Source organism: Trachinotus anak, unplaced genomic scaffold (assembly GCF_046630095.1).
Source record: "Trachinotus anak isolate AG129_WGS33_773 ecotype Australia unplaced genomic scaffold, CSIRO_AGI_Tana_v1 ptg000023l, whole genome shotgun sequence".
NCBI lineage: Eukaryota > Metazoa > Chordata > Actinopteri > Carangiformes > Carangidae > Trachinotus > Trachinotus anak.
The window spans coordinates 1-54272 of NW_027273874.1; the positions used below are offsets into that span (position 1 = coordinate 1).

Below are 54272 nucleotides of genomic sequence, written 5' to 3' on the forward strand. Positions count from 1 at the left end.
CACATCTAATTGAGATTTCATGCCCTATTTTCTCAGAGATCCGAAACCTCGTTCTGTTCTACTGCAAGCACTATTTCCCCAAGGAACGAGATGAAAGAAATTGTTTTCAGGTTTTATTTGGTTTTTGTTGCTTTAAGGGTTGTTTTTTTTTTTCTTTCACATTGCTAGAGCAGCTTTTCAATAAAAATGCTTTTTTTTATTGTTCAATAGACAAAGTGACTGCAGTTGATTTGGTTTTTCTGAAAGGTAGTGAAATAAATGAATTCCAATAAACTTTCTGTTTCTTTCATCAGAATAATTCATTCGACTGCATGCATAGATTTGTCATGATTGTTGCAAAAAAAATAAATAAAAAAATAACTGCAATACTTTTCACAGCTGCTCTCATTCTGGTTCATTTTCTCATCTGACCATCACAGAGTGCCTTCAGCTGTTCAGTCAAAATGTTTGACAAGGGATTTAAAAATTGATAATGCTCCTTTCAGTGTCCTTGACCTTGAATATTTGATCTATACATCTATTATATTTCAAAAATTCTATGTCTAGCTTTTCTCAGGTCTCTGAGGTCTGGAACAAAGCCTGACGTAGTTTATTTATGGCATACATTTTGGCAAAGGGCCATGTAAAACAGTGAAAAACACAAAATAATTAAGTTTCAATAAAGTCAATTTGTCCCATATAGTAAAGCCCATATCAGTTTGTCTAGCTGTATTATGGGCTACCATGTCACACTGTCATTCTTATCTTTGTGGTCCCTGTGCTCCTGCAGTGACATCACCCAGTCTTGCATTACATAGCCGTAACAGTCACAGTGGGAGCACCAGCTTCCCAGCAGGACCCATATTGGATGCTCCACAATCAATGACATCATGCACAAGCATCAACCTCAAATACCATAGGGAAATATACAAAAAGGGGTAGTGATCTCAGCCCCCCCCCCCCCCCCCCCCCCCCCCCCCCACCCCCCCCCCAAAGGCTTTTTTTTTTCTGGTGTGAAGCAGGTGACATGACAGAAAGACATTAGCAGCACAGGAGCAAAGACATTAAGTGATTTTGTACTTTGGAGTTTGAGATTTGATGTTCTTTCTGTTTGTTCTTTTTCTTTTTCACGCTTCACGTCTTCAGTGCTTACATAAAAAGTATGGAGAAAAAAAACTACCAAGTTACCTTGAATGAAACATTTTTTATATTCAAGGAGGTTGAAGTACAGTAAAGACATATAAAAGAAGAAATGATGAATGCATAAACTATTCTTTTTACATCATATATAGTACCTTTCTCTGTGCTGCTAATACTTTGTAGAATAGGAATATAAGTGTTTATAATACTGAGTGCTTCTATTATATAAGGCACAGTATGTGCTTTGATGGTCAAGGCAGTTGTTCAAGACTGGAAAGAGTGGTGGCTTATGGAGCGACTACTGCTACCAAAACATCGTTCCTTGCTCTAATGTACTTCAAGTGTTTTTGTTGTTGTTACTTCTGCCAACAAGGTTATTTTTTCACTAGTATCTGTTTATTTGTCAGCAGAATTACGCAAAAAGTAATTAACCCATTTGCACAGAACTTGGTGGAGGGATCGAACGTGGGCCAAGGAGGAAGCCCGTTACAGTTTGGGGCAGATCCACATCATTTCCTATGTTCCTATGTTTCCAATTTTTTTTCTCTGAAGTCTGGTTTATCTAGTTTGACATTGACTTTGGTGGAGGTTTGCACTCTCTGAATGTCCTTCTGCTTGTTGTTGTTTTGAATATATTCAAAGAAATATTATAAGAAGTCATCTGTAAACAGCTCAGACATTTCTGCCCCAGTTCTGCTAAATGAACATTCAAGCTTTAAAGGATCCAGCAGGGTCACGGTTTATCAAGTCTGTCTTAAAACAATAGTCAGGTGCCCATGTGAACACTGCAACAGGCTTTTTCTTGCTGTAATCATACCTGTTGTTCATACTGGCCATGAAGAGATCCTCTTATAATGCACTTCCAAGGTGAGTGATCCAACAACTGGGACAACAGGCCCACAGGCACCATCCAAGGCAAAAATGTGTTCAGACATTTGCCTGAAGCTGACTGCTTCAGCGGTCTGAGTTAGACAATAAAGTGGATACAGTCTTTTTATTACAAAATTCCGCATTTGTGATTTGTCTCCACCTCATATTAACTTCAGATTAAGTCTGGATTACATTTATACACATTTGTCACCCATCTCTTACACTGGAAGCATGTTAGAGAGAACAGGAGCGGTGATTACACCGGGCAGAATCTGTTCTGATGATCAAATGTGCACAAACTGGCTGTTAAAAGAAAGACTTAAAAAACTGTGAACCTGTCCTTTAACCATTAATCAGACCAGATATCTTAATGGTGATTTTGTGACAGCCCTGGACTAGTTTAATCCTTTCCTGTGATGCCTTAAGAGTGAAAGTGGCTATTTTTTTTAATGTTCAATGTCAATTTTTCATACAACCGATGACAGTTTAGTGGATGTTTATGGCATTTTCTCTGACAGCTGTAAATCACAGAGTAACCCTATGATTGTGATTTCACTGGAAGTAACATGAAAAGCTGCTTCCATACATTACTTCCACTGGTTAAATACAAGATTATTTGCAGCACAAAAATAGAGTTTGTGTTTTACAGCAGTGAATAGAAACCTCATTCTGGTACAAGGCCTAAAATCTTACATCATAGTTGTATCATGTGGTGATATATGAACTGTGCTGAGTTTGAAAGGGTGATAATATGAATAAAGCTGTGCTAAATAGAACTATTGTTGTGCTAAGAAATAACTGAGCAAAGCTGTAGTATGTCCCCTTTGAGAGCCCTTGACAAAACTGTGGACATGCCAGTTCACAACAATCGGTACTGTCCTGTTTAACACTCAGCCTGCACCTCTCTCTGATCGCAGCAGGGCTAAAAGTGGAAAAGACACATTCAAAGAGATATTTTACCGCAGTTTTGCTTATTACCCTCTTTTGCAGCCTTTCAGGAAGCTCATCTTGTCATATTTTTGTCCAGTCCCAGCAGGGAGCGTTAATAATCACCTCCATGCAACGCTGAGACCATTGTCACACAAGTGGCTCCAGCGCGGGGGACGGTAATGTCTCAGAGGAACCGCTATTGACATCTCAGTCTCTTTGCTAGAAGCTATTGTAGAGACAGAACGCCTGTGTGTGATGAAATGCGGGCCTGTCACGCTCGCAGGTTGCCAGTGAGTGTGCAGGGAGGCCGTGGAGGTCAAGAGAACTCACCCTTGACATTTAATAGCAGGAGGTGGGACCCACTGGATCAGTCATACAGATTATCAGTGAGCAGAGACGAGATGAGAGGATCCAAATGGAGAGGGGATGGAGTGCACCTCCGCACTGCAGGTGCTGTTTTTTTTTTTTTTTTTACTTCATCACTGTGTTCAACTGTACAATCAACTGTCATTAATAAAATACGTTTTTCATCACCATACCTTAAATAAACACGAGTGGGGTTTCTAGTCATTAATTTTCACTCACTGTTTGTTGTCGGCCGCCATTTGGATTAATTATGAGCGTTTTCCTTTGAAGTGTGCTGTGGTGGAGAATTATTTTTGATCTTTTAGTTTAAGTAAAAGTAGCAGTACCACAGTTTAAAAATACTCCGTTACAAGAAAAAATCCTGCATTAAATATTGAAGTTTAATTTGAAACAGCATTTGCATATTACATCTGGCTGAAGTGGAGCCTGCATTAAGTACCGTGTGCTGCTGGGTACTGGAATCTATCATAGTGTGTCTCACTTTATAAGCTGAGCACATGATTTGTTTGTAAAATTTTAAGTTGAAAAGTATCTGCAAGATAAAGGTAATGAAATTTGATGTGGTATGTGCCATTTGATGTTTTGGGATTTATGAGTGACTCGGGCAGAGGACAGCGCCCCCTGCTGTGCCTGATTGTTGACCTGGTGACTCTCAGTCTCGCCTGCTCAAGTGGTTTGAGACTTTGGTGCTCCACATTACAAAGACAGATTAGGTTAATGACCCCGGCATTGACCTGCCTTCCCTCCAAGGGGGTCTACATATTACACGTTTGTTCATATTTGTGGCCCTGAAATATAGTTGGCTATCTGATCCCCAGTCTGGTGCAGATGCTAGTGTTTCCTCTCCATTAGAGTCAAAATACTTTACAGTAAAGAGTCCCCTGTTTGCCACCTTTTAGCCCATGATCAGTAGGTTCTGTGCAGCATTACATAACTGTAGCACTCTGAGCTCTTGCAGCCAAAATTCTCTAATATTATTGATTTTTTTTTTTTTTTTTAACTTAATTTAATTGAATTTGAATCTACTTAACTCTTGTTTCAAGAAAAGCCTTTATGCTTGCAATGTCAGGTTCTTTATTTCATCATCCTTTATAATAAAGTGAACGTCTTAATCTCAATTTCCTTTTTTTTTTTTTTTTTCAGAGATATTCCTTTAAGGCCACACCCCCCAGACAGCCTGTCATGGGTGTGGTCAGGAAGCAGTTTGCCACACCACCAGGCTCCAGGTGAATCTTAGAACAGGAAGTTCAGTTGATGAGAGCATGATGTGTGTGTTAAATGTATAAAACAAAGACTGCTGCTCTACCAAAGAAAGTCACTGCAGCTGCAGGTTGATACACTTTATCCAGAGGGGACAGTAGCAATGTGCTAGTCATGCAGTTGTCAGTTCAACAGGAAAAAGGAAGAGACAGAGGCAGAGGAATAAGAAGGCAGTGGACTGTTGTTTGTTAGCTGTTTCATTACCATGAAGAGTATTTAAGCCTTTTGCACCTGCTAAATCCCTTTTTATCTGATTCATGAGGACCATGTTCATATGATGCATTCTAGCTGTAAAATGCCACCAATAACTCTTTTATTTGACCAGCTATAGGCTGCTTTTAGCAAAGTCAAATAGGTCCATTCTCCCACACTGTGCTGTGCTTCTTTGTCTCCTTGGTGGAATCAAAATGGTCGTTTTCTTCCTGCTGCCTGGGTGTGGTGTAGCTGGCCAGGAGCATGCTGTGAGGGCCTGAGAGGAAGATGGTGCAGGACCAAAGCTACGGGAGTCTGGTAAGATTTTCTAATGATCGTTGCCTTGGCTGCCACGCAGTGAAATCTCTTGAGCGGCATAATATCTAATACACCAGTGCAACCTCAAGCCTAAATTATTGACTGCTAGGCTGTGATACTGTCTCTGGGTGTTTAACCTAATGTAAGTCAGGCTTTAAGGAGGAGCCCAGCTGTACCTGAAGTGAAAGAGTTTGTTAAGATGACAAGAGAAATTAGCTCAGCAGCCCCTTTATTAGGTGTTAATTTGCTGCCTCCATATTTTTCCTGTCCAACTCTATTCCTGGAAACATGTCACATAGAAGTACTGGTGCCCTTACATTTCCCTGATTTATCCTGATATACTGACCCTTCTCTGTGTCTGATCTTTTAAATATAATCTACCTGGCCAGTAAGCCTTCCTGACATTCTTTTGAGACACACTTTCACAAATCACGATTAAAAATAGGGCCAATAGGTCCATGTTCTTTCATTTTAAGAATTCTTATATGCTATCTAAATGCTAATGATCTAATTGATATTTGTGGGCATGAATAACTTCCCTAAAGCCAGAAAGCAGAGCAGGCAGACTTAAACATCTACTGTCAAGATGTAAAGCCTGGAAATACCTTTTTAGAAGATTGAGTTTTAATTTTTTTGATTTTTTTTTTCTTTTTGTCCATCTTAAAATGTTTGACCTTTGTCATGCAAATTCTGAGCAGCCTAAGTCAGAAAATTGGATGTAACATCAAACTACCTAAATTGATTTTCAGTCAAGCTGTATCCCAATATCACACACTATGTTTCTGATCTGTGTATGTTCAGTGACACTTGCTCTGCATCCTATTATATGCTCATGTTAATAGTACACTATGTGAGCAAGTCCAATTCAAGAGACTGATGTGCTTTATCACTTTGCACTAACAGGAAATGATGCATGGTGTGCGCCAGCAGACGTCATTCAGCTGTGACCGCAGATGGCTTACTCCAAATGTAACTTCACAAATATGCAATATCCTGAAGTGATTCTTCGTTTTTCAGTTCTTCAGATGATGCCAGAGCTGAGTTTTTTTGTTTTTGTTTGTTTCACTTATTTTCCACGTGTGGAACGGTTTTTCTCATTCTTTATTTTATTTCATTTTATTTTTATTTTATTCTGTCCCCTGGATGAGTCAGGAGGAGCACCTCCATTTTGTTTATGGACTGAACAAATACAGTATTTTGTTTAATATTTGACCTCCTTTTGTTCATTTCTAAAATATGTTGTTTGAAGGCTGTGTACTATAGATAACAATGTAGTGGAATGACAACCCCCCCCCCACACACACACACACGCACACAAAAAAAAACAAAAAAACTTTTGATATTCAAATAAATGTACGAATGTACAAACAAAATTTCCCATTAACATTTCACACACCTCCTTGCAAAACTTTATCCAGCAAAATTCCTGATTTATTTCATTTATTTTCCTGACATGTATTTTATGTCTTTAAATAAGAATATGGATTCGGATCATATCAGAAATCCTCTGAGGTGTTTTGTTTTTTTTTTTCTAAAGGTCAGCTTCTCACTTGTATATCCTTAGGTATCCCACCACTGTACAACTTTTTCATCCCCTGTATTTATGAACTGAGAGAACTTAGAATAGCATCATCACAGGTTTTCCATTATTTGTACATCATCACTGAAAATATGACTGAATGTTACAACAATTATTTTTACACCATTCATTCAATGATTCTGTGTTCTTTGTGTTTAAATGTCCCTTTCCAGTCAGTGAAGTGTGGAAGTGGTGAAGGGATTTGTGCAGATTAACATGGATGCCATTATCTTACTATTTATCTAAATATCCATGTATTTAGAAAAGCATGCACCTGAACAGACATGTAAATATGGGTATATTGGGCAATGTGTAAGATGTAATTGCATGGTTGGATTTTAAATAATACAGGTCCTATTGTGTCAAAGGCTTCCTGTAGTGATCTTATGAGCCCATAGCCTTTTTGCTGGTGCTGCTCTGCAGCTTGACATATTGAAACACTTTCTGCTACAGGCATCTCCCTTTCACTTGTATCCATGCAAGCCTAACTGTTGCTCCACCCTCTGCAAGTCGACAGAAGATGTGCATGGGATAAGTCTGCTGCCACTCCTGGTGCAACAGTGTAGTCGACCTCACCACTGTGCATTGTGCTGGCACTGCTGTAATATCACTACAAGTGAAGCTCGGAGAGAGAGAGAGAGAGAAAGAAAGCGTTTTTCAGTTGTTTAAATCATGTCAGGGGAGCACAAATTAACGCCCACCTTTGTTTCTAGCCTGCAGGTCGAGTGCTGAGGGCTGACCATTGACTGCCAGTGTCTGAGGCAGACAGTGGGAAGCATGTAGGCTGCTCCACAGCTCCTGTGGTGGAGAGCTGCGCTGTCCGCGGTGCTGAAAACCTGCTGAACGCACGGAACATGCTTTTCTGCACCGACGCAAACCGGTTTGCAGCAAAATAAATAAATAAATAAATAAATAAAAAAAATAAGACGCCGATCTCAGACAAGCGATGATGGGAGAGGGCTGAAATGGCGCAGACAGTTGAAGGGGGGGGGGGGGGGGGGGGGGGGGGGGGGGGGTGCAGGGAAAAGGCACGGTGGCCTGTTAGGAGAGTGTTTCGGGTAGTTTTGTTGCCTCATGTAAGAGCTGGAGTAGAGCACAAGCGTGAAGGCAGCACACAAAGCTGAGGTGATTTTAATAGGGCCAGTTGCTCCTCTCTTGAAGGCAGTGGCAGTAGTGGTGGCGTGGTATGTAATACATTGGTGAGAAAGGAAAAAAAAAACAAAATAACAAAAACACACACACACACAAAAAAAACAAAAAACGAAATACACTCAAGCCACGGTGTTATTCCCGCCTGCTGCGCTGTGCATCTCTCGGCGAGGCAATGTTTGACTTCAAATGCCATATTTAGGTGGGGGGGGGGGGGGGGGGGGGGGATGCTTGATCGCTTTGAGTGACTGGGGCGAGGACGAATGGCATCTTGTGATTCGGAAAGACGGCTGAGCCCAACCAGGAGCGCGTTAGAGCCAATGGTATGAGGAGCCTCAGTGTGCATAAGCGGTGGATGGAGCTACTCTAGGTATACTTCCGCGTCCAGTGCGTGCTCATGTGTAGGTTGAGTGGATGAAACGGGGAGAGCGGAGAGGTATAGGCATGCTGTGATACGGCCCTATATATTTGCCGGCAGGACTATCTTCCTTTTAAAGACAACCTCCTCCTCGCATTGGTTTCCACTCAGTGATGTCGCGTATTTGTGTGGCGCACCTGTAAAGAGCGAGACAGGCAGAAGCCGGCTTTTTTAATGATTTGATTCCTTTTATTTCTTCTGTTCTTTTTTCCTTATGTTTCATGCATTTGCTGAAAGGAAATCATTTCTGTGTTTTGATTTAATAAATATTTCATTTCCTCATTTTATCTTGTTTGTGTTGGCTTTTATGTTTCCAAGTTTGAACTAAGAGAGCGGAATCCATCAGTTTTACACGCTATTGGCCAGGTGTTTCATTCAGAGATTGTTTGCCTAAGGACGTCCATAACTTTCATTTATAGAAACGGTAAGATATTTTTTACACATTTGCTCATTCACCTGAAACATTTTTAAATCGATATTTTTATTTTTTTGGTTTTTTTCCAGCCTTTGTCAGTTCTTTGAGGACAGTGTGTAGCGCAGATCATGCATTCACTGTAGTCTCAGGCTGTCTTTTTGCATGTGAGGGCGATAGGAAAGTCACCGTGATGCATTCATGTTTCCATTGACGGCTGATTTTCAACTCTGAATCGCGGTGCCTCGGCATATCATAGACTTACACGACAGGATCAGTGGGCTACCTCCGCACATGTGCTCGCTTCAAAAACCTCCCAAGGTTTCAGACATGGACGGACGCTTTTATGGCTCCAGTGTGTAGAATGACAGGCCTTGGTGGAGTGCTGAAACGTGGGATCCGCATAGTAGTCGGTTATTTTACCGCATCTGAAGTAAATCCGTGATCATGTTGGAAATATTACACCAGTAGCGCTGTGTTATATGTAGAATTTCATGCTGGGAGTTGGACCAGTAGCTACAGGATGCAAATAACCACGTTTATTTGATTTTTTCAATCTGAGCTTTCATCAATATCAAAACTTGCATTTCTTTTTTTTTTTTTTTTTTTTTTTTTTTAGGATAAATGGCCAAATTCAAATGGGATTTAGACTTAGTGGCAGGCTACTGTGAGGGTATGTTCTTGAATAAAATGTAAAATTGCCCATAGGGCTGGAGATTCTGTCTAACTCTAAAAGGAGTAATGCTATATAGGTTAAGTGCAGCTTGTGTGTTGTACTACTTGGAGTTGCTGGATGATATTTTCTAAGTTCTGCCATGGTAGGCATATTTGTTTGCTATTTCTGAATTTTCATGCAGGTCTAAATTGCACAGTGTGGACAACCCTACACTTCCTAGTCTAAAAAAAAAAAAAATCCTAACCTTTTTCGGTTCAAAGGCAACTTATCAGTAGGTTATTGTCAGCTGGTTAGGCTTTACCTTTTATACCAACATTAATGCCAAATACATAGGCCTGTCGTGTGGGTGCAGAAATCACATCAGTGAGAAATCTAAAATAGAAACAGCAAAGCTTATAAATCCCTATCGTAACTGTAATGGATAAAATTAAACTATCTCTAATTTTGCTGGTTTCCTCTGAATGCCCATGGGACCCTCATGGCAGGCGGAGGCAGCTTTGGGGCCCTTTGCTCCAGCAGTTTCATTGTTGTATGTGCATTTTTGCAGTGGCACTTTGCTTGGCGTGGCATTCCCGTTAAGTAGCATGAAGCCAAAGTACACCTGCAGCAAATCAATTAGTTAGTAGTCTATTTCCGGGATAGAGACGGGGTCTTCGCTGATTGGCCGAGGGTCTGATTAGTTTACTTAGGGTGGCCGCGTTCCCGCCACCGCCCCCTATTCCGCTGCGCAAAGACTGCGACCAAAAGTTTGATGTCTGCAGACTTTACACCAATAAATACCCGCGACGCCGATTCAACATCTCAAGGTAAGACACCACAAAGGAGTAGTGTAAAAAACAGCAACTACCAAAATTAACTGTGCCGAAAATGTATTAGAAAATGGCATTGAACCAGTTAAGGTAGCTAGCAAAGCCGAACAGAAGCAGGCGCAGCAAACCCCCCCCCCCCCAAACCGGACATGCTGCTCGCAGAACTTCATTGGAAATATTCATGTTTTAACGTGACATGATATTTACTGGGTTTGTCTAAAATTAAGTTAGTCAAATAAATCTTTGCTGTAGTAGCGAGCGCAGAGCCGCATTTCGGTGCTAGCTACCACTCAAGACTAAGGCCATGTGATTAAAAAAAAACCTCTCAAACTGAGTTTGATAAACGCCGCAGTCCACACAAAACTGTTTGATTCGCTACGGATGTCTTGCATAAAGCTTTCTTTTGGCGGCTGTCCAAACCGCGTTCAGCTAAATGACCACGCCGCTTGCTGGTGTAACTTTAAGCCTAGCATGGAGTTGCTCCTTAAATGCTAAAGAAACTTAAAACGAATTTGGCATTTGGCAATTTAGCATCTGCTTTAGATAAACGTGTTCCGGTAGAGTTCGCTTAGTAATTTGGATTTTGCACGAACCAATTTCGGTCCCTGTTGATCTGTTGCGCAGATTACCCGCAGTAACACAGGTGTCGGTGATTAACCAATTAAACAAGTCACTTTGTAGTCCATCCAATTAGAAACGCATTATCTAGAGACGGCCACCCTTTTAAACTCCGTTGGTTTCCACGCTCAAATTTAAATATGTCTATTAAACAAAACAACTGACTTTAATTCAGATCTGTTTTTACATGCATATCTGGAGCAAAGCAGCAGGTGTACTTTTTGTGAACTGTGGTACCATTTCTAATGGTAATTATTTCCAGTCAATCTCCATCAAATCCTGATTATTTTTATTCTTTAAAGTACTAAATTTCCAGAGTATTATTACAGTAATATTGCAGTAACTTGTGAGTTTATTGTGTGCACACACAATGGCTGATCTTTTGGCAGTGCATCTGAGGGCTTTCTTTTAAAATTCAGGACATCAAACCCTATGTTCCATTGTTATCTTTGACATTAGTGGCAGTATTTTCACCTGATATCGGCACTCGCTGTTACTTGTAATAGTCGTGTCACTGTCCTCTTGTAAATGGTGAAAAGCATGTTTTTGGATTAAAGCAACCACAGGTAAAAGAGTAGGTTATTCTTCATTGCAGTTTTTGTGCTGAAAGACTGTGAAGACAGTAAAACTGTAATCTCTGATATAAACACAGGCAAATTCTTTGCAAATGGCATTTTTGTGCTTATGGATATAGTATGTGGTCTTGAATATTGAGCAGGTGAATGTGTTGAAGCCACAGGCAACTGAGTTATAGTTGGCAGTCTGCAGTGAGTAATCTTCAGTTGGTAGGTCATGAAAAGATTACATATCATCCAGCCAGCAGCTAAAAGCCTGACCAGTTAATTTACCAGGAGGCTGCCAAAACACAGGACATCTGTGGTCCTGTGGGTATAGGGGGACAGCCCAGCAAAAGGAAATTAGGTTGTTTACTGAGGATTTAAAGGTGTGATGCACTTTTTACTGCAATATGAGTAGATATCTATGGTATTCATTAGTTTGAGCATAATTTATTAGTAAGACATTTGGACATTGTAGTGTGTTGAATTATGCACTTTTTTTTACTTAACTTTTTGCAGAATCATCATGTATTGGTTTGACACAAAATGATAAATGTTTTGACCAAATGCAGTATGATTAATAGAATAGAAATGCTGTCTTTGTTACTGAAAATGTAGTTTGCTATGCTGGTTTTTGTCCAGTCACCTGAGTAAATATAATAGTTCCTTTTTACTTAGTTCTTGATATTATACGAATGCTGATTAAGTAGTGATATTATAAAATTTCCCTAAATAACAGTAATATTCAGAATATAAGAGATCTTTATTCAGAGTAAGTATCATTGCAGCTCTAATCACAGGTTTAGGTTAAGACAGGTTCAGTTTTAGATAAGAGATGCTAACATGTTCCTATTTCTATATTTATCTGCTGTTTTTAGGCATTTTTCTTTCTCTGTGTACGTGCAACTTCCACAACTGCAGCAGCCTCTGTGTTACTGAGAGGGACAAGAGATAAGAGCGGTTGTCTTTATGTATTATTGAGCCCCCCACGTTTGCCTTTCTAAATAAAGGCTGCTGACAGAGTGACTAAAATGCAGGACAGTGAGTGAACTTCCAAAGGCCACATCACTGTGCTCTGTACAGCAATGTGTGCCGCTGTCAGAACTGGGTTAGTGTACAGTGGGTGGCTTAAGCAAAAAAAAGCAATTTTGCCCCTTTGTCCTTCTTAAACGCCCATCCCCCTTTCTTTTCATAGTGGCCTCTCCCTCTACTCCCCCCACTGCAGTTGATCTAGTCTGGGCTCTGTGGATTGTGCACAGGACTGTTTTCCCTCAGTACTTATTGTCTGTTGGCCACAGGGTGGCCCTCCCTCTGCATGTGTCAGTCATTACTGGAGGCCAGCATTGCAGTGTCCCTGAACCCTGTCACTGCATCACAGAGGCTTTAATAGATCACAACATCCCGTGCTCTGCATGGGCGTGATGTAGTGAGTGTTGATTTGTGTAGTTAATGTAAAGTATTAATGTTTGGCTCTAATTGCAGTGAGAAGCAGAGTTGGTGTAAATACACTTAGCGATGTCAAAACATTATTTTTAATGGTAAATTATTGTAATGTATAAACCTAAGTTAAGTGTCATTTTTGTGTATTTATCAGGTCAATAATCTAGGACCACCAGTTGAAAACAGTCATAGTAGGTGAGGCACTTCAGAGACTGAAACGTCACAGCCTCAGTGATAAAACCCAGTAAATGAACAATCAGTTTCTTTTTAGCTTTAAACATTCTTTCCAAGTGTGTTATTAGTGTTTTTATAGTTTGTTTAGCATTTCTGGCTTTTTTCAGGTAATTCTAGAGCACTGGCATCAGTGTCTAATATTGAGCCAAGCTTTTGCATCACCCTGTCAGCCTTTTTTTATATATATCATGTGCACCTTTTTATATAATGGCAGATAGGCCAGTATCTGAAAACTATTACTATTTGTCAAACTAAGTTTCACCCTCAATCCAGTCTATGGTGTTGTTACTTTTAGAGTTTCATTATGAGTAAATTGTTAGAATCAGCATTTGTATGGATTACTTGGTATTACATACTAATTAATTACCCATAAGTTGATACTTATTCAGAACTAATAATAATTTGATCAAAACTGACAACTGAGATAACAGAGCAGCAAATATGAAGAATATTCTTTTTCCCTAGGACTGACTTGTTGATATTTTTCCATTCGTTCTCTAACAGCATCAAGCCAAAAAGAATTAAAAAAAAAAAAAAAAAATGCCTCTGGTCAAAGGAGTCAATATTGATGAACATGTGTTGCAGTGTCTTGAGCAATACAAAACTACCCAACAGAATTTTGTTAAAGGCGAACTGTGTAGTGAGTGTGTGTGTGTGTGTTTTTTTTCTTTTTTTTCTACCCACATTGCTGGATTATTCCTTTTTTCAAAAGTGCTGGTGAGAAATTTTACATTGGAGGCAGACTGCCAATTATGACTCAGAGTTGCGTCACTTTTCAGTATTATTCTGACACGCTCTGGCTGGCGCTACACAACTCTCAATCCTACCCACTGTAGCCTGTCACCTTCAGGACAAACTTCATACATTTATGTTCATACAATTTTGGTAATCTTTAAATGTGGAGCTACAAAGAAAGCGAGCTTGCTAGCAGGAATGGTAGAGCAAAGATACAGTGAAATACTGAGCAGAGGTGTGGACTGTGGAGCAACATAACACCTAAGAGATGGGGGAGTCCTGTCAGCACATGATATAGTAAATAACATGTGCAACAGTGTGTCCTTGCTTTCAGTAAAATGAAGATGCTTCAAACAATTCAACAGGCCAGATAAGTTGAGGTCGTAAAATCTTTGAAGTCTAAAAAGTGTGTATTTGAGATGCTCCTTTTTTTTACGAAAAGAGAAATCAGTCCAGTGTCCTTGGTCCAGCGATGATTCCCCCCCAGAAATACAACTTTACTGTTTAACAGTTTTTGCACCACAGGGCTGCCATCACATTGCATCTTATTTTTCTCATTAAGGTAGAGGTGGTCCAGAACTTTTTACAGCAATTTATGTTGTAGCATTTGCTTTTGTGTGTGTGTGTGTGTGTGTGTGTGTGTGTGTGTGTGTGTGTGTGTGTGTGTGTGGGCAGACTAGTCACATCTATGTTTTCAGCTGGGATATTTTGAACTTTTACTTGTGGGCTTTTAGTTTTCAAGGACAGGCCGTGCATGTCTGTGCACTCTGGAGTTCTTCACTCTGTGGCTTGTCACGCATACTTGGTCAATTTAATCCTCTGAGGAGCTAGTAGCAGAGATTCGTGCCTCCTCACTTTTAAGTGCTCAGTGTCATAAAAGTACATGTTGATGTCACTGTTGGCTTCAGGCTCAGGTTAAAGAAGTTCTGCAGTTATTCTGATTTGTAGATTGACTTTTTAAATATCAGTTTTCAAATATTTATGTATTTATCAAATTTTAAAACGTTATTCTACTGCATTTCCCCTCGTTGGTCATTACAGTATATCTATGTCTTGTTTTGATCCCATGAACAGTCTTTAAGAATTGGCCTGTACAGTATATTTTATGTAATACCTGAAACTGCAAGGGCTTCGGCGACCAATGTGTAATCAAATATAACTGGTTTGTGGCAGTGCTGTAATTGTGTGAATTGGTGTGCTCATACTAGAAAGGGGAAAAAAATGAAACCACAATCAATGTTTAGTGTTAACAGTAAAATGTATATAACTTTGTTGCTTCCCTTCCTTAAAGATCTGAAATCTTTCAAAAGGACTGAAACTGTTTTTAAAATCAATGCGTGAAAGTATGGCAGTCGTATAATGTTTCTTAACTTGAGTAGATTGCTTGATAGCTTTTACTCAAACTGCTGTTAATTGAAATTAAAATGGCAGTCTAAGTATCCTCAAGAGGCAGTGGTGTCTTAAATACATCATTTGGATTGATTTTAATTTGGAGCTAAGGGACTTTGGTAATCTTAGTTGTAGGCTACGTTTGTCATAAACTTCTGTCTCCAGGTAGAAGTGTGTTTGTAGAGTTACCCAAGTGAACGGGATTAGGGCAGCAACTACAAATTATCATTATGATTAATCTATCAGTTATTTTTATGGTTATTTAGTCTATAAAATGTTAGAAAATTGTGAAAAATGCCAATGAGACCTGCTCTTATTGCTTGATTTGTCTGACCAACAGTCAATACAGAAAAGCAGAGTCAGCAAATGAATGTTTTTGCTTGATAAAATAACATAAGGGATTAATCAGTTGTGAAAATAGTTAAAAATTAATCTAATTGTTTCAGTTCTGAAGATGATACAGGTATGAAATGTCAGCTTGCAACTGATTTAATATCGGTTGATTGACAGCTGTACTTCAGTCAAGAGTTTGATCAGCTGTGAAATCTTGCTTCCAAACTCCCACTCAGTCAGTTGTCCATGTAATTAATTAGCAGTGAGTGAGCTGCTAAAACAGAGCCAGTACCGCCAGCTTCAGAGGTTGATGGATGATACATGACTAAGGCACAAACGTGTAGTATTTGTTGAAGTATTTGAGTGGACCACTTACATGTAAAGTAATGCCAAAGTTTTGTCACTAGTTTTGAATGTCCCTTATGCTTTCTGCATATTGTCATAGTGAGTGTATAGATTACTTCAGCGTTTGTGTATTTTAGGTCAGAAGTGTTCACTATGTTTGAATTGGGAATCACTGGATTCTCCTCATGCAGAGGCTTTTCTGCCCCTTGTGAGAAGGCTGTGGGATCTGAGCATACCAATAACTAAACACGCTACACTTTAATGGGTCCCTAAAAGGCAGACTTCTCAGTGGGGTAAAATTGTGGAGGTGGATGGTTTATCTTAGCGGTGTGGGGAAACAAAAAAAGAATCTTGTGGTCTTTGTCTGGGGTTGGTTTCTGACGAAAACCATGAGGCAAGGCCTCAAGGGGAACAAGATGCTCTGCACTGAAATGCCTGCACTAAGAGTAGGCTGCTGGCTGCACACAGTGAAAGCCTTGACTGAAATTTTTGGGGAGAGGCGTCTTGCCAAGCTTTCTCTTCCAAGTGTTTATCTAATGAAATATTTCTGCCTTGTGGCACTATCTCAGTCGGGACAATAGCCAATGTTTGTGCTTTGTACTTAGAATAAAAGGTGAAACATATGAAATAGATTGAAATAAGTCATTTTCTTCAACAATATGTTCCCTTGTGGCCTGCTTTTCCTCTGTTACTATGCACGTGGGGGAGGCTGCTTGTGGAGTGGGTAACTGCTTTTTGCGATTTTTGGCATATGAAACATTTTGGATGAATATCACTTAGGTTTTTTTTATTTTTTTTTTATTTCTGTCCTTGTATCATTTTTGTCATGTTGACAGAACGACAAAAACGTTGAAATGTGAAAGCAGTACTTATGTTTTCTAGTCACTAACTGGTTTCACTTTGAAACAAATAACAGATGGAAAGAGCCGCAGGAGAGATAAGTTGACCCTGTGAAGTTTAAAACCCCATCCTTGTGTGACTGGAATACTCTGTATTTGATGGAGATGTTGACTGTATTTGCTGCAGTTAGTATTGCTTTACATTGTTCAGGTTGAAAACATTGTGTACTCATAACAGTCTTTCAGTTTTAGGGTATGGTGGTAACTCAGTATCATTTAGTATCATTTCAGGTTTGTTGTTGTTGTCAGATGTAATGCATAACACTTGAACACAAGTCATTGCATATTTTCTCTTTAGCTGTGAAGCCATATTGATATTTGGTGCTGTCTGGAGTAGAGTAAGAGTAAAAACTTTGCTTATTTAGAAGTATGCTGTTCATGATGCTTAGATAAGCCACTGACAACTGTGTTCATTGTAGTACATCCTGGCCCTGCTCCATTTTAGTCATTACCTGCAGTTAGTGTGTATGCAGCTGTGAACAGCACAGCCTGTAAGCATGTGCACTACACTACACTACTACTGTCTTCATTCTCTGTACGGAGCAAGTTTACACATCTTCAGTAAGTGAGTTAAGATTTTAAGGGGTGTTAATGATTAATTGAAGGTTGATTTACTACCCTGGGACATGTGTGGTTGTGGTTTTTCATATCAGAGAATAAGAGTGGACAAAATGGATAAAATGCACTCATGTAGTTTTGTATTACAGTATTGATATACATCGTGATGCAGTAATTTACCGGCATATCAGATATGATAGAGAAACTGTTATGGATAAATTAAACAGACATGAATGCAGAAATCTCCAAGGGTTGTCACTCATCTCATCTCATGGTATTTATTGTCACATTGACCCAACCCTACAAGAGGAATAGACCTGTAAAAGTTGGAGTTTACAGCTTGATTTGTCTGACATTGAGTGTTGAGGCATTAAGCACTTCCACTCTGTGGCAGTCCATCAACTTTAACAAGTTTACCACCTTCTCTCCTTTGACTATCTCTTGGCATTTGCTGAAAAACATGCTGAAAAATGTAACAAAGGTAACAGTAACAGACTGTACATATCACTTGTTAGAGATGCTCATTCCTCATGTGCTCGAGGAGATTGAGACAGCTCTTCTTACTAGTATTCAGCCTCTTGCATGCATTTCACCCTCCTGGTTAAGATCCTTGGCTGGCAGGCGTAAAGATGTGGCTAGCAGCACCATCTGTGTCGACAGGAAATAGCAGCGAGGTTGGCAGAGAGAGAGAGATCTCATTTGCATAGAACTGGCCATTCCTAAATTTGTAAACAAAGTTTTGATGCTTACCATTATTTGTAATTCTTATAACTTTAGTGCTTTTCAAAACATCAGCAACATTTTCCTTTAAGGGAGATTGGGTAAATCAAGACGGTAAAGACACAACTGTCTGTCATCTTAGAGACGTTTTCCTTTGACCAGTTTGGCAAGTCAACTTAAAATTTGCCTTTGCCAGTTTGTCTTTTTCAAGGCTTTAGTATTGTCATACTGTAATATTCTCCTGTTCATTGTCCATTTGACAGTCACATATACTCTGCTGAGGTTATTGTTCTAGTGAATGGAATTTATCTGTGCTAATGGGTCATGTGGGTTGGAGCTATTTGCTGTATGACTGTAATTTGTATTTTTGCTTAGGTTATGTAGTCCGTGGGTTTCGACCTTGGTTGAGGAACATAACAGCGAATCAGATGAGTAATGTATTTGCATTTGTCCACTGCAACATATTCCCTATGCAGTTTCTCCGCAGAATATTCAGAAGCCTGTAAACAGTGATGGTAGGGATGGACAGAATTTTATAAAAACAGAAATAAAACTAACAAAAGTCTATCCACACTTCTCCCCAACCTGCAAGCAATTTCTGTCTGAATGTTCAGCTTTCACATAAATTACATATGCCACTTCATTTAAATTTGTAAATGCTCTGTTTATATTTTTCAAGTGTTAAAATGTCAAAAATAAAGACAGAAGTCCATTGGAGGTTGACTGATGTCTTTAAAATTGCTTGTTTTGTTACAATTCAACTACCGTTGAAGCATGAGTGCAGCAAATTTTATCATTGTCAAGTTTAGTTACATCACTGCCTAGAACAAGTCAGTCAGTAAGCAGAGTCATTATGAAGCGGCAAGCTGCTAAGTGATGCTGCTACTCTGTAGTTTATTGTCATATGTACAATGTGCCTCACGCCATTTTAAACATGACCTCTAAACTGCTTCATCTCTACAAACACTGGGTTGAGCATATTGTGTGTGACACAGGATTGTTGTGTAATTCAGTCGAAAATGCAATGTTGTGAAGCGTTTCTTGCACAGACTTCACCACTTGAATACTGCTTCTCAAACACAGCTGACTGAGTATTGGCGAGGGTCCTGTGTGGTCCCATCACAACAGTGGTTTCTACAAGAAATAATGGGTAAATAAGTGACCAATTTATTTGTTTTGATGTACAAAAAAAAAGCACAGGGACCACTGTTTACACCAGGTTGATAATGTGTTTGAGGGGAGAAATGAAAATGTTGGTCATGTGCTGACAGAAAGCGGTCACTGACACTTCCTGATTCAATTTAGGAAAAACAAACTGCCTGAAACTGTTTTAGAAATCAAACTGTAACGTGTAGCTGAACTGTCTTAAAGGCAGATTAAGCTCTTGGCGTGAATGCCTGGGTTGTGTTCAATGTGAAGATGTTTTTCACCACTTTGCAGTGTTTTTATTGCTAAATGATGTGCTAAGTGACTGTTTGGAACAGTGTTCCTGTATTACAAACACTGTAGCGCTCCAAAGAGGGATCAACAGAAATGGAAAAAACACATTTACATAACCATGTATGTTTGCCAATGTATATTATCTGCTATCTGCCATTGCGTGCGCATTTGTTTGTGCACTTTGAACCAGATGTAAAAATATATGCTATGTTGATAAATGCAAACTATACTGTTCTTTGTAATCCTGATTAGTGCGCTTTGTACTTGGGCAAAAACATACATTTCCACCCTACTGGCCAGCTTTGTTGTGTACACAAAGAAAAACACTGATATTCTGAATATAAAATGTCTAAATACCTAGATAGGTAACATTGTTAAGCAAATTGTCATTTTTAGTCACGCCATCACAGTGGACTCACAGTAAAACTTGAATAAGCTATAATTATTTTCTAATCAAGTGAGAATCCAGAGTAGATCTACAGCTGTTTGATCTGACTGACATCGAGCTGTTTGCTGCATTTTGTCAGTTTATGCACTTTTATGTACATCATAATTTGCAGCACAGACAATCATTGCGGCTGTCAGTGACAGCTGAGCTGTGGCTGAGTTGTGACACAATTAGCAGGCAGCAAAATGAAAGAGACAGCTTGTTCAAAAAAAAATCAAAGGTCCTCTTCTGTCACGACAACTACACCGACTTTATTTTGTCAACATTTTAAAATGCTAACAAGAAATACCTCGTAGCACAAAAATCTTTCACTGAATCTATAAAGAAAGTAAGACGAAAAGGATGTTTGAGCGCGATTTATTGACATCTATTTGCATGGAACACAGTATGAGAGGTTGAATAGTATTATAGATGGCAGAACAAAAATTTAAATAAAGGCAGTGCAATCAAGATGACACAAAGGATTTATCGTTCTCTGGCTTTCTGAAATTAGAGAAGGAAATCTTAAAATCTAATGTTTTCAATGAATACATTATCCATCTCTATGGTTGAGTATGGTGAAACACTAAAAATAGCACATGACTGACTGACTGTCGTTTAAGATGCTCTCCATGATGAAATATTGATCAGGTTTATACTTGTACATCTGACAACCACTTCTTTTTTCTACACTTGACTGTAGAAAATCAATTTGCATTTGAGTTATGGCAAGTTGACTTTTTCCTTAGATGCGACCAACAGGGTGAAACAAATTCATAAAATAGGATTCTAAATGCTCAGTCATCTTCGTTGAAATTTTGATTGTTTTTATAAAATATTGCCACCTTAACATCTAAAGTCTATGATTGGATTTGTATTATGTAATACTTGTATTATACAAATGCTATATATTTGTATCTGTTAAACATAATATCCATATAGGGCACAGGAGAGAGCAGCTTGTCTTAAGCTATATCCTGAGGAGACAATCCTGCCCATCCCCTTTTGTTTTCTGTCAAGCTGAATATTGGTCTCTTCTGTATGCAGTTACAGCTTATATTACAAGGTTAGGCACATCTGAAACACAGTCATGTACAGGGTTCCTCCCAGGAAGTTGCTAAATGACCAAAACTGTATCATTTTGATTATCACCTGTGATCAGTTTTGTGCATTTCTATTTTAAAACTAGTGTAACAAATGTACTTTAAGTGCACTTGTTTTTATTGGTGTGATTGTAAATGACTGTAGTGAGGTTTTCCTTATAGATTGCTTTTGCAATAGAGTATATCAATATGAATTGGTGGATTTTATGGATTATTATGGTGATAGTTGTAAGCCTTAGTTTTGTTATTCTTGTCTTATACTGTAAATATGTCCCATGACTAATTGGTGAATTTGTATAATCTCACCTTGGTGATTTGAACCTGTTGTCAGTAGTTTCTTCAGTATGTGTATGTTAAGACTTGTGAGTGACCTGTACATTATTTTATTGTGGATGTTTGCAGTTTTAGTGTGTTGTGTGCTAAAGACTGGCTTGACAAATGTGGGATGTGTCAGCACAACACAAGCATCAGCTCTGTTGCTGGATGTGAGCAATCTCAGCACATCAATTGATTTGTGCTCTCCAGTTTTAGTGAGTGTCTTTGTGCAGCAATCCCATCCATTTTACTAATTGCCATTCCTCATGCTTATTGTCCCTGATGTTGTGGCCAGGTTTCTCTCTTAACTGAACACTCTACACTTCTCGGTTCTGCTGTCTGCTCCTTACTGAAGATGAATTGTGACTAAGTGAGACATTGCCTTTTGCCTTCTTCCTGGTTTAAGCCAATCTGCATGGACAGCTAGTTCAAAAAATATAGCCTCCTTCTCTTCTCCCCAACAATGACATGTGATCACCTCTGACTGTTGCTTTTGTTCTTGTTGATCTAACATGAAGTGCTTTTTGTGTCCACATTTTCAGACGGCAACTCCAAACTAACATGGCAGTCAGACTGTGCGATGTGGCTTCTCTGCTTAGAAGTGGTTCGTGGGCGCCTGAGCCTTGGACTGGGGTCTGTGGCACTTCTTTTTTGAAATCATACGGCCAGACAGCCTGCTTTTTGTCTCAGTGCTCAGGCCATACCAATGACGTTAGCTCTGTCATATTTCGACGTTCAAACCAAATTAATCACGTGTTCAATTTGGAATTCAGGCACTTTTGGGTTTTGTGTATGAAAAGCTCCCAAGTTAATGTTTGGCTCTATTGGTATGGTCTAAACCTGTCTGCTACTCTGATATATATATTTATCTCATAGAAATACTTTATCCATGTGTAATGTCATGGCCCCTGTGCACAAATTAGTCAAAATGTGATTGCCTAAGAATAATATGCATCGTTGTGTGATGTCACTGATCTGCTTTCTGCACATGGTGAATCTGTTAACAAAGGATGACTCTTCATACATTAACTTGTTGTTGGTTGCCTTCACTGATTATTATATTGTTTAAGGCCTGTTGTACGACGCTAGTGTACTGATGGCTGAAGTTTTGGTGCTGCTTTAGGCATTGCATATCTAGTTTATTTTGCGGAATGAAATGTTTCACTTTGGTCGCCACATTTAACCTTGAGAGATATGTTTAAACATGCCACCTAAACTTTAATATTGCTTTCTCAATTGTTGAGCTTCTGACAGATCAATAGACTGTCACATTGCTTTCTTTTGTTTAAAAAAAAAAAAAAAAACAAAAAAAAAAAAAAAAAACTCTTCTGTTTGCCTAGAAACAAAAGCAGCAATCATGAATAGCAGAGAGGGAATTCATTGTACAGTCTTGTTTTCCTATCTTTGTTTTTTCCACTTGTGGTAGCAATGTAGAACCATTTCACATTTAGACAGGTATTTATGCTAAAGGCATACATTTACATAATTGAAAAACCTACCCCAACCTGTTCTGAGGGGGACAAAGTATTGACATTCACAGTATTACATCATCTACATTTTTATAAATGTGATGACCTACAATGTTACTTCTTTGCTACAGTAAATTATGGTAATGTACAATAGAGACACAGCATGAACAATATGTTTTGACAGTCACTACTTTAGACTTGTGTGTTTCCTACAACTTAAGTGCCTTATGATCTTTTGTGTTGACGTTAAAAGTAATTTTAATTTTGTTGAACTAAAAATCACCAACAAAGCAATGTTTCAATGTGTGAAGAGCGTCCTTTTTTAACTATCTGGCATTTTTGATGTTTCGTGTTTTTTTTGTTTTTTTTTTTTTGTTTGACTTGCATGTGGTTTTGACTTGATTTTTTTTTTTTTTTTTTTCTTCTGTTTCTTTAGCAGGTAATTGCTGCCATGGAAACACAGCTGTCCAATGGGCCAACTTGCAACAACACAAGCAACGGTCCTTCAACAATCTCAAACAACTGCTCCTCACCTGTAGAGTCAGGGAGCATAGAGGACAGTAAAACTAACTTGATAGTCAACTATCTGCCTCAGAACATGACCCAAGAGGAGCTGAAGAGTTTGTTTGGGAGCATCGGCGAAATTGAGTCCTGTAAACTAGTTCGAGACAAAATAACAGGTAACGCATCTGATTGCATTGCTATGGCTAGTTAGTAGCTTCGGCCCAACGGATACTCTGAATTTATTGGCTGCAAGTATGTGCGTTCATTTTGTCATAAAATTGACACACAAATGTACACAAATTTTCCAATTAACTAGATTTAATTTAAGATGAAAGTAATGAACACAAAATATTTTTCTTCTCTTACTAACACTCAACATGGAACCCAGATAATGTATCAGTGGGCCCTACTAACAGTATTGTCCATGTCAGTTGTCAAGTTTTTTTGTTTATGCATGCTCATTATGTGATTTCCTCTTTGTATATGTGATGTGTAGCCGTCTTCACATAGTAGCCATTGTAAAATCTGCCAGGCAGCAACATAAGGACTGATTTTAATTGCTTTATATGCTGCTTTAATATGGAGGACGATACTAGTGCCACTAGCAAAGTGGCATTTCCTGAAAAGTAGGCCCTAGGGAAATTGAAATAGATACTATGGAATACAAAGAGGGTATTTCCCTGGTTCTTTACCAGAGGAATTTCAAGGGACATTCATTTTCAATTACAGGTGAAAGACTGGCTTATGATTTCAGGTTGTTTTAATGGGAGGAATGCAGCATAAAGAGGCACTCACTGTCATGGCCCGTGTGACGTGAGCAGGTCGATATTGGCTGAGGCTGCTTGATTCTTACTGCTTGCTGTTTTGGTCAAGGTTACCAAGAACTTCCTCTATCTGCTCCTTATAACGCAATCCAGTGATCAGGCACATGAGCATCTCTTGCCTTTTTCAGGATGTGTACACACATCTGTTTCATTTGCATGTGATCCTGAAACATCAGCAGCCCTGGCTGATTGAACATGTCTTTCAGTTGAAAAGAGGCTGGAGAGCAGAGGGCACTTACTGGGAAACATTGTTGAACTAAGTGGCTTGAACATTGATGATTATAGATTCTTTATTCTCCAAGGCTGTGACCTTCATTTAATTGTCATGGAAGATGTGCGCCCAATCATATCAGGCTTTGAAATATTAATAATGTTCAATATTTCACAATGCTTATGTGTAACTGACCAGAATGTGTTTGCATGGTTGTTATAGTTGCATACAACCACTAACAGCCTAAACTCTAAAAATGTTGTCTACCGTGCTAAACATGTTAAGCTAAAGTCTCTCTCCTTGCTTCTATAACAACGCTATGCCATCTTCTTTTAGGCTTTCTTTAAAAAGCATGTCTATTATAGACACATTTGTAGTAAAGTACTTTTTTAAAGAGAACTAAGTGGTTGCTCAACTGGCGTAGCACGGTGTAAGTGCTCTATAAATCAAAGCCTTCATATTTTATGTCACTGGAAACAAATGTCAGCAGGAGGTAGACCACAAACCAAGAACGGTGCGTTTTAAGGATGGAAGGCATGGTGTAAATACATAATGAGAACCTCATTATGCATTTGCAGAATTTAGACTTTTGGCATGCAATGATGATGAAAATTGTCTAGTGTTAAGTCTTGCATGGAATAAATGCCCTTGTGTAACCATGCATACAAGAAATGCATTTGATAATGTGTGAAATGGTTTGAGCTGAATTGACAAGTGATCCTCGTATAAAATCAGTGTTGTGCAGTCTGCTTGGATGATTGAACATAGTATGTTAATATGCAGCATGATATGTTGCATATTAAAAGGAGTAAGTGTGAATATGGCACTCAAAGTAATTTAAGTGCAAGGAACTAAATGAAACAGGTTGTTTGAAATCAGCTTGCCCTTCAGAGAAAAGGACTTGAGGCATTATTACCTGCCCCTCTTAATAAGTACACATGTAGACTCTGATTTAGCAAATAACTTAATAACCTTTTTGTGGTTTGAGTAAGAAAAACATTTTCTGTTGGCCCCCTAAGCACTCATCTTCATAGACTTACACTTGAAAATCAGGTTTCATCATTTTAGTTGACCTGTACACACAATACAAAAAATTAGGTTCCTCTATGTCACCTTTCTTCTTACTTTGTAGACATGGGTAGTTTTTAAAATATTAATTAAAAGCAGAGAAGACTAAAGAGTATCTAAAGAGTAATATCAGACTTCTTGACCTTGCTCTCCTTCGATGTTGATTTAACACGTGTCAGTTGTTTACAGAGCTGTAAAATAGGCAAAGGTTTTATAAATTTTAATGTTGTGATGTGAAGATGTTTTGAGTCCCTTAAAGTAGACTGAAAATGAGTTTCAAAATCTAATTTATCTCTAACTAGATTATATTTTGTCTGCATACAGGGCCACTGAAGTAAAAAGAGTGCGTGGTTGGGAAAATGTGCCTGGGTGACTTTTTAATGAAAAATGTATTTGGATCCCAGACACTGAAGGGAGACTTCATTTGTAATCATTGTAAATCATAAGCGAAGAAAACATTTATTTTGAATCATCCAGGCATGAGATTGTAAAATATGCTTCAACAGTACAGACCAAATGGCAAAGAAGATTTCCATTTACCCCCAATTAGGTTTGCTTTCCTTGCATTTTTAGTGGCCACAGGCGTTTGAATACTAAGCTTCACACAACACAATATATGACCACACATTTAGCTGTCTTGCTTTTCAAGTGCAATCATATCTCAACTCTATTTGAGGTATTTTGGATATTTTCTACTAGTGACCTTTGAATTCGTTTTTTTTTTTTTTTTTTTTTTTTTTTGTAGTAGTTAGTATTTTTTAGTATTGGTAATTAGTATTTTATTTTTATTTTTTCTTTAAGTGAATTCCTTTTAAGAGTATCTGTTTTTAAAAGCAGCAGAAATCACTGTTTGCATTAACAGGACGGTTCCTATGCTTCTTTGACATCATACTGTGAATGTGTCAGTTAATGATTTGGTTTACTCCCTCGCTGCCTTAAGCAGCCATGGCAGCTTTTAAGTGGAGCTGATTTTGAGTATATCCCTGCATAGCATTGCAGTTATGTTCACCTCATATCCAGTTGTTGAAAATGTGCACATTTGTTAAAACTTGGATGTGTCATTTTAATTGCAAGTGTACACCTTTTAAAAAAAGAAAGAAGCAATGTTTAACATTACTCTTACTTTGTTGTTAAAATGAGACCTTCTGTTAAGATGGATTAGGGATGACAGTTGCACCAGCATCACCAGTGAAAAAAGTGTCGATGGGGACTGTGTATGGCACATTTCCAGAGGCTCTTAGCATCAGTGGTGAAATGTTTTGGAGTAATTAGTTGTATTAAAAAAATAGCCTTTTTATTTAAGAAATGCAAATGTAGCCAGCTGGAAAGAGTGAGTTTTTAGCTCTCTGGCTGGCAGTAGATAGCTTGTCAAAAGGACATCTAAGGAAGACAGATTTCTTTTTAGGTAAATGTATAAGCAGCCCTGACAAACAACTTCATGCTCATATTAGTTTTGCTAAAACTAAACAAATAACAGGTCTGTGGTTCTGAATAACTTTTTAATGTGTCGCAATTTCAGTTTTACTTGTTCGGTCACATTTGTTTTTTAATCCCAGGATGAGTTCAGAAAAGGATACTGATTCCTTTTGAGCAGTCATTTTTGTCAATGCAAGTATTTTTATGGTATTTGATTATACAAGATGCAGTCTTAACTGATAATGCAGCTTTTCCCAACAACAGTAACAAACCAGCATGCTGTTGTAAAATAAGTAGTTAAACTAGTATTTTTTAAAAATCCCTCTTAACCAATAAAAGCTTGAATTGGGGCAGGAAAAACTCAGTTGGGGGAAAAAAAATTGGCTCTTAATGTTATTCAGAGCCTCCAAGTCATTTCTCAGGAATGATGCTCTGATTTCAATTTCTGCACTACATAAAATCCTATCCCCTCCAGACTATGTTGCTTTTGTCTCTCCCTTGGCCCTGTGGCAATGGATTTAAGCCAGCCTACATCTGTGTATTGGTGCTACATCAGATGCTAAGTAATCACCAGAGAGATGCATGCTTCCTCTTTGCTTTAAATGTTCTCGCCTTGGCTGCTGCTGCTGCTGCTGCTGTTGCAGCAGCAGCTTAGTCTTTGTGTCATTTTCCTCCCACTATGGGCAGCACTAGTCTTTTAATGGAAGCTGGATACAGCTGTCTGTTTTAAAAGTGCATCCCAGCATACCGCCTCTACTCGTTAATGACAGCTGAATTTGTTTGTTATAGCAACATGCTCAGGGCCTCCCAGTTGTAACAGTGGACGTAGCAGATATAAGACGTTCCATAGGAAGACATCACTGTAAGGGCGTAGCGTGCCCACATAAAGCATGTACAGTAGAACACAGTGTGGCAGGCAGTTTACCCTCCAGGTTTAAGCAAAAGTGTCATTTAACCAGCTCATTTCAAAGGCTCAGCATGTTTCTCCTGGCTATAACAGTCCCTGAGATGCAAGGTGAAATGAAGTTTATGAACTTCACTTGATCACAGCTGAACAACCCATGAGAGCAGTGACTCATGGTGGGAAGACAGATAAGCCAGTATGATGCATATAGGGTGTTTAGATGTACAGTAAAGCTAACTTAATAGCAATGCTGCAAGCAATGTTTAACAGTTGGATGTCTGTATTTTAAACAAAATACATCAATGTGTTTATTTTAATATAGTTTTATATAATATAGATCAAATTTCTGTACTTTCACAATGCAAGATGTACAGATGTATTTGATTCTAGTCGACAGTAAAACCTGAAGTTAAATGATTTAAAAAGGACAAGTATAGACCTTTCCTCATCACAGATGTAAACACTCTATCGAATCTGTTTTGTGCTTCAATGTGATATTTGGATATGTGGAAATATTAACTTCATCTGATCTCATGAAGTTGTAGATAAATTTCTAGTTCCTTATGTACTGAATTAATATGCTGAAGCTGCTTGAGCTGGTGAACTTGACCGGCAGTAGAATTGCGAAGAGACCCAGCAGTGTGGGTGGAGGAAATTGAATTGCCTCTGTGCACATAAAGAGTGGGTGTCAATCTATTGTACATTTTAGAGATAAACTGTAGAGAGAGGGGAACACATTGCGCCTCAGCTACTGCACTATGTCAGATGAGTTGGTGTGAGAGCAGAGCAATTGCTTGTCGTTTTTAATTTAAGATATGTTTGTCAAAGAGTTGGTTTAAGGATTTACTCTAGGTTGTAAACCAAGTAGGTGTTTGTCGAAAATGGGCTTGTGACTTCGTGTGTTCTTCATGCTCTGCAAGATAAGAAGTAAAGTCTGGCTGTTCATCTGCGTGTCCTTGTATCACTGACACTTTATTTTCTGAGTAAAACTGCATTGACGCCATTCACCAATTATTCATAAAAGGCAGTTTAGTCTATACAGAGTAGTGATACATTGTTGGTGCTTGTGTCTAGCAGTCACTTTTCACCTATCAAGTGTGACGTTGGATATATTTTCTGCTCCTGTGATTGCAGGGCAGAGCCTCGGCTATGGATTTGTGAATTACGTGGACCCAAAGGATGCAGAAAAAGCCATCAATACTTTAAATGGCTTGAGACTTCAGACCAAAACCATCAAGGTAAGATACCTTTTTTTTTTTTTTTTTAATTGCTAATGGGCATTGACATGTGAATTCTAATCTCTAGTAAGTGAATTAATCAAACATAGTCATATTGAACTCACTGAACTCAGTTACCATCCATGACTGTTTACAAAAATCCAAGATATGCCATTCATGTGTAGCTCTCTGGGTTGGAGTTGAAGCATAATGAGGCTGGAGAAATGTGGGGTGGAAAGGGAGCCTATTGTTAATCTGGGCACAGGCAGCTTTGCCTGGGCCTCAAGTAGAGCAGAACTGTTTCTATGGTTGCATGTGCTGTAGCACTGCTGTATGCCTTTACAGGGAGGTGGCTGCCATTAGCATTCATCAGGCAATGTAGCACTCAATGTGCTGGTGGAAAAACTCATTTGCTTCATATAGTGCTGCAGGATTTGTGGATGGTGGAGCCAGATTATTAGATGTGATATAATTTCACATTGGCCGTACAAGGAGATAGCCAGATGCCTTCTCATGTTGGACAGAGGGTATTCGAGAAAATGTCCGCAGGCAAAAGCACATTTTGTGATTGAACATCTTGTTTTAGTATTACCAAATTTGTAAAATGTATGCTGGATTATTTCTGTATTTAACATTTGTAGTATGAATGTGCAGATGTAGCATGTTACGACAGTGGAAGATGTTCCATATGTGAACCATACCACTTTATTTCTGTGAATCAGGCATTGAACACATCTTTTCTCTATCTCTTCCTCACTTCATACCTATAAAAGTAGAACATGGGAACATTTTTTTTTTTTTTGTGTGTGTATCGCACATCCAAAATTCTCTGGCTGCTCTGTCAGAAGTGCAAATAAACCCCAGTGAGGTAGAGGAATATACTTTGCAAATATTAGCATCAAATGAAGTGTGAAGGTGAGACTGGGAGGGAGGCAGAGATGAGAAGTGAGTTGCCTGGCTGTGGGCAGGGAGCTTTAGCTTTCACGTTCACTTTGTCAGCCTTCCCTTCAGGGCAGGAGCAGGGTGATTTTTGAGATATGGTGACCAAGTGGAGTTCTTATCAATCTGAGAGCATAAAAGAATCCCCTTTTTGAAGGTTTAATTAAAAAGATTTTTTTCATGCAATTCCTTGCATAAGATTGCAGCAAGAGACCTGGTATAAGACCATTTAACATGTCTGACACTGTAATTAAATAGCTGTGGTGCTATTCAGGTAATTGACAGTCAAGTCAGAAGAACCTGCAGCCACCAGATGGAGGGAATAGCAAGATGCAGCAGACTCTTGACTGCACTGTTTCTTTCTCTCCCTCTCCGATTCTCTTATACCTTAGACCTATCTCTACAAACCCCCCTCAATCCATTTTCGAACATTAACTCCTAAATTTAGGCTGTACAGGTTCCTGCACGTTATTGTATAAATGTCAGCAAGACTGAAAACAGGATGCACAGAGAAAATGAATTTATGACTACTCAGGGGTGTAATGACGTATTGATCCACAGGACCTTGAGGACTCTCTGGTCACCTCCTGTGTTCTGTTACCTGGCTGAATTTATGGACCTGGCTGAATTTATGGACAAATATATGCTGGATGTTTGTAGCTGGCGCCTCTTCACGTACCTTCTGACTTTAGACACAGAAATAGATGAGATTAGTTGTAATAGGGCAGCCACACTGTGTCTGCAGCTGTTTGCAAGAAATGTTAAATTTATTTTTAAATGAGAGCTGTCTAGACAGGCCTGATGCTGCATCTATGTCAGGTTTCCAGCTGAGTTGGACAGAAAAGTACCAGTTTAACTTTTTCTGGACAGGCTGATTTGTCACTGTCCATTTAACTGATAAGAGTCATTCTTAAGTTTACTCTGGGGACAGAAAAGATGGGATGAACAGAGTAAAATAAAAAAAAATTTAAAAAAAGTAAAAATAGAATTTTACTGTATTGGCACAGGTATGAACCAAATGTTTTTTGTATCACCATTTTCTCTTATTTATGGCCAACATTCATGCTCCATGACAACCAATCATCAAAAAATCTGTTGGTTTAGTCTGACAGACTACTGTGGTTCCTCCCTTAAGATTAACAGGAAGCCCATTTTAGTTTTAACAGCTGTGGAGTATTTTTGCAGACTGTGTTTATTATCCACAAACATCCAATGACAGCAGGAATGTTTGCTGTAGCAGGCACCGTGTGTGTGTGTGTGTGTGTGTGTGTGTGTGTGTGTGTGTGTGTGTGTGAGAGAGAGAGAGAGACAACTCAGACTAATGTCAATTGTTACCAGAAATTCAGTTTGCTTATTTTCTTCAGACTCTCCCTTTCCTCTTGCCTGCACATTCATGGAGTCTGATAGCTTTGGGCTAAGAGCTTATGCTCCCGTCCGCTTAATTCATGTCACAAATATTTGCTTCATTAAGTCTGAACACACCTTTGGAGTTGTGAGTCATTATACATTATACAGGCTTTTATTTGAACAAGTAAATCTTGTACTAACAGGGACTAGGATCAGTCTTGTTTCACCAATATATTGAAATAGTATCAGCACTGTTATGTTCATGGCCTGCTCTATAATACTGTATTCAAATAACATTACTAAGAGTCATAACAAATTACAAAGACAACTAATAAATTCAACAAATTAAAAAGTGATGAAAACATTTAAACATTTTTTTTAACCACAGTACCCTGTGGTCTGCTTACATTTAAAATAAACTGTTCGGTTTAATACAGTTAGTGTTAATAGAAATAGATCACTGCATCTGCTCTTGTAGTGTCAACAAATGTACCAAAAAGGTGAAGAATAGCCTGCCCGGATCTCAGACAGTTGTATTAGTGGTATGCGAGATCATTGCTGCATGTGCTAGAGCTGGTTGCAATGATGATGAACCAGTGGTCATGTGAACTGTCTCCGCCTGTAGGTTTCCTATGCGCGTCCAAGTTCTGCCTCCATCAGAGATGCAAATTTGTACGTCAGTGGCTTGCCAAAGACCATGACTCAGAAAGAACTGGAGCAGCTCTTCTCTCAGTATGGACGCATCATTACCTCACGTATTCTGGTGGACCAGGTGACTGGTGAGTAGAATGTGACAGCTGGCCCATTTTTTTTTTTTTTTTCACCTCAGCCCACCCCTCATATTCCTTTTTTACTATGCCTCTTTCCTCCCCCTACGTTCCACACTGACTCCCTAACAAAATGACACAGCTAGGCCCAAGAAATATATCAGAGGTGGTGGTTTGACGTCCCCAAAAAATGTAATTTTCCACTAGAGGTGTTCATAAATATGCATAGATGGATAGAATATGAAATGGGTGTTTAAGTAGCAGGACTCAATGCTTCATAATTTCTTTTTCCCTCCAATCTCCCTTCTGCCTGCACTTACCTTCTCTTGCTCTCTCCCCCTTTCTCTTCCCATCCCCAAGGTGTACATGCAATGCCTGTTTCATGGCAAGAAATTAAATGCATTTAGAGTAGTTATATTCTCAACTGTCATATGGAGTCAGAACCTTTGTGAAAGACTAATAAACAGAATCTTTCACTGGGACATTTCCCAATGGTTCTGTCACTGTGTGCTGCTGAAACATAAAGTTCCTTCAGGCATGCATTATGGGAATGACTGTCTTTATTTCTCAGACATAAAACCACTTGTTCCAAGAGAATTCATTTTGAGTTTTACATTAGTATGAATGAAACAATCTGTGATCCAGTTGTAAGAAGAGGGAAAACGCAATCACTAAAAAACAAAGCAAGATTGCAACCTGCAACCGGATACAAAGTTACTTATGTTTTCTTATGCATTTTAATATAGTGGATCTCAAGGATAAAATAATGAAACATTATGGGAATACACTACAAACATTGCAAATACTGGAGTGCATACAAATTCGATCGGCACAAACATTAAGAAAAATGCAGTTCTTACCAAGAAACAAAGCAGATATCAAAATGACGAATGTGCAGCAAGTAGTATTACCACAAGCAACATGGGGAACTGCAGTGATGGACCTCCTTTGACTTGGCAAAGGTACTGAAGCTCAAGGCTCTTTGGCAGACAGCAGGAAGAAACAAGACCAAGAGCGAAAAGACAGAAATGGATGTCCCAAGAGGGCAGTAAGAGGTAAAGAAGTTAAAGGAATAATATTGAACTTGTAACATCTGTTGTTCAAACGGAACAAGCAACCTTTTGAATTATGAGTTATTACACAAAATAGCAAGCTAACACTGAAAAGCAATGTAGTAGCTAGATAATATTAACTTGTAATGTTAGCTTGCAAATTACGATTAACAAAAAATTACTAGCAGCATTCAGTGTAATGCTAGTAATCTAGCTGTCTGTAAAGTTTGAGTTACAATGGTGTTTGTTTTTTTTTTTTTTTTCTCTCCACTTCTTTCTGCCATCTTGGGACGTCTGTGCATGTCGTACTCTTCGGTCTTGGTCTTGTTTCTCCCTGCTGCCCACCAGTGTCCCATGATGTGAAAGTTTCACTTTGCTGCTGTGGCTCAGTCACTTTTTCACCTCCCCCATTTTTATGCTGTTTCAGTATTTGCAGTATTTCAGGATGTGGATCACATTTTCTTTCTTAATGTCATAGTAATCTCAGCAATGTTTGTGAAACATTCAAGTGGAATAGGTCCGCGATTTGTATAGCAGACTGACAAATGCACAAAAAGCATATCTTGTATAAAAATGTCCATATACCTCAATTTTTATGGTTTAAAAAATGTTAGGTCATATTAATGAGACTTTTAGCTGAATAAGTTCTCACTTCTGTTTTTAAAAAAAACAAAAAACAAAACTTTGTAGGGTTGCAGACCAGTAATGCACTCTCAGAGCAATGACCTGCGCTTTGAGATGCCCCATTGTTTACAGATGTGGTTCAGGTAAAATAATCGTGATTACACTGTTTGGGGGAAATAAATTGCAAATTTGCAATCGCTTAATCTACTCATAAAAACTCAGGTTTATTGACACTTAACTGTTTAAGCTGTTTCAGTGACGTTCACACTGTATATCAGAACTGAATGTTTACATGGCTGTCAAGAGAAATTCAGCATGTAACTAATATGACTGTATCCTCTGCTCAGGCGTTTCCAGAGGGGTTGGCTTTATTCGTTTTGACCGGCGAGTTGAGGCTGAGGAGGCCATCAAGGGTCTAAACTGTCAGAAGCCGCCTGGTGCCACTGAACCTATTACAGTCAAGTTTGCAAACAACCCTAGCCAGAAGACCAGCCAGGCACTGCTGTCCCAGCTGTATCAGTCACCCAATCGAAGGTACCCAGGACCCCTCGCACAGCAGGCACAACGCTTCAGGTAAAAGGGGCACACCAAAAAAGAGAGAGAAAAAAAATAAATAAATCTGATCAGAGCCAAGCATAGCTAATACTGCTAGTGATGTAGAATCTGTTGACCCTCTGAGGCGTTTTGAAATTAGCATTTAAATTGTCTCACAGCAGTATTATGAAAATATTCTGTGTTGGAGCTCATCAATACTCTGAACAGAATAATTCATCCCCATATTCACATTTTCAACTTTGCTGTGTTCCTCCTGTTGCAGATGTAGGCCTACAACACAATTGGGTTGAGCAGATTTTGACACATATGGAAATGAGATGAGCAATACTCTGGTGGATAATTCAATAGATGGTCTGAAAAGTTTTTGACAGTTACCCTAGTTAGTTGCCATAAATGTGGAAATGAATCCATAAATGAATTTGCTCCTCAGTCCACTGATTGACCTCAGTGGTAAGCAAAAAATCACAATTTGTGGAAATTGAATTTTTATGTAAAGTGTTTAGGAAGCTGCAATATTTCCACTATCTTGGGCTTTTCTGTGTGAACTGAATGGCTTCATTTGGCTGTGTCTTGGGATTTACTTTACTTGAAAAACAATTGACTTTAATTATGGCGTCAGAACTATTACTCATCTCTGTCATCCAGTCAAAATGCATCATCACCTTCATAAACAACTTACTTTATGTTGAAATTAATGTAATGTTTGTGTGTTTTCTTTTTTAAGGTTGGACAATCTGCTGAACATGGCCTATGGAGTCAAAAGGTAAATAGATTTTCTTTTTAGATTTGATAAGATGTGTTAATTGATCCTGTGGGAAATTCAAACCTAACACAAGGGAGCTGATGAGATACATTTTTTTTTTTTTTTTTTTTTTTTTTCCCTTCATGAGCTCTTGGCAGTATTGCATAGGTAGTGAACACGGCATAAGGTATCTCTGATTCAGTAGTATTAGGTTGTTGATCAAAGAAAAATGCTTTTGTGTGCACGCATTGGTGCTCTTTACAAACAAATGTATACATAATTAAGCTGGTTTGTGTGAATCAAGCTGCTTTGTCTTAAAGCAAGTAATGATGTAAATATTTGGTGTATATGCAAGATACAGAAAGGTATGTATGGTATAAGTAGGGGAAGGTAGGGCCAGAGCCAAACATGCTCCTAGGAGGAGACCAGCGGGAGGTGTCACTACCTGCTCTTCTGACCTGAGACAATCACTTTCCCTCTGCCATAGAGTCGATGAAAGCTCAATTCCTGGGGCCAACACTAATTTAGGGCATAAATAAATTCTGCTGTTAGACACACACATCTAGTTTTTGTTTGTTTGTTTGTTGTTTTGTTTTTGTTTTGTTTTTAAATCCACATGGACACATTTCTCCTGCACCAAGTCCAGTCGTAAGAACAGGTCACACAGTGGCATTCAAACCCAGGACCTTCTGGATATGATGTAGCAGTGTTAACCACTGAGCTAGCACACGATATAGATTGGTAACTGACAGCATATTTCGCATTTGTACATTACATTAATTCATTCTTGTGCAGAGTTTTAAAAGCAGAAGTGTCTGGTCCATGCTGCTGGCCATGAAATGTGTAATAATATTTTCTAAGTTACCACAAGCAAGGTCATTTTCATGAGTTCATGATGGCTCTGTTACTGTATGGATATTGGCCAGACTGTACAACATACACGTCCTTAAGTTAAACATAACCATGTGCAGTCATCTGTGCTGTAAATTTTGACTGATTCAGTGTGTCCCTCTCTAAAATCAGGTTAGTGACAGTGATGCAGTGACGTGCTTTAATCCCAACATAATGTCACAACATGTCTAGATTAAAGCATTGTCTATTGTGCTTGTCTACATAACAAAGGACAGAATTTTACAATCTCTTTCTTGCTATTGCACAAAATTGCATACTTGTATTTTGAGCTACATACTTTTACCTTGATCTATTATGGACAGCCCTGTCCTGTTTAAACTTGGTTGCGTCAGACATCTTTCAGGATTCACCAGGATACCAGTTTGTCTAAGTTCAGTTTTTTAAGAATGCCTTCCTCGGGTATGATTGAAGTCCAGTCCCCTGAAAGCTCAAAGGCCCGTCACCGGCGACAATAGACTTGTGATTTCTTTTCTGCCCTGCTCGTTGGCTGACGTCTTGGTTGCCAAATCTCTCTCCGGGTCCTTGATGCTGGGAGCACACCTGTCATGGTGGATGTTCCCTGAGAGGCCAACTGGAGCAGCTAATCTTACATGACACCTGCTGCAATAATTCATAGGCTTTCCATGCACTTAGAATTTTGTTTCTTCAAACTGCAAAACCACATTTACCAAAGGCTAGGACTTTGTGTGCTATTTTATTCCAGTCTTGGCACACAGTCCAACTTGGATATGGTGCTTATTTACCATTAACTCTGCAGTTTTTGGTTGTGATTAAATTATTCTGTCCCTCTGTCTTTGTAGGCACATGGTCAGCTCAAAAAGCTGCTAAAGTTAGATTTGTCTGAACTGCACTCTTAGCTGCAAAGTCAGAATGACAACTCAGCTTTTCTTTTTTTTTGGATGAGGCTAATTTCATAACTTATTTCCCAGCTGAAGAAAAAATATTTACTTATCAAAGAATATCTTGTTCATCTGATGATTTATGAAGACGTGTTAACACTGTGACCAAGAGCAACGTAAACATGGCACAGAATGAAGTGTAGCCAGTGCTGATCCCTGTAGAGACTTGTCAGATTCTGTTAGGCATGTTGGCACGATCTCTTGTCTTATAAAAAGGCCAGTTTTACCCTCGTTTTGGCTCTTGCCTTGAACCATGTTACTTTTTGTATTTTTACAGCAGGTTCTCCCCCATGGCCATTGACGGGGTGACCAGCTTGGCTGGCATCAACATCCCGGGGCACGCAGGGACTGGCTGGTGTATCTTCGTCTACAACCTGGCTCCCGATGCAGATGAAAGCATCCTTTGGCAGATGTTTGGGCCGTTTGGTGCCGTCACAAACGTCAAAGTTATTCGCGACTTCAACACAAACAAGTGCAAAGGATTTGGTTTTGTCACCATGACTAACTACGACGAGGCAGCTGTGGCCATCGCCAGCTTGAATGGATACCGCCTCGGGGACAGAGTGCTGCAAGTCTCATTCAAAACCAACAAAACACACAAAGCCTAATACCCACTGAGATTGTTTGTAGAAAACTCAGCAGAAAATGGAAACAGAAAATGGAAGCGTATCGACCGTAACTTTCTACATTAGTAAAAACAGCTTTGTAAATCAGTGTTACGAAGAAAAACAATATTTAGCGTCCAACAATGTGATTTCTTTTTTTTTTTTCCATTGCTACGCTTTGAATCTTCTCAATATACTTTTAAAACAGGAAAAAAAATACAGCAGGTTTTAATGCCTGTGATGTTGAATTCTCTTACTGTCTTTACAGATGGACCATCTAAAACATTACTATAGGTTTTGTCATTTTGTTGCACATCTGCTTTGAAACAGTAAGTCTTGTAAGGTTATGTGTAGTGATTTTCTTTGTATTTTTGTGTCCTGATTTGCCTTAGGTGCGTTATGCCTTCAGTGGTTAGCAAGTACTTATTTTGATCTCTTTGCGGTTTTGTTGATTTTGCAAGTGTTCTGTTTATTGTACTATGAGTTGGTTCTTGGTTGGCTGCATAATGTTGCTTATTGTAAACTTAACGGATAAAAGACAAAAAAAAAATTCTTAAAGCAGTACCTTGCCAAAGAGCTAAGAACCTCTTTGATGTGGGTTTAAAAAGCATCTATTTTTATAAAAAGAAAAATTTGGAGAAACTTTTTACTGGACCTGGAACAAAATATTTTGACTTGGATACTTTGAGAAATATCTTCATATGACACCTTGTGAGCTTTTGAACTTTACAAGAAAGTTTGCAGTGGTTGAAATTTCTGGAGAGATTTATGATGTAAAAGATACCTTTTGAGATCTTTGTATTATCTTTAGATTATAGAATCAATGGCAGTGCTGGTTTCATTTGTAAAATCATCTGTGGGTCCCCCTGTCATCCTGGTTGTTACGACTAGCAACTCGCTTTCCGATTTGGTTTGGAAATCGACAAAAATACAAAGGTTTATTCGCAAAAAGTGCATGCAAAATTATAAAGTGGAGATATCTCTTAAAAGGTAAATGGGGGATAAAAATCAGTTCTTCCTAAAGGATTCCCTTCAGACGGAGCTCATGGTGTTCTGTGGTGTACCTACGATATATCATTAGACTGATTTTGTCTTAATATCAACCAATAAAGGGTTTTTACATACTTTGTATGAAAGAATGAGGACAAGCCAATGAAGGCTGCAGCTTAAGAAAACCTAGTCTGAAGAATAGAACGGATTACTCCTGAGCTTTGAGCTATGTAAATAAGTCCTTTTTTATGTTGAGTATTTGGCAGACTTCTTTTGGTTCTAGTTTGGACTTCATTGGAAAGTGTGATATTATATATATCGTTTTCTTTTTTCTTTTATGGAGTATGTACGGTATTTTCATTTTGGATATTAACCTTTTCGTTTCAGTTTCCCTTGAGTTGAAAAACTTGATTTGTTGTCCTATGGACTAGCATTACAGTGCATCAAATTTGTTGGTTGTTTGGTCTGTAGATAGTCTTGCTTCGTAAAAAAGGTATTAAGAAACTATAGACATTTGTTTTTGTTTTTTATATATAAACATTATAGATATATATTTATGTGGTAAAGAATGGATATAAACCACAGTTTTGAACTATTTGATTTTTCTTTTTTTCATACTCATATATATATATATATATATATATACGTAATGCATATAACCTGTCTTTAAAATCGTAAAAAGGTGTATATTGCTTTATTCACTTCAGGGGAAGGTCAGTGAAGCAGTTCCATTAACAATAGCAAAATTGGTTGCAGGAGTTTGTCGAACAACATCTAACTCATCTTGAACAAACAAATGGAGGCTGTCGAGCCTTAGATGCACTGAGTACTGCACCTGCATCCTGCTTGGTATTTAAACCAATTACTAGTCATGCTTCCCCTTAAATGAGCAGTGTGCTATGCATTATATAATTATCTTTGCAACTGCTTTTTCTTGTTTATCTATTCCTTCTTTGTGTTACTTGTAAAAGTTAAACTTTAAGTCTAGATGAGTTGTGATACTTGCTGCTTTGGGGTAGAGATGACATTTTTCATGCCTGACCTGTCATTGTTGAAAATAACTTTTTTCTTTTTTGTAACTTCATGATGATTTGGTCTTGAAAAATTGTGCTGATGGTCTGACATGAAAAAATGTTCCCTTTCACCCCTCTTATCTCAATTCTTAATATGAGAATGATTATTTATTTGAAGTTGTATAGTCTGACTTGGTTCACAGCATTTTTGGAATAGAATATCTTTTGTTGAGTATTTAAAAGGATGTACATGTTCTTTACTTTGTGTTTGGATACTTTGGATTTTTTCCATGTTCGGTACATCAATAAATAAGTTGAAGGGCAATGCAGCTTTGTGAATGGATCCCATCATTCCTTTTTGCCTTGCCAGTATAACATGTAAAGATGTCAGCAATTCATATTCACCACTCATTTAGAAAATAGTTAAAATTGTTCTATCCCTATGTTTTAAGTTGGCACCCCCCCCCACCCTATATATATATATATATATATATATATATATATATATATATATATATCTATATATATCTATATATATATCTATATATCTCTATATATCTATATATATCTATCTATCTATATATATAGATATAGATATATAGATATATATATATATATATATATATATATATATATATATATATATATAGATATATATATAGATATATATATATATATATATATATAGATATATAGATATATCTATATATATATATAGATATATAGATATATAGATATATATAGATATAGATATATAGATATATATAGATATAGATATATAGATATATCTATAGATATAGATATAGATATATCTATATATATATAAAATAAATTAAAAAAATATATTAATTTTATTTATTTTAATTTTTCTCATGCTCCACTTGAGGCCGACAGCCTTGCTGAAGATGGAATGGCCTGCTTTGAAGTGCGCTTCCCTACTGCGCAGCCACCTCACACTGCCCAACTGTCATTTTAGGGGCATTGCAAGGACACCGATGGAAGTCGCTGAATATACCACACTGCCTTTTTGTCTGATGTATTCACTGTTTGGGCCAAAAAAAAAAAAAGAGTTCCAGCATGTCACTCAATTTAATGAAACCACTATTTATGGCATGCTCAATCATGTAGCCATACTTGCACTCTGTTGGCTAGCGGACGATAAGGAGGCTAATCTGTGCTCTGCTTAAAAAGCTTTCTGAGTCTCTCCCATATTTACTGTGCCATTAGCCTGCATGTTGGAACAGAAGTAATCTCTCCTGACAGCAGTTTTTACTGTAAAGGGAGGGTTTTTCCAGTTTAAATGCATCTCATATGTCAATATTAAGATTGCACAGCACTTCTTGTGTTTGTTGTGCTTTACTGGAAAGATACTGATGTGAGGAGCTTTGGCTGAGTGACAGTATGTTTGGTTGTTCTGGCATGTTGGAGTCTCTTCTCCCAGCTGAAGCTGGTTTTATCATGGCAGACAAGTTCTGTGATTGGTCATCTTCTAGCTTTATGTTGTGATTACATGCTACTAGTAAAAATGCGATTAGGCTTTAGCACTTAATGGCCACCACAGATGAGTTGGTAAAAGCCACATCAATCTTAGTTATCCTACGTAAAGAGACAGATTTTCAGTCAGTCGGTTTCCCACTGGGGTTTTGACTGCTGGTTGAAAATTACTTTGACTCCTTTTTGAATGCTTTGGACAAGCAGTCATTCAGATCACACGATGAAGCACAAGGGGACAAAAATGAGCTTTTAACTTTGAAGAGGACACCATTTGATCCTGAGTGACGTCTCGCTGCTTTGTATGCAATTAAATTGTGTGTTTTAATAGAAGGTGCTTAATCAAAACTAACCTAGACCATAGAGGGAGAAGAAGTCATTACCGCACTGTGGCACCATCTGATCTGGCTCAGGCAGCGGTTCCCAGCCTTTTGTCAGACCGCCCTGTCAAAAGCACTCACCTGAATTGCTTTTAAACTATAGTGGTGGAAGTATTAAGATCGTGTAATTAAACAGAAGTTGCAGTACCACATTGCAAAAGTAGTTACAACATTCAAAATATTGAGAAAAAGGTACTTCAACTATAATGCAGAGTCAGTGATACAGTTTTTATATATGATTGAGTTGTGACCACTGAAGTGTTAGAGTATAAGCAGTAGTTGCAGCTGGTCTAAGTAAAGCAAATTCTCTTTTACTGTTTCATAAATTGTTCAATAACAGTTGATCAGATTTTATTAAAGCTGCTCAGTTGTACAGAGTTTGGTGAAATCACATAATTCCCAGCATGGTTCTGCCATATCCAAGGTCTGATCAACCTGAGAAGCTGAAAACACGTGTGGGTGCAGAACGTTTTGATTTGCAAGGTTAGGGTGAAATAAATGGGGTGAAGTAGCAATATTTCCCCTTGAAATGTAGTGAGTATGTGGGAAGTATCTCAAAATTGTACAGTATTGGAGTAAATGTACTAATTTACTCTCCACTGTTAAACTGTTATTTAACACTACTATATACACTCACTGAGCACTTTATTAGGAACACCATACCAATCATTTGCAGGTCCTCCCTTTACTCTCACAACAGCCTGAGTACTTCATGGCCTGGATTCCACAAGATGTTAGAACTTTCCTTTGAGATTCTGCACCATCACATCATTTCTGCACATTTGTCAGCTGCCAATCTCCTGGACTCCCACATCCCAAAGGTTATCTCCCGGATTCAGATCTGAACGACGACTTTTGCTTTTTGACATGGTGGAGGCAGCCATTAGAAGATGGTAAACTATGGCCATAAAGCGATGCACGTGGCCAGCAGCAAACCATGCTGAGATTGGTATTAAGGAGCCTAAAGTGTGACAAGAAAAGACAACATCGCACCACCATCAGCCTAGGCTGTTGACTCAAGGCAGGTTGGGTGCATGGATTCATGCTGTCGACACGGAATTCTGACCCCACCGTGCCTCAGCAGGAGTCTAGATAAATCAGACCAGACTACGTTTAGGTTTGGTGAGCCTGTGCCCACTGCAGCCTCAGATTTCTGTCCTGGCTGACATCTTGGTCTTGTGCTGTTGTAGCCGATCCACCTCGAGGTTTAACGTGTTGTCCATTGTGAGATGCTTCTCTGCTCACCACAGATGTAAAGACTCAGATCCTATAGTCTTTCTCTCAGCTCAGACTAGTCTGGCCAGTTGTCCTCTAACCTCTCTCCTCATCCATCATCGCCGGATGGCTTTTGTTTCTCACACTCTAGTCAACTCTCGAGACTGTTAAATCCCAGGAGATGTGCTGTTTCAGAAACACTCAAACCAGCCTGTCCTGCACCAACAATCACGCAACAGTCAAAGTCATTGAGATCCAAGAAAAGTTGAATCGAGGGCAACAATTCAAGTTTTCTTGGATGACTACGACAGTCACGGTCAAAGTCACTGAGATCATTTTCCCCCATTCTAACCTGTATCTGCAGGATTGTATGAATTGCACTGCTGCCACATGACTGTCATTGAAAAAATGAATGAAGAAGTGTACAGATGTGTTTTCTCAAAGTGGCAGAAGCTGCTAATTTCAACCATTAATCTTTTGATTTTTCCTCCAACTGTCATCTCTCTATTTCAACCATTTATCCAACAATTTATCCATTATTTTTAGCTTCTAATCGTAATTTAAATTTTTTCCAAATTAGTTTAGTTACCTTGGTAACTGCAGAAGGACGCCTGCTTGGGATAACTGGTTTAAGGAGCAGTAAAATGTGCTTGACGCTGTCTGTGCTCTCGTTTTGTTGGTACAAAAGCCTTTATCCTGTGTGCCCTTGACGTACAGTAGCTGTAAAGTGATGTAGCTTTGACCTACAGTTCCCACATGGCCAACATGTAGTGATCTGAACTCTACATCCTCTTTCCTCTACCCTACTTTTCAGTCTGTGTTAATGAAGAAAAGGGTCACACAGATGGTCCCTCCATTATCATGCCACCCATTTGCTGCTCTCACCCTCATAGCCGCCCCCTTGCACCCGTGAAATCTAACATACTGTAGCATGGTATGTCAAGAGACAGGAGATAAATAAAACATGCTTGTACATTTTGTCCAGAGCTGCTGATGTCAGCAGGTGCATGTAAACACATTTGCATATGGTCTGTCTGCCCATGTGATTTATTGCCCACCAGGTTTTCTATTGCGCTCATTTATAATTTGCACCTACCCTCCTCTTCAGATCCTGCAGCATCACAAAGGCCTTTTTAATCTCATGCTTTTCTCCTATTGTGTATGTTGAGAGCTTGTATTCAAGCACAGATAAATTGGATAATAAGAGTTAGTTAATGACAGCATGTTTGTGCTTTTGAACACAAAAGCAACAATGCTGCAGAAGTTGGAACGCCAGCACTCTGCACACGTACAAACTCCTCTCCACTGCGAAACTGGTGCACACTGAAAGCTTTTGAACATATGGACTTCACCTGAATGTGAGATACTGTCAGGCAAAAATCTAATAACTATTATTCTAAACTACAGTTTAAAGGTTACATTTTTTTAATATTTACTTTATTTATTTTAGTATTTACTTTACAATTCCAAGTTTCATAAACTGAGACAAACATGTTTTTTGTCATGTAGGCTAAGTGGGTCTACAAGTTGCTGATTGACAGGACTAATTTAACAGCTAATTACAGTTATGAATCTATCTGACTGACTGTTGATTTGTTCTTGACTTTAAGGGCTCATCTGAGAACAACACACTTGAAAGATCGTCATTTGCCCCCATAAAACTTGTTTAAAATGGTATTTCTGTACCTGGTAAGGAACCACTTTGGTTTTCAAAACACATTTTCTCGATATAATAAAGATGTTTTCATGGGAGAGTATGAACATGCAAGTCTTTTGTGACATTTCTGAAATGGACAAGCTAAACGTGTCCATGAGACAGTTCTCCTCCGCACATCCATCCTGTAAGAAATATCGTGTTTTATTTTGATCTGGCAGTGTCGCACTCAAATGAGAATGACTTTAAAGTTTTTATGCATCATGGAATACATTTTTATTCAGATGTAGTGTTGTGGGTGTGAGCGAAGCGCCGCTCCTCAGGAGTCCATCAGAGTCATTTTGAAACAATGAAACATGGTAAGATGCATTGTTTTCCCTTGTTTTCAGTCAGAGATTTCACACCACACATTGGCTACAGTACATTACTTTCTCTGCTGGAATTGGGGTAGATTGAATCAAAAGAATTTAGGATTAAATGTATTTGCTTTCAGCACATTACCCAGTTATCTGTTTGATACGAGCAAGGCTCAACTCTCCGTGTCCTAAAACACAGAGTGAGGAAGTGGAGACAAAAGTTTTTTTTTCTCCCTCAAATCCTAAAATAATGTGTGAGTCTCATTTTTGCCTGTCTAACGATAAGGGCCAGAAGCTGTTTGTCAACACAATCTGTTGCTATATTTTGTTGTTGAAGACTTTTTGCCTCCATAGTAAATGGTGCTAACCAGCCACTTGCCAGTAAACCAGTTGCCAATATCTGGTTCAGCTTCCTGAGGGCACACAGTCCCCTCTGCTTGACCCTCCAGGTCAGGATGCATGTGTCATTCATCTCACTTTGCTCTACGCACCGTTTTTCACTGAGTATTTGTCCTCTGCAGAGCATTGTCTTTCATCCACCGACGAAAATGCTCTTAAAAATTTCAAATAAAAAGGCTTTAAGCTGATTGGGGTGGAGTGGGTGCGTAGTGGTCCTTTATGTGACTTGTGTATGATCCCTTTAATGGCCCAGTGTCACGGATAATTCACAGGTAAATTCACAAGTGCCGCCTGTCTGTGCGAGGTTCTTCCATTAAGCACACCCTGAAATTTTCTTTTTAACAAGCGGTTACTAAGGGTTAGACGTGCTGCACCTGTCTATTTAAGAGGACAAGTGGTGATCAGTGGTCCTTGTTGGCTGTGCAGAACTCCAAACGAGTCAATTACAAAGTTGAAAACAGTGAAATGGAGTAAAAGTAGCAGTTTTGACCAGCTTGAAATTAATTAAATGTTGAAGGTCAAAGGAAATAAAACCCTTCTTTTAAAGCTCTGCGTGCAGAAATGCCCTGTTCTCCTTGCTGCCACTGACAGATGCCATGTGGCTTCCACAGTGTTGAATGCATCTCTTTTGCATCATATTTCCATTTGTCAGGCATCAATGAATCCTGCTCTGTATTGGACCTTGTTCTGCTGTCTTCCCATTTCTTGCCGTCCACGGTCAAACATGTTCAGTGATTGGATTTAAGTTCTTACATCACGAATGGTTGAAGCTTGGCGTCCTCCAGCCCTGTCAGATCAGCGCTGACTTCCATCAACAAGGCATCATCTATCTTCCCTAACGACGGCTCCATGTTGTTCTCCCTATGAGGCCTTGGCACCTCTGTTCCATAATGAGGCAGTGAAGAAAAGGGGTGCAGATTAGAATAACAGCCTTAACTAATCCATAACAGGCCGATGAGGCGCCACGTTTGGGGAAACCGTGTCATTTCTCATTTTGCAGTGCCATGGCAAAATCTCTCCTCTCTCTCAACCCCCCACGCAAAACAAGCCCCAAGAATAGCTGCTGTGGCAAGCCGCCGGCACAAGGACGGCAATCAACAACACATAGCTTCTTTCTCTGTCTCTCTCTCTCTCTTTTTCTCAGCTCTCGCCAATAGTCTGAGGAGAACAGACGGGAAATCCATGCCTCTGACTGTTGTCTTTGGAAATCAAAGATGAGTTTCAGCTCTGAGAAAACTACTGAGGAGACCAATCCCATCTCAGGGACAGAGGCTGTTCTGATTGCTATCGACAAGTTTTGTTGTTTAGTGATGGGCAAATGAAGCTTTCTTGAAATGGCAAGGCTTCCCAGCCAATATTTTTTGAAAATGGGTGAGTTTCTCATGGCTTTCAGTGCTCACTAGGAGCCCCTGCTGGTCAAACGAATTCACACCAGGCTGATCGATTGTAGATAAGGTCAAGGGTGCAATGAGAATGATTAGTTTTCACTGACAAATAGTTAACCTGCAGAGAACTTTCTGGTGAATGTGGCCAAAAAACAATAACACTTATGATGTTGACCTAACATCTCTGTGACAAAGTGGTTGGCACCGTTTACTGCTCAAAAAGGTTCACTGTTTCAACCTTCTACTGTAGCAGAACTGTAAGTAGAACTGTAAACTTAATATACAGTTGAAGAGACTTTTGTAGGAGGAAGAGCCTTTTTTACAAGTGCGTGTACAATGTGAAATTAAGGTCAGAGATGTTTGCATTTAAACAAGGAGCTTTAAAATGCTGTTTTGAGATTAGTAAAAGCAAGATGCAACTGTTCAATAGTCAGGTTTATACATGAACAGTACAATATATGCTGATGACACAGTCATATTGTACGTAAATGTAATTTACAGTAATGCAGTGAAGAAGAAAGGACCCAGAATAGAACCTAGCGGAACTCCTTTGTGCAAAGGATTTAATTTAGGATTTAGGAGAAGTCTGCAGTTACAGTCTGGCTTTCCTGAAGTCATCTCTAAGGTGGCTTCTTAATATGGTGCTAATATCCATGTAACAAAATCAAATGTGTATAATTACCTATCATAAAGGTCATAGCCGCAACCTGTCACAGTGTTGCACTCTAGTAAAATCCCCAAAAAGTCGTCTCAGGCGGGAAGAGTCACAGCCCTGTTGTGCAGCGGCTGTAGCTGGATTCAACAGGAGCGCAGACTGAGGAGCTGCTGCAGTTCTGGCCATTTTCTACCACTTAACAAGGAAACACTTGCAGGGAATTACATGAATGACAATGGTGGGGAATGCAGAGCAGCTAGAGTCAGGTTTAATTAGCAATTTCAACCCCCCCCCCCTTTTTAAGCATCAACGGTTGAACAATTTACTGACAAAGCAAGCATATTAGAATTGAGAGTGAAAGCTGAAACTGAAAGCTAACACACCTCTAACACACTCTAATGACCTTCCATTTCAAATACCTCATCATCTGCTGATGTAAAATGTACGTCTGGGTGTGGAACAAAGACACCAAAAGCATGCAAGAGGACAGAGAGGATTTTTGGACGTTCTCGACAGATTGTAACACCCCACTGTGTGTGCTGATAAATGCATGAGGCCTTAATGAAAGCTCAGCATGACTGTGTCTGTTTGTCCTACAAGCCAATTTCTGTGTGCTGCACATCTGGATGTGTTTTGCATGTTTATGATGTGCCCATACATTTACATGATGTGAGGTTTGCATCGCTGTGTTTACACGTGTGCTAGGCGGAGGGTGAAGTAGCTGCCGGCTGTTTTGCCAGCGTCTGTTCCGCTGTAATAAGGCCTGATTTAAAGTTGACCAGAGCACACCAGGAATAGTGCCTCGCTCCTCATTTCCTCTGCTGCCAGTGGAGATGAGATCTCTTCACAATATTTACCCAGGGAATAATGTTGTTTGATTTGACTCTCTTCTGGGTGTGTCTCTGTGAGCGCTATTTTCGCCCACTGCTGCCACTGAGAGAGGAAGCAGACAGAAGATCTGTCCACGGGAAGAAAAAAAGAGCCTCAGATCATTGTTTATGGATGATGCTGGGTCGGAGTATTTCTGTGCTCGGCCTTCAGAATGTGAAGCTACTGTGTTGCACTGTTGGTAGCGTGACTCACAGTCTGTTTCTTAGCTTATTGCATTTCACTTCAATGCTCCTGACCAACTCAGGTTGGATTCAGTGTGAGGATGCTGCACTTCAGATGCAAGGAAGGAGAAAGGAAGCGTTGTCCCGATAGCACATTGAGCACGGACACAGACATGCCAAAGCCTGTGTCTTGGTGGTTGTTTTGTGTTTGTTTTCGTGGTCATTTAGCATCTTTTTGAAGTCATTTTGTGTCTCTTTGTATTATTCTCTTTGTCTCTCTGTACACATTTTGCATCACATTGTGGCTGTTTTGTGTCTCCTGGTTGTTGTGCATCTCTTCGTTGCGTAAATTTGCATCTCCTTGTAGTCATTTAGCATGTTCTTGCAGTCATTTTGTGAATCTTTGTAGTTGTTTTGTGTCATTTATCTCTCTTTGTAGTTGTTTTGTGTTTCTTTCTGTGGGGTTTGTCTGTTTGTGGTCATTTTTGTTGTAATTTTGGGTTGTTTCTCATCTCTTTTTGGACTTTTGAATGAGCAATAGGCACATTCTGAAAGTAAAGCAACATGCATACCAAAACTGCGGCTGAGCTTCACTATATCTCTACGTACTTCAGCCTCAGCTGAAGCACTCTCTGACCTCTTGGCCCCCAGTCATGTGCCCCGTAGGCCTGTTCAGTGATCCATCCAAAACAAACGTGTTTGTGAAACTCCAAAAACAGATGTTTTGCATTCTGAAATAAATCTATTTGATGTATTTAGTAACATGGATGGATTTCATACGCATTCAAGTTTAATGTTTTCACAACATGGATGTGAGTGTTTTAGTGCAGACAGAATTGAAGAGACGTGTGCTGTCAAGGCTTTATTAAACCATCACTACTGATCATTTATACTGAGGCAAGTGTTGCTTTTAGGAGAAAAAACAAGGGGGAAAAAAGCCAATACTCAAAACTAGTTAGCTTTCCTAACAAAGCACCATATCAAAATGTCCATTTTATTATGTGTAGCGGCTATTCAAAGCTAAGGTAGGGCTTGGGAATCCTCTGGGATTGTGGGTTGTATTTACCCACCCTGAGTTTCCTTAGCAGCTCAGCTTGAATGCTGCTGACATCCCAGCTACAGAAACACACTGTAGTATTTACCTCATTACAGTCTGCACCCTCTGAGGAGCAGAGTCATTTGCATGGCTGCTTGTCAAACCGTGTTAATATTGACAAAGATTTGCACCTATTTTAATCATGGTATACATGGTAAAAGGTATACAAAGTTGTTTATGACTGCTCCACCACTGAGCAATAGGCACATACCGTACTGCAGTGCACATTAAAAAAGATTGCACTTTGTTCCGAGCAGCGATTGCAAATCATAGACATCAGAGAGGCAGAGGGAAAATAGATGACTGTGATGGCAGTTTGAGTCTAACAAAAATGCATTTACATATTAAACCACACAGCAGCGTGTGGAGCGAGGCGCTGTTTGAATTGCACGCTCCAGCCTGCCTTCCCTTAGTGCAAGGAGTAGCAGGGGCCTCGCTGCTGTGACTGCAGTACCGTAAATTTGAAGTTGTTTACGGATGCTGCCATCTTGGTGCACTCCGGGAGGGAAACTTGGAGCAGGGCCATTTACCGGCAGCTTGATGAGAGTGCAGTGAGGCGAGTTAATTAATACAACATCCCTGGGCCCACAGGCTAGGCTGCAAAGCCAACCCAGGAGGGAGGAAGAGATGGAGAGAGGAACGTGGAGAAAAGGGACAGAAGGAATTATGGCTATATACACAGAGAGAATCAAACTGCAAATAATAAAGCTACAGTAAAACACAATGGAGGGACACAGCTTTGCCAGATACATGATGTTTTGGTCACTCTGTCATCACAACTGAAATGACAGAAGAAATGACAGAAAACACATTGGACTTTGAGCAGTCATAACTAGCTGTCTTTCAAGAACACACAGGCGACTCCAGCACCAACAACGTACACGTTTGTATGAATGAGCGAACCATCATGGTGGTATCTGTCTTTTACCATCCCAGTAGGAAGAAAAATGGTACTAACACTCCTGATCTGAGGGCCATGGTCAATTTGTCACAGGTCAGTTTTTACCATTTGTTTTCCCTACAACATACTGCAACACACCTCTATATTTTCTTCTATATTTTACAGGACAGCCCTGGCACTGACTCACCCATGCTGCAGGATAGTGTGTAGAATATTTCAGATTTTGATGCTTTACGCCTCCTTAAATTTGCATCTGCTACAATCCCACTCTAGTTTTCTCCTACTGGAATAACTGGAGCTGGAGCGAGAGCCAGACTTGCAGCAGACGTGTGCTCCAGTGAGAGAAAAACTAAAGAGCATCGAGGTCCAGCCCACTCCAACATAAACTTGAAACAAATGGATCCATTGGCCTCTGTGACCTCTTAAACAACGCGGAAAAGCAGCAACTTTGGTTTCCCTTCCCCTGCAACCGATTTTTGGTAAACTGTAAGATGTTTTCACCCGTAGCACCGCAGTTGCTGCCTCCCCTTAACTTTGCCTCAGTGAGAAAACTCTTGTCTGTTGCGCTCCATCAAACAAGAGAAAAACTTGCCTGGAGATAGAGGAGTCCGTAGGGAGGTCCTCGCCTCCTCCTCTCACTCTTTCTCTCTCCGTCTGTATCCATTTATTTTAGCTGGCAAAAAAAAAAAAAAAACAACTTTGGGACCGAGGTTGTCAAACAACACTTTTTTTGTTCCCCAGCTGAGGTGCAGTACATGGGAGGAAAAAACCATATAACAATCTGCAAACTCAGCTTTCCAAGACTGTTCTTTTTTGTAATCTATAACATAACGCATGTAGACCGACTGCTGCTCGTCTGCACTACATAATGATATCATTTTTTTAATAATAAGCTCACTCATTCATTGACTAAGTTTATCACATTTGCAAATCAGCCAAATGACGGCAGCAAAATACTGTAAATAGCAGGCCTGCCAGAAGACACAAAAGAGATAGGGGCTATAAATACCCTGAATAAATCCTCCTAATCAGGAAGCGAGAGAAGCATGAGTTGTGTTGATATAGGAAACTGGTGGCTGAATCCCATTTTAAATGCTTTCGCCAGCTTTTCCTTTTGGTTAGTGTTTAGAATTCGCTGGATAATTACCATATTAAAATGCATGTAGGAGTCTGTGCAGTTGTGGTGGGAAAAGATAAGGCTGCGCAAGTAGGGAGGGAAAAAAAAAAAAAAGTCCACTGGAGGCCTATCAGTCAGTTCTGAATTGCTTTATAATTACTGAGATGCACAGACATAATTTCCTTCTAAAAATAATGCAAAGTTTCATTTCCCTCCCCTGCTTTAATACTGTTGTGTGTGTGTGTGTGTGTGTGTGTGTGTGTGTGTGGGGGGGGGGGGGGAGACTCTGCCCCACTCCCTCTCCCGAATACATTAACTTAACCTCTTCCTGTATTAGTCGGTGTGGTGCCATGTTAAGCACAGTGTAGCCTAGTTTCTGCACAGCGTGAGTGTTGCTGCCTCCCTGTTTTGGGATCGGAGAAGAATCCAAATTCTGACACATTGGGGTTGTATTCATGAATATGACAGAGTCTCTAGCTAAAGTTCCTGTGACTTGTTGGAGTTTTATTTGCATAGATTTCTCGTAAGTTTTAATCTTTAGTGTATGTCGACACAAAATGATATTATTTGCACACAAATTTTCCCATATTGAACAGTTGGATCTGTTGGTATCGCTTGGCCTTAATTAGACTAACCCTGTTGACAGTTTAATGGGCTTTATGATGGAGGTTTAGGCCAAAGGAGAGCTGGATGTGTCTGCTAAAGTAGATCAAGTATGGGCGGGTCTGTCCTGTTTACACCTACAGTCACTGTCAACTGGAACAGAAGCCATATAACATAACATACATACATACATTTGAGCTTACACAAAACCCTCAGTACTCGCACTCCAATTTAGTTTCTTCTGGGATGTTTCCAGTGTATGTTTTAAAGGGGCAGAGCACCTATTTTACACAGGATGTGATGTCATAGTGACATCATCAGGAGACTACTTTTTCTTTTTTTTGCACTTCTTTTAATCATGCTAGCGGCGTAAATTGTTAGCAGCTGTTAGACTACTGGACGGACTTTCATGAAATTTTGTACAGATATTCATGGTCAACAGAGGATGTATCCTCGTGACTTTCATGATCCCTGACTTACCCTCTAGCTTGAGCATTTTTAGTTCTCCTGTGATATATCCCACACCATCTCCCTCATGGTTTTAAGGCTCAAAGTTAAGAATAGAGGATGAATGAAAAGATCACTGAAAGATTAACATGATTTGATACATGTCGTCATTACTCAGACAAAAGGGCCCCTGTGTGTGATATTTATGAACACCAGAGTTTCTTTTTAGGCCTCTAGCCCACAAAAATAGTAGCCGAGGAAAGGAGAGGACAGAAAAGGAAAGAACTGGAAACGAAAGGTTGCGGGGGGGGGGGGGTGCGCGTGACGACCGGCTCATAGGAGACTATGATGAAATATTGATGGCGCTGACTTTGATTCTGCAATGGGTACTTTTGATCCAGATCTGTCGCGGCAGAAGAGACACCCTCCCCCTCTATTCTTCCTCAGGTGTATCGCTGGTCTTTTCGCTTTCGAAAAATGCCATCTACCCTCCACTACCTTTGATCAAATGTGCAGACTTTGAACAGGAACTTATAGAGATCAATGATGTGTGTATACAGGCAGGCCGATACTCTGGGTCTATAACTCAATATGTTGCAGTGGGTGCTGGATGAGTGCCAGTGACGGGGCTTTGCTGTTCATCAGTTGTTGACTTTTATTTATCGCGGCTGCTGCTGCTGTAATTGATGACTGAATCAACACAGTCTGGAAAAGTAACCGCTGACTTCTTTGCTTTTTCAGCTGAGCAGAGGCTGTGTCTCACTCTCACCCTCACATGGATGATCTGAAATTTAAATCCAGTTCTTCTAAAGTAGAGGAAAAAAGCAAAACTCTCTATTATTTAAAGAGACAGATTTCATTCACAAAATCTCAGGGCATTGTTCTAGCTGCAGATCCTGCGGCTACTCTGTCAGTGTGTTCATATCTCTTGTTCAGCTCTTTGCAGATTTGTAGATCACCCCAATGCATCTCTACATGCTTTTCCACCTCTTTTATTCTCTTAAAAGAGTCAAGTGCTCTCTTCTTTTGTCTGCCTGCCTGGATTCTGTGTGTGTGTGTGTGTGTGTGTGTGTGTGTGTGTGTGTGTGTGTGTGTGTGTGGAGTGGAGAGTATGATGTGTCCAGCGCAGCGCTGTGTCCCTGGATAATGGAGCAGAGAGCCATCTGTCTGTCTGGCCGGCCATCCGTCCACATCCTCAAATCCTATCAGTGTGTCTCACCTGCTAATGAAAAGCTAGCAGGTACTCCGCTGCAGCCCTTAAAATGGATGACTTCCCTGCACAGCGGAGGCTGCCGTGCACACATGGCTCCCCATCATCACTCTTCTTCTTTGTCTCTTTTCCTCTCTAACTCTTCCTGCTGCATGCTAACACTCAATTTTTTCTATTTTGTTTTTTTTTTTTTGCAAGGGTCCACTTGTTTGATCTAAATTTGGGTGCGTTGCGCGACGGGCAAATATCAGCTGCAGCAAAAGCAGCCAAGGTTGTGATTCACAGTCTCTGTTTGCCTCCTTTTCTAAATGAAATTCGCATATTTGTTTTGAAAACTACATTTGCTCCTCATTGTTTACCCTATCGCTTAGAAGAATCCAGCACTTACTTCTTCTTCCCCCTCCTCAGTAACCAGGATTATGTAACACAAAATTAATGGCCCAGCCTGGCCACGCTATATGTTTGAAATGCAGCTTCATTAATAATTGCCATAATTGTATAAGTATGTGGAAACTGCTACACAAAATGGAGCAATGACTATTATCAGGTTGATAACCAATAATTACTAACAAACTCTGTGCTCATTAAGCAGCTCCTGTGGAGAAACTGAGCTCAATATAGCCCTCCAGAATCCCCTCCCCTCGCCCACCAGGATCCCGCTGCTCTCCCTCTCCCTCTTGTTATATCCCACTCTTTCTTCATCCAGACTCTGCTTTTCATTCCATCTGTTATCCATGTTGTTCTGTTTCAATCACTTCCGATCCCCTCACTCAGGCTTGCTTTTCTTTGTCCCCCTCTCCTTCTCCATCCTCGGCCTTCCGTCCTCTATCACTGATCACCGTAATCTTTCTCCCCTCCACGCATTTTCCTGCTAAATCCCAACATCCTGTTTATTTATGTACAGGGCATGCTGCTCTCCACCTCCCCTCCTCTCTCTGGTCTTTCTCTCTCTGAAAGATTAACCATCCCCTCTGCATCTCTTCTCATCTATCATCCTAATGGGGGCTACAAGAGGGAAAAAACAACAATTTGCTGAGGGAGA

The 54272-nt window shown here is 39.4% G+C and overlaps 1 protein-coding gene and 1 long non-coding RNA gene across 7 annotated transcripts; both read left to right on the forward strand.

Annotated features, from left to right (window-relative positions):
* The first annotated feature begins 4364 nt into the window (after positions 1-4364).
* Positions 4365-6440, forward strand: LOC139607084 (uncharacterized). The gene is made up of 3 exons (XR_011684780.1): positions 4365-4511; positions 4990-5055; positions 5959-6440. It is a non-coding gene; the product is annotated as an uncharacterized lncRNA (long non-coding RNA).
* Positions 6441-8328: 1888 nt separating this feature from the next.
* elavl2 (ELAV like neuron-specific RNA binding protein 2) lies at positions 8329-39594 on the forward strand. 6 transcript variants are annotated; one of them, XM_071459399.1, is made up of 8 exons: positions 8329-8625; positions 21754-21844; positions 23120-23360; positions 28742-28845; positions 31736-31889; positions 33901-34126; positions 34833-34871; positions 36939-39594. In XM_071459399.1, the coding sequence occupies exons 2-8, from the start codon at positions 21773-21775 to the stop codon at positions 37267-37269; spliced, it is 1167 nt and encodes a 388-aa protein (XP_071315500.1). In that variant the 5' UTR covers positions 8329-8625; positions 21754-21772; the 3' UTR covers positions 37270-39594. The 6 variants fall into 6 exon arrangements, with proteins under 6 accessions (XP_071315500.1, XP_071315498.1, XP_071315496.1 ...); XM_071459397.1 differs by having other exon boundaries at positions 8334-8625; positions 23117-23360; XM_071459395.1 differs by lacking the exon at positions 8329-8625 and adding an exon at positions 9936-10095 and having other exon boundaries at positions 23117-23360.
* The last annotated feature ends 14678 nt before the right edge of the window (positions 39595-54272 follow it).

Coding starts and splice junctions, on each gene's coding strand:
- elavl2 (XM_071459397.1), top strand. CDS start 21,773: ATGGCAGTCAGACTGTGCGATGTGGCTTCTCTGCTTAGAAGTGGTTCG. Junction 28,846..31,735: donor TTCAGACCAAAACCATCAAG/GTAAGATACCTT, acceptor CTCCGCCTGTAG/GTTTCCTATGCGCGTCCAAG. Junction 34,872..36,938: donor ATGGCCTATGGAGTCAAAAG/GTAAATAGATTT, acceptor GTATTTTTACAG/CAGGTTCTCCCCCATGGCCA.